The following is a 72089-nucleotide window of genomic DNA, read 5'->3' as shown; positions in this document are numbered from 1 at the left end:
CCTGGCTTGGCTGGACCCAGAATATTTCTCACCATGGTCATGTAGGTGGCCTCTGACTTCCCACTTGGTTCTTCTTCATCAATCACCTCTTGCATGGTTATTGAGGAGTAGATATGTTTCTAGAGGGGAGAAAATCATGTAAATATCCCTAAAACTCAACAAGTCTTACATGCCAGAGAAAAGGCTATCTACCACTCTTCAAGGGGACGGGGGTTCTCCAGGGCATCAACCACCAAAATTAGTAGGTCAGAGGGTTACTAAGAGCTAGAGAATTATCATAGGTCACGATAATCCAGTCCTCAGACTTCCTGGAAATTAAGAAAATTAGCTCATCAGCAAAGAACACTATCTTAAGAACAAATTCTTTGGTTCAAAAGTCAAACATCTGGGACTTCACTGGCAGTCCAGTGGTTAAGACTCCACGCTCCTAATGCAGGGGGCATGGGTTTGCTCCCTGGTCAGGGAACTAAGATCCCACGTGCTGCATGGCGTGGCCAAAAAAAAAAAAAATCAAACATCTTTGTTTGGATGGGCATTGAGGTAGCAGCAGAAAATTCTTATCTTGCCAAATTATTTGTACTTTGTGATTATTTCCTCCTAATTAGAGTCATGGCAGGACGGCATTCATCAGCAGCTAATTGTCATCGTCTCTTCCAGAGGGTTTATATGCCAGGAACAGCCCTCACTGAACTTCACATCTGTGAGGTCAGAGGTACTTTGTGATTCCCATTCCTGTCACTATTTGGAGAAGTGATAGCATCCATTGACAAAGTCTTGGACTTCTGGAGTCCCCTGCACTATGTTGTGAGAAAATCCTACTCTTGGGTCACAAACAGCCCAAAAGATGGAAAGGCAAATATTATAAGAGGAGTTTTTCAAAGGAAAGAAAGAGAGAGAGAGAGAGAGAGGGAGGGAGGGAGGGAAGAAGGAAGGAGGGAGGGAGGGGGAAGAAGGGAAGGAGGAGGGAAGAAAAGAAAGAACAAAAGGGGAAAAAAAGAGTTCAAGGAAACTAATCCATTTCTCAGTCCCTAGTAGCAATTATTTATCACAAACTAATATGGTAGAAAAAGTTCTTGATCCTCTCTTTCCAAAGGTCCCCGAATATTTAATCTGAACAACTAACTCCTTCACTTAACTCTGGAATGGATCATAATCATCCTTTATATTGATACAGTGCCTCATAGATTACAAAGCACTTGCCTATCATCATGTTATTTGAACCTTACAACGGGGCAAATATGTTTGTCCTTAAACTCATTTTACTGATGAGAAAACTGAGGCTCAGGGAGGTGGCAGAGCTGGGCTTGAACTGGGACTTTCCCAGGGCCCTCCAAGGATGTACTGGGCTGCTGGACTGGCCCTGTCCGCCCCACGCCACTCACTCTCCCAGGGACTCATTGCAGTGATGGAGATTTCCTGAGCCGCTGCTCTGCGCCAGGCACTGGATGCGCCGAGACATAACGAGGACTGAGACACAGTTCACAGGGGAATGATAATGACACCACCTGGATCCTGGAGCAGTCTCCACCTTGCCCTCACTGAGCACAGCAGCAAAATGGCAGAGTTCTCTTACCTCTGGATTTGCCTTCTTTGTGTTCTCCAGGCTTTTGACCAAGGTCGTGGAAGTTACTGAACTGCAAAGGCATGAAAAGCATGTGGAATTACCCAGCCAGCACCGTATATTCAAGGGTGACAACATGAGACCACACAGAGTTTTATGAAGAGAGAGACCCCAGGTTAGGAACTACTCCCAGACACCTACAGCCCACGCTACCCAGCTCCGCTTGAAATCTGAGAGATGCATCTCTTTCACGGAGAGCAGAAAGGCATCTGGAGATAGTTTAGGCTGAACGACAGCTTCAACCTCTCTATTGTCACCCTAACAATTTTCTGTCCATAACAATTTTAAGTGAATTAATAGAGAGGGGCCATGGGATTCGATTTTATCATTTCCGAGGACTAGGGAGATGGAGCTGAACCAGCAGGGAGCAGTAGAAGCTCAGCGAGACACCAGTTCAAAGGCTCCCGGCTTCTTTCTTCCAGGGAGGAGGCCAAGCAGAATTATCCCCTCAGACACCCAGGGCTGGGAGCTCTGGCCCCTCCCCTGCCCTTGGCCTTTGATCGCTTGACCATCTGCCTTCTGCATTTGTCACTAAATAGGCTTCCTTTTGTTCCTATTTTGGCCTAAGGTGGAGCTAAAAAAGAAAAATAACAACAACAACAACCAGGGTTAAAGCTAGAAAGGAATGTATATTTTTTTGTCTGAGAGTAGAAATATTTTAATCGCATTTTCTGATTATAAAGTTGTATGCTCTGATTGTAAAATAACTCAAATAATACAGAAATGTAGACAGTCTGAAGTTGAATTCCAGTAAACCCCCTACCCTCCTAGGACCCACCTTTTCTTTTATCCCAAATAGCACTATTAATATTTTAGAATTATCCTTCCAAACCTCTCTCAATGCAAGTGTAAGTATACTCACACAAAATATATTTAGTATATATGCTGCTGAAGAGAGAATTACATAATATGCTTTTTTATTAAAATGAGATCATACTATATATTGTATAATACTACTCCTCGGACATCTTTCTGCATGATTACATACAGAGCCATGTGGTATTTCATTGAATGGAATACCGATTCATTGAATCATTACCTTTCTGACAGGCACTGAGAATGATTTCAGTTTTTAATTGTAATCTTTGCTACAGCAACCATGTTTATGCACAAGTCTCAGCACATCCGTCTGACTATTTCTTTAGAATAAACTAGTAGACAGACATGGGGGTGCTGCTTTTCACTTTGAGGGAAACTGAGGCCCAGAGCGGGGAAGTGAGCTGACAGGGGAGCCAGGTTGTCTAACTCTCGGTTCAGTGCTGTCCACATGCCCAAAGCAAAGACCTTCAAGTTCAAAACCAAGTCAGAGAGCCCCTGGGGAGTCAAGTGCAAACCTAGCAGGCAGCAGCAGTTTCTGTACAATACATGTCCCATGCGGAAAGGAGTCCCAAAAGTCAGCACTACTCAGTCTTAATGGGGGTTCTTGCCCATTGACACTATTTCAAAAAGAGAGTCAATTTGCCCTAGCAACATAGTTCATCAATAGTTGGATAAACGGAAGGAGATGAACCTGCGAACAGCCAGTGAAACACTAGTGCCCGTGCCAGAGCATCGGTGTATTTCTGAGGTACTGGGAGAATTTCAAGCCTTTAAAAACGCATTTCAACAATAAATAATTTAGGACCTGAGGCCATTCATTCAAAAGTAGCTTCTCATAATTAAAATGTGGTCCTTTAGATAAAGCCACTGACAACCTTCAAAATCTGAGCTTCTCTACGAAGTGTATACATACGGTGGATAATTCAAAAATCGTTTCTCTCAGGCATTGAATAACACCATTATGGCTCTGGCATAAGATTTATACTCTTAATTGTGCTCTACTTGGAACAACATTTGTAAGTCTTTGTAATCTTTGTAAAATGAGGATGGTGTGGGAATGTGCAAGGCCTTTCAGGATAACAGTGAGCAAAGGGGGTGGGGTCACTATACGATGACGTCTAATGTGGTAACCACAGATGATTCTGGTTTAAAACACCCCCTTCTGTGAAAATGGCACGCTTAGAGCCTTATCACTCTCTTCCACTTCAGGCTAGAGGCATCTTCAGCCCCCCAGCCCAAGAGATGGGAGCAGCCCTGTACCTCTTATTTCCATAGGTCCTCTTCACAATCAATATCAGAACAGGAAGCAGTAGGATAGTGGCACAGATGATCCCCACAATGATCACCAGCTGATTACCGCCCAGGATCTCAGGTCTGAGGGTTACTGGGGTCACCAATGCTTGGGAAAAGGAGAAAAGTAATGACAGGGCCTCAGTATTCCAGAAAAGAGCTGGGAGCCTCACCAGTTCTAGACCAAGTAGCAACAGCCACGTCAGAAGTGGGAGGAGAAGGTCAGACTCCACTCCATGTTGAAACACTAGGACTCCAGCTGTCCCCATTAGATTGAGGACCAAAGTCTGCTGACCCTCCCCTTGCTTACCCTTAAAATGTAGATTAAGGTCGGTGGGAAAAGAGAATATCACCTCACCTACAGTAGAGTTTCCTTTCACATTAATAATTCTATCTTAAAATGTGGTTTACCAAATGACAGAAATAACAGACGTGTTAGAGCCTGCTCTAGGCTACAACACTCAACCCCATAGTCATGATACAAAGTAAAGCACTTCCACCCTTCTGGCACCCTTCACTCATCTCCTCAGTTCACTCTGAATATACACATCAAACACCTCCTGGGTGCCAGATATCACTAGGCACAGAAGATACAAAGACAAATAGTGCATGGTCCCTTCCTTCAAGGAGAGAAACGATGTAAACAGAAAACCACAGACTGCTTATAGATGCTTTGAGAGCAGTCCATATAGAGTACAGAGCAGCATAGAAAAAAGGGTACCCAATTCTATGGGGAGCAGAACCTGAGAATTTGTCAGCAAACGTTTTAAAGTTTAAGCTGAGTCTTAAAGGAAACATCAAGGTATTTTTGGCAAACAATATGGGGAAGGATGATAGGGACCTTATACCAAAGGTCTGGAGCTCTTAGGTGCTTTTAGGTGACAGGATGGTGTTTTTAGAAACTAGCAAGAGTTCCATGGGTCTGGTTCAAAGGTTGTGTTTGTCGGGTGTGGTGGGGAATGAGGCTGGATAAATAATAGGATCTAAGTCATGAAGGACCTTGATTATCTCAGTGAGGAGTTTGGCTTTTTTTCCGTAGGCAATGGAGAAGACATTGAGAGATTATAAGCAGTTGAGATTTGTGACTGAGAAAGACGGCACTCAGAGCTGCATGAAGAATGTGGGGTAGTGACTGAGAATGAAAGCGGAGACTTTTTAGAGGCCTACAGTCCAAGACAGAGATGCGACAGCCAGAATAAGGTGGTGGTGACAGATGGGAAAGAAGGCAGATCCAGTCAGTAGTAGACAGCCATAAAAAGGAACAAAACTGAATTATCTGTAATGAGGTGGATGGACCTAGAGTCTGTCATACAGAGTGAAGTAAGTCAGAAGGAGAAAAGCAAATATGGGTTGCTAATGCACATATATGGAATCTAAAAAATCGGTATGATGAACCTAGCAGCAGGGCAGAAATAAAGACGCAGACATAGGGAACAGATTTGAAGACACAGCAGAGGAAGGGGAAGCTGGGATGAAGTGAGGGAGTAGCAGCAACATATAAGCACTACCAAATGTAAAATGGATGGTTAGTGGGAAGCAGCTGCATAGCACAGGGAGATCAGCTCCGTGCTTTGTGACCACCTAGAGGGGTGGGATAGGGAGGGTGGGAGGGAGGGAGATGCAAGAGGGAAGGGATATGGGAATATATGTATATGTATAGCTGATTCACTTTATTATACAGCAGAAACTAACACACCATTGTAAAGCAATTATACTCCAATAAAGATATTTTTTTTTAAGTCAGTAGTAGAAATGACAGGACCTGTTGACTTGTTAGATTGGGGGTCATGGGAAAGGGAAGAATCAAGTACAACTCCCAGGCATCCAGTTGGATAACTGTGTAGATGGTGGTGGCATTAACTGAGGTTGAAGAGATGGGCTGGGGAGAGGTGAGAGGGGTAGGTTTGGATATGTTGTATTTGAGTATTTGTGGAATATTTGGGTGGAGCTCATATAATACATAGACATGATAGATAGATAGATAGATAGATAGATAGATAGATAGATAGATAGATAATAGATAGGCAGACAGATAAAGTTGTATCTAACATAGAATATATTGAATGTATATACAACATGGTGTTCAATACTACTGAGGTAGAGAAGGTCGAGGATGTGCCATTAGAGTACCATCGGTGATCTACGCTAGAGTAGAGGTAGAAGCAGAAGCCTGAATGCAGTGTGCTATCAATTAATGGGAGATGAGATAGGAGACACCATGTCCAGCCCTTTAGCAAGCTCTCTGGCTGTGTAAAGAAAGAAATACATAATATATTGTGGGGAAGGTTGCACAACTCAGAATATATTAAAACCATCAAGGTGTACACTTTAAATGGGTAAATTGTAAGGTATGTGAATTGTATCTCAATAAAGCTGTTTCAAGAAAAATAAAGATATAGGATGAGAGCTAAAGGAGACAAGGACACAGGTAAGAGGAAGAGTGGAGTGTATGTTTGTGCTGAGTGGTAGAAGCCCTTGGAAAGTACGAGCTTAAAGAGCCATGTTGTGAGGATGTTGAGAAGGAAGAGAGAGCACCACCTGAGCACAGGGGCTCAGATAAGCCCTGGGTGGAAGGGAGCTCAAGATGGCAGGGCAGGGATGAGGATGGGAGCAGATGTAGGTCCGTTTGTGGGTGGGGAGGGCTCCAAATTTGAATGAGCTCCCGCTAATGGCTTCTATTTTCTCTGTGAAGTGGAGCTAAGACTTCTGAGAATGAAGAAAGCCATCTGTCTTGCTTCCCTCTCCAGCTGGGATTCTTTGCTATTGGCAAGAAGGTGCCTCCGTAGACTTAAGTCTCTGGCCAGAGGTACTGGGTGTGTTGCACCCTCACCTCTATCCCTGCCCCCAACCAACCACAGCCAACCCCTGGGGCCCTAGCAAAAGGCAAAGTCCACAGGCCACATCCTGACTGCTAACTGGGTTATGGTTTAACTTTAACTCCTCACTTATCAACCTCTATCAGTCAACACAATTGAGTCTTTACTCTCCTACTCACCAGTGGCCTTAATACACAGTGTTTCGCCAGACTACAGAATCTTTGATCAGAAAACCCCTCTATTTTTGGTTCTGGCCCCTTCCTGTTTTCTCTCTGTTCTTTGCTGTCTCTCACCAGCTCGGGATCATCTTCCTTTCCACTACAGAGCATAGAGCATCTCCCTTGAAGCCAAGTCAAAACAACTCCAATCCATCTCTGAGCTCCTGTACATTTAACTTAGTATATTACACTAATGATGAGTGAGGTCTGGCAGAGGGGTGGTGTTCACTCAATATTAGCTTTTTTTTCCCTTGACCTACCAGCAGGGAAGAACTAGGGTGAGGCAAGTAAGGTGCATAGGGCACCAAATTTAAGGAGGTATCACTCTCAAGGTCATGCAAGTACAGGGTACAAGTGCTTGATAAGTGCTGGGCTTATCAGGGTCAGGCAAGTACAGCACCTGAGAGTGATGCCTCCTTAAATTTTGCGCCCTAGAAGCCTCTCTAGCCTCACCCTAGTCCTGGCCCTGCCTACCAGCTATGAGGTCCCTCCTCCCTCTCCAGCCAAATGTTAGATACTTCGAGGCTCTTTCAGGATCACGTGCAGCACAGTGGTTTTCCTGACTGTCAGGTTCCCCAGGTGGATACTGCAGGTGTAGCTTCCTCCATCAGACTCCTTCACTCTGTGGAGCATAATGGAGCCATCGTTGCGGGAAGTGTCCCCCACCAGGTTTACACGGTTCTGGAAGCGGCCCCAGTTCTGAGGGTATCCCATGGGTGCCTTGAGTTTGGGGTAATAGCGCAACACAATCTCCTCCTAGAAGGGAAAGGCAAAACGTATGAGATTGAAGGACTGGGGTAGAGGGGCGCCGGGAAGGTTGAGAGGGGAGCTCTCAGGACTCACAGGCTCTGTGTGTGGAAACAGTAAAGGTACTATCAGAAGGTATTAGTAACACAAATCCATGGACACACGTGTCTGCGGGCACATAGTTGTGCAGGACGCCACCAAACCACAAACAACTCTTCCATCTCAAGAGAGGGATGAGGAAAGTGGGAATGAGGGACTTTCAGTTTTTTGCACTTCTCCAGTAAAAAAAGTAAAAGTACACCTTTACTTTTTATGACATATCCAGTTGGATTTCCAATAGGCACCTGAAACATGTCTAAAACTGAACTCCAAAATTCTCCCCCAAACCAGTTCCTTCTTATCCATCCCATTTTGGTAAATGGCAACGTCTTCTTCCTTAAGCTCTGGTTAAGAATCTTGGAGTCATCCTTAACTCCACTATTTCTTGAACAACTCACATCTAATCCCACAACAAATCCTCTACCCTCGAAATACATCCCAAATCTAGCCACTTCTCACCTCTTCCACAGTCTGGTCCAAGCCACCATCTCTAACCTGGATTCCTACAAGAGCTTCTCAACTTGTATCCCTCTATACTCCCCACTACAGCCTATTCTCAGCAGATGAACCTTTAGAAATATAAGTTAAATCATATCACTCCTCTGCTCAAAACCCTCTAATAGCCCTCCATTTCTCCTAAAAGTATAAAGTCCTCCATGAGCTGCCCCACCCCCATCTCCTCTCTGATTTCATCTTCTAATGGCTTTTTCCTCACCTACTTGGGTCACTTCACTCCAACCACACCAGTCTCCTTGCTGCTCCTTGAGTACTGGCCTCAGGGCCTTTGCACTTGCTGCTCCCGTTGCCTGGAACACTCTTTCCCCCTAGACAGATGCACGGTTGCCTCCTTCACTTCCTTGAGACCTCTGCTCAAATGTTACCTTTTTGATGAGGTCTCCCTGACCACCTACATAAAATAACAACCACAAAATCCTGCTTTCTTGTTCTCCATAGCTCTTACTATTACCTGACATATTGTGTATTTATTTCTTCATTGTTTTACTATGTATATCCTCCATCTTTTTTTTTTAACACCTTTATTGGATCATAATTGCTTTACAATGGTGTGTTAGTTTCTGCTTCACAACAAAGTGAATCAGCTATACATATACATATATCCCCATATCTCCTCCCTCTTGCGTCTCCCTCCTACCCTCCCTATCCCACCCCTCTAGGTGGTCACAAAGCACCGAGCTGATCTCCCTGTGCTATGCGGCTGCTTCCCGCTAGCTACCTATTTTACATTTGGTAGTGTATATATGTCCATGCCACTCTCTCACTTCGTCCCAGCCTACCCTTCCCCCTCCCCGTGTCCTCAAGTCCATTCTCTATGTCTGCATCTTTATTCCTGTCTTGCCCCTAGGTTCTATCCCTCCATCTTGATTGTAAGTTCCCCATCAGGGCAGGAGCTTTGAGTATTCACTGCATAGCAGATGCTTTTAAAATACTTGTTAAATAAATGTGTTGGAATTTTTTATAAAGTTATATAAATATTATTTTTTAAAAGCTTTTAAGAAAAGGAAATGGGAATACAGACAGAAACATGAATGAAAAAACCTGGTTTGTCTCTTGTGATTCAAATTCACAACCCCAAATGTCAACTCTCATCCTATTTTCTGCAATGTCTCAATTGGTGGATGACATATAAATGCATGACGAGTTCCCAGAGGCGAATCTGGAACTACATGTAATTCCCCAGATCCCACCATGATGCCACCATTTCTTTTTTCTTTCTTTTTTTTTTTTTTTTTTTGAATTTTTGAATTTTATTTTATTTATTTTTTATACGGCAGGTTCTTATTAGTTATGTATTTTATACATATTAGTGTATACATGTCAATTCCAATCTCCCAATTCATCCCCCCACCACTTTCCCCCCTTGGTGTCCATACGTTTGTTCTCTAAATCTGGATGCCACCATTTCTGACCCACTCAGACAGCATATAGGAATCAAGTGAGTATAAATGACTTTTTGTAGGGATGACCTGGAATATGTCTTCATTTATAAAAGTTAAATCTTTTCTAAACTTTGTACCTTAACTTTTATTAACAATAAGTTACCTGAGATGTCTCTTACAATACACCTTGACCCATCAGGACATCACCATGCCATAGTTGACATCTACTGGTCTAATGAACTAACTTGCTGTTTACTACTTCAGAGTTCCCATGAAGTACTCCTCACCCTGGCCCCCAGGACCTACTAACCCCAACATTCAAAGCATCCATGAAGACAAAGAAAATTCCCTCCATCACATAAATGGGGCAATGGGGCACAGAAGAAAACTCATAAAAATAACCCAAATAAGAATAAGAGGGCTTCCCTGGTAGTGCAGTGGTTAAGAATCCGCCTGCCATTGCAGAGGACACGGGTTCGAGCCCTGGTCCGGGAAGATCCCACATGCCACGGAGCAACTAAGCCCGTGCACCACAACTACTGAGCCTGTGCTCTAGAGCCCGTGAGCCACAACTACTGAGCCCACGAGCCACAACTACTGAAGCCCATGCGCCTAGAGCCCATGCTCGGCAACAAGAGAAGCCACCGTAATGAGAAGCCTGTGCACCACAACAAAGAGAGTAGCCCCCACTCGCTGCAACTAGAGAAAGCCCGCGCACAGCAACGAAGACCCAGCACAGCCAAATATAAATAAATAATTTTTTTAAAAAAAAGAATAAGAATGCAAAATGGTATAGATGATCTTATTTGCAAAGCAGAAATAGAGACACAGATGTAGAGAACAAACACATGGATACCAAGGGGGAAGGGGGGATGGGATGAACTGGGAGATTGGGATTGACATATATACACTACTGATACTATGCATAAAATAGATAACTAATGAGAACCTACTGTATAGCACGGGAACTCTACTCAATGCTCTGTAGTGACCTAAATGGGAAGGAAATCCCAAAAAAGGGGATATATGTATACATATAGCTGATTCACTTTGCTGTACAGTAGAAACTAACACAACATTGTAAAGCAACTATACTCCAATAAAAATTAATTAAAAATAAAAATTAAAAACATTGTTTTTAATTTTAAAAAAAGAATAAGAATGCAATTGTGCTTATGCCTAGCCCATTGCTTTCCTGGCTAGGCCACCAAAATCATCCCCCTTGCTATCCCATGGACTCTACAAAAAGGGGAAGGGAGAAGAGGAATTAAACTAAAATGCAGTGGCCAACTCATGTACAAATGCTTTACACCAGCTGTCTCCTGTATGCGTCTTGACAACCTGAAAAGCTGAGCAGTAGCAGCATCTACTTCTTCTTCTTCATCATCTTCATTAGAGTCATTTTTCCCAACTGGAATCTGAAATTGCCCAGCCAAGTGGCTGAGCTGAGAGGCCCAGCTTTGCCAAGCTCCAAAGCCCAAGCCCTCACAACACCACCACATGGCACCTGGTGCCTGGATTCTTGATCTCCCCGCTCTGTCCTGACAGCATTGGCCAGGGGCTTCTTATACACAGTGAGGGTTTCTCCTCCTTACCTTGGCGTGCTCTCCTGATGAGAACATCCAGTCTACCCTGGTCATGTGTTTCTCTTCTGTGCTGTGGAAAACACATCCCATCTGAGTCGAATCACCCACATGAGCCATGAGCTCTGGGGATAAAATGGTAAATCAAGTCAAACTCAAGGTATAATCTATAGAAGCCAAAGAACTTCTAGAAGAGATAATATTTAGCCAAAGATTCTCAACAGTAAAATCAATGTCACCACCAAATACTGCACGCTTTCCCTCCACAGATGATCCAGATTATTCTGTGTGGTCAAAGTACTCAGAGGCCTCTCACTCAAATCAACACAGTACCCCAAGGATAAGACAATACCCTCTAGCTACTGACATACATCAAGTCTGAAGGGTCCCACTGACTTCAGTAAACACTTTCTGGTTCTCTTTCATTCCTTTCTCCTTCTCCTTTTGTAGAACTTCTCCCACAAGCCCCAACTCCACTTCAAGCTTGTAATAAAGAAAGTACAGAAAACCTTGAAGCCCCCCACTTTCTGTTCACCAACTTAGATACCCACATCTGCTTAACATAAACAGGAAGTGGAAAGTTATATAACTCTCATTCTTATAAATAACCCACTGGCTCTCCTAGATGAAAAACTGAATCATGGGTAACTCTCTTCAACTTCTTTTATTCTTCTACAAGTTGTCTTAGGACTTGCTTAGGACAATTCTGGCTAGAGTACAGGTCACAGGACTGCTTGCTAATTAGGCCAAGACAACAGACAGTTTTCCTCTTGGCTTTTCTTTCTGTTTTAATCCCTGCCCCCACTTCCCCATCTGCTCCCCCTTCCCCTGCTCCTGGCTTTCCAACACATAGTCTCTGCCTCCTGCTTATTTGTATAAGCAGCTGACCCCATCATATGTTTACTGCTTTAGTCATTTCAAGAAGTCCCTGAAAAAGAAAACAATTAGAAAGATGCTTCTGATTTTTCAATAGTGCTCTATATAAATCGACCACAAAGTCAATTAAGAAAAGAAAGGCAGGATGATATTTAAGGGAGACACAAACCTACGTCTTAACTGGACAGAGTTCCTTCAAAAGAGCATTAAGCAGAGCTCATAAAGGAACACAATACATCAGCTAACCTCTTCATCCAAATTGTGTCCCTGGAGAACGTTAACTTCCCACCCAGGAGGAAAGACGCACAATGGGAGGAAAGTAAAAGAAAATATTATGAACTCAAAACTCTATGGAGGGAATTATTTTGGAAGTAATAAAAATTCACTCCAAAGAATACCAGTAGGGAAGGAAACACCCTCTAAATCTATGAGTATATTAAGAATTGAACCCTATTTTTTAAATGCAATAATAAGAACTGAACATTCTGAGTTCCTTCAACACACCAGGCATGTGCTAGACACCTAGGATATCACCTAGTCATTACAATATTTTGAGATATGCACTATTACTCTCCCATTTCACAGAGGAAGGAAGTGAAAGAACCCAGAGCTTCATGGCCAGTAAAAGGCAGAGCCAGCACTCAAACCCAGGCCTGAGTGAAAACAAAGCACACGCTTTCTCACTCCCTTTACTGTTACCACCTCACATTAAGTGGAAGGATGGCTGATTCTAGAGCAAAAGTACAGGAAGTTAATATTATTTTTATTTGTAAGAAAATTGTCTATACCACTGAAATTTTGTTTTCCAAATATTAGGAAGTTTCTCTAAATTAGGATTTAAAGCACTGTTAGGTGTGATTCCAAAACATGGGCTTTTAATTATTTCATTATATTGCCTCCCTTCTAGAATCATAGACCCTTATAAATTGAGAAGAGATTAGAATAGAATAAAAATAATAGAGTAATGAAGTTAGGGATCCAGAAGCCACCTAAAGCTCACATACTATACTACCTACCATGTGTACGAATCCCTTCAATAAGAATATTTTCTCTCCTTGAACAACATATTTTCCAAAATGTTAAACCAAACTCAAAACATTGTTCAAGCAATTCATCTGATATGAAAACTTTAATTCAATTTTGAATCTTAAAAATGAAGATCATCTGACTGAAATTATATGCACAAGTTTGAATAAAAATTACTTTTTGTTGTCTTTATACTTTTCATTAACTATTATATAATATATCTATACAGTATAATTATATAATCTGTGAACACACACATTCAGATGCCTTAAAATCCTTTCACAGAATAAAATGGAAGCAAATTCCTAAGAAAGAAAGAAAGAAAGAAAGAAAGAAAGAAAGAAAGAAGAGGAAAGAAAGAAAAAAGAAAATTGTCTATAGTGTTTAAAATAAGAACTATGAATAAAAGAGTTGAAGTAGTAGAAACACAGAAAAATTACAAACTGAAGGGTAAACTTTGTGGAGGAAATCTAGATGAGTTTTCACTTGGAAGGAGATAGCCACCAGGCAAATGGTCAGGAGTTAGAGCTATTCCCACGCTGGCTGGAAAGGAAAAGTAAATACAAGTTGCTCCACTGGCTACTGGGAAATATCTGACTACCCCTAAAATTGCTCTAGCCTGCTCCCATGGACTCAGTTCTTAAAACTGCCTCCTTTGGGCTCCTTCCCTCTGTGTCTCTTCTAAGCAGGAATAGGCACTCATTTTGTAGGACATGCTTGTAGTCCTCAGGCCCAGCATCAGAGAACAAAGTAGAAAGGGGGAACTCAAAGATAATCCTTGTGGGACACAGGCAGTTGGTTCATTTCTTCTTCCTGGAGAGCCATAGATTTAAAATCAAAAGAAAAATGCAATTGAAAAAAAGTAGGAAAAATTAGGAGAGAGGCCAGAGGCCACCTTCTACAATTCCTTCTACCATTCCATTTTTTAGAAGTCAGATTCAAGTGAGGGATGCTAATTTAAGAATTTCCTTCATTTGACAAATGTTTACTGAATGCTTACTCTATGCCAGGCATTGTGTCTAGGGCTGGTCATGGGACCAAGAATACAGATCCAGGTGAGCAGGGGAGACACAACTGAACAGGTGTGTTGAATATCACCAGAGAGGAGGACAGGGTGCTCCAAAGGAGCTCATTGAAAGAATGGACCTAAACTAGCTGGCAGGGAGAGGGGCGTCCAGATTCTAGTTCACTCGCTAAACAGCAAGCTCTCCTGAGGCCAAAGACTGTTCCTTCTATCTCACACTTTTAAAGAATGTATCTAATTCTGTGGTTTTCAAACTTTTTAAAGCAGCAGAATTATTTCTTCAAACAAAATCTTATCTGGCAGCCCAATGAATACAACAGGAAAAAGGAAAAGGACTTTGGTTGTAGTGGAGATGGAAGCCTGAGGTCCTGCCCAACTAGATCCTCTATCAATCCCCTGCCCTGTTCTCACCCTTTGTGTGGCCCACCAGGTTCCTTGGACCTTGAGTGTTCTATAGAACATGTTTTTTAAAACCAACAATCTACTGAAGCCATTTATAAATGGGAACATGAGGTCCTAGGAAGTTAGAGAGATCTGCTCATTTCTTTAATATCCCCCAGAACACCTAACATAGTTACCTACAAAATATGGACACAACATCAACGTGGATAACTGATGGGAAGCATCAGGGTATAGTGAAAAAAACATGGACTTTGTTGACAGAGGTAGCAGGGTCCAAGTACTGGGTATGCCATTTAATAAATATATGTCCTTAGGCAAGTCACTTAATCTCTCTAAGCCTCAGTTAACTCATCTGTAAAATGAAAAGGAGAATACAGTACTTCCTTCACAGCATTTTCATGAGGTTGAAACATGTTAAAGTAATAATAAAATAATGATCATCATTATTTTTATTTTATTGAGGACTCACTCCGTGGTAAGTACATAGCACAATGGCTGGCATTTGCTCAACAAAATCAGTTCGCTTCCCTCACTGCACACCAAATCTCTTGCCCCTTCGCCCTTCTCTGAGTAAGCATTTATGTACCTTTGGGTTCCTCTGGTAGTACATGCAGGACCACTGCTTTTTTGAACACCAGGCTCTCCATTTTGAAGCGGATTTCACAGGTATAGTTTCCCTGGTCAGCCTCTTCCACATTTTGCAGCAGGAGAGAACCGTCATGGTGTAAGATGTCCCCCACCAAGCGCACACGATTCTGGAAACGCCCCACAGGCACACTGATGTTGGCATAATAGAAGAGCACGTAATCATCCTGGAGGGCAATACAACGTCAGAGAAAATCTAAAGTCCATGGCACCAGACCCAGGAGTCCGGATTGAAAAGCCCCTGTTCTGTGGAGGCAGCATCGTCATCATCACCACTGTGATCAAAAAGTGCTTGGTACCCAATTCATCATCATCATCATCATCATCACCATCATCATCATCATCATCATCACCATCATCATCATCATCATCATCATCATCATCATCATCAACATCATCATCATCATCACCATCATCATCATCATCATCATCACCATCATCATCATCATCATCATCATCATCAACATCATCATCATCATCATCATCATCACCATCATCATGTGCCAGGCAATACGTTAACTTGCACAAGGCTCTGTGGCTCATTTTATACAAAGACAATTGGAGAAACAGGGTCAACACATTTCCATTTCTTACAGTTTAAGGTAAAATGTAACATCCACTCTGAAGATCACTCTGGGGATTCAAACTCACAACTTTTGAAAAGCATCTCCCATCTTCACCCTGTGTTCTGCCATGGCCCCCGCATTCGATGGCATCCAAATGTAATCCCACAGACTGGCTGTTGTGACAATCCCCAGCATGTTGGCTGTTACCGCTGTCCTTTCTGCCCTCCTCCAGGCAGCTTATCATAAGGCATGAGAAGGAGTCCTCAACAGGGAATTGTTTACAGACTGGGAGGGGGAGCCATGGGGAATTCTTATTTTCACTTAGACCATGGGTATTTCCCTCTTATAACAAAAAATAGTAATAAAAATTTGAGTGACAGTAGCATTATGGGGATAACATGCTCTGAGCTACAAAAGCAATATTTCATTTGCAAACATTGGGACTTTATTGTTCACAATATATTACTTAGGACATATTTTGCAAATGATCCTGACATACAAGTATCTCCACAGAATCTCAGATGAGGCTTAATACACTGTTTGCTAATCCAAAGAGCTCCCATGAAAGGCCTTCACTCAGCCATGCTGAATCTGCTAATGCCAACACTTTAAGCAGCCATGAAGGAGAAAGAGATGATTCCCCAGCCCATAAATGTGTCAGTGGAGTGCTGAAAGAATCTGCCCCCTCCCCAAAGAAAATATTACTGTGACACCGTTCCTGTGCCTAGGCCGTAACTCTTTTTGTCTAGACCAATGCGTTTTCGCTCTTCCCACCCTCCCACCCACCTATGCTACTCTACAAATGGGAGAAATAGAGGAAAGGAACTAAAGAACTTTATGTGCATGTCTCCCATTAGCTTCTCAAGGCCCTGAAAAGTAAGCATTACCATTATTATAATCACCTTCATCTTCACAGATGGGGAAGTTGAATGTCAGAGAGTTTGAGTAATTTACACAGCTGAGTACAGAGCCAAGAGGCCAGACTAGGAGGAGGCTCAGTTCTGGCAAGCTCCAGAGCCCAAGCTCCTGCAGCCCCATCTCATGGCACTGGATGACCTGATTCTCCCTCTCCCCACATTCTGACACCACTGGTCAGGGGCTTTTAATACACAGCAGTGTTTCCTCCTTCTTACCTTGAAGTGCTCTCCTGATGAGAATATCCAGTCTACCTTGGTCACAAGTTTCTCTTCTGTGCTCTGGAAAATACATCCCAACAGGGCTGAATCACCCACATGGACTGTTAGCTCCACGGAGGAAGCAATCAAGTCATTCAGGCCCAAGGAGTAACCTATAGAAGTCAAAAAGGCAAGAGGAGGCATCATTCAGACAAATACAGTCAACAATAAAAATTAGTATTAATCTCCAAGTATATGCACCTTTCCACCCCCAGATGACCCAACGTGGACAAAGTATTCAGAGGCCCTTCATTCAAACCAGCACGGCATTCCCAAGGGTAAGAGAAATACCCTGTAGTTCCCCCCACGTAGCTCAAGTCAGAGGGGTTCTACAATCTTCATGTTCTATAGATGCTAACTGGTCCTGTGCTCCTAGCCAGTCCCTTCCCCTTTTCTAGAATTCATCCCTGCAATCTCCTTTCTAAAGAAAGAAGAGAGGGAATTCCCTGGTGGTCCAGCGGTTAGGACTCTGCACTTTCACTGTTGAGGGAGCAGGTTCAATCCCTGGTCAGGGAACTAAGATCCTGCAAGCCGTGTGGCGTGGCCAGAAAAACAAAACAAAACAAAAACAAAAACAAAACAAGAAGAAAAAAGAAGAGAGACCCTGAAGTCTCTCCTTTCAAGTCATGAATTTAGACACCCATAAACAGGAAATGGGATGTCTCTGGCTCCTAGTTTCCCACCCATTCCCTAACTGAAAAGCCAGTTCACAGGTATTTTTGCTTCCCTCTGCTTTTCTCCTTCTTTAGTTCCTTTACAAAAGCTTATCTCTGAATTTGCTGGCTGACTCTCGCTGTAGTGTAGGTCCTTGTAATTAGGCCAGTACAGAGCACAGCTCTTCCCTTGAATTTCCTTTGTGTTTGCTTTCTCCCCACCTCCCTCCTCCAGCTCTGCCCTCAGCCCTGGCTTTCCAGTCTCTAGGGTTAGCCCATGCGGTACCCCTCCACTATCTGTCCATTGCTCAAGTAATTTCTCTTTTCCCTTAAAGAAAAAACTATTTCTAAAGAGAAAACCATTACATGGATATTTCTGTTTTCACAAGACATGCTCTATGCAAAGAGATAACCATAGCAAGAAAGACACGTTTAGATGCTGGCCAGTTCCTATCAAAGAAGAGCCAAGTGAACGAATTTGGGAATAAACAGAAAATGTGCCAACCTCTCCATCCAAGCTGTTGCCCCGAGTGAAGAGTGTTAACTTCCTGCCCACAGCAGGCAACACGCAGTGGGGAAGACGTGAAAGAAAACATGAACTCTCCACCCTCTGGAGGGAATTATTTTTTGAAAGAAATCAAAAGTACCCGCAAAAGTGACCTGGAATTTTCCTGTAAGGAAGAACTGAGCAACTTTAAGTGTGGTTAAAGGTGTAAGAAGCTTATTTAATGTAATATGAAGAGCACTGTCTGTAGAATTAAATGAGTTTGCTAGAAAGCAAGAGCAGCAACCAAAGCAAAGAGAAACTTATACCTGATGGGTAACCTTTGTACAGAAATGGCTGAAGAAATTGAGACTTTCTACAGAGGAGGAAAACCTCTCCACCAAGAAGTACAATACCCCCTGATGTCACCAGGCCACTCCACATGGGGTTGGATTGTTAAGTCTCTGGATGGAAGGGCAAAAACCTGCAGGTTGCTTAACCCAGGAAATGTCTAAATAGCCTCTGAGATTTTTATAACCCTGATTCCATGGGGAAAAAAATTCTCTAGTACATACCAGTTTCATGTGTGTGTGTCTGTCTGACTGCATGTTTGTGCACATGCTATGTTGCCTGGAATTAGAGCAAAGACAATTCTTTTGTGCACTTTGCTGAGTCAGTGTGTAGGTCACCATGCAAAGTTTAAAAAACTAATAGTAAAGAGAAAAATAGAATAGATAAACAACAAGGTCCTACTGCATATTACAGGGAACTATAGTCAATATCCTGTGATAAACCATAATGGAATATAAAAAAGAATGTATGTATATGTATAACTGAATCTCTTTGCTGTACAGCAGAAATTAACACAACATTGTAAATCAACCATACTTAACCATACTTTAAAAAGACAAAAAAATAGGGACTTCCCTGGTGGCACAGTGGTTAGGACTCCACGCTCCCAATGCAGGGGGCCCGGGTTCAATCCCTGGTCAGGGAACTAGATCCCACATGCATGCCACAACTAAGAGTTCACATGCCACAACTAAGGAGCCCGCCTGCCGCAACTAAGACCCAGAGCAACCAAATAATTTTTTTAAGTTTTATTTAAAAGAGAAAAAAATAAAAAGCTGTGAGAGCAAAGCATCTAATTAATTTATTCTTCCAACAGAGCTATATCCATGGGATAAAGAGAAGACAAGGGGACAAAAGGATGAAAAAGTTAGAAAGAGATGGAATTAGCAAGAAGAAGCAGCCCTGAGCACTGTAGGAGCAGGAGACTCCAACCTGGTCTGATGAGTCAGCCAGAGCAGGCTTTTTAAAAGTGGAACTTAAGGAGAAACCGGAAGGATAAGGAAGGCTTAGGCAGGCTTGCTAGGGTGAGGTGGGGAGAGAAGGTTCCAGGCAAAAGAAACCATCCAAAATTGGGAAAGAGCTCAGTGCATTTGAGGAACTGCAAGAAGACTAGCGTAGCTAAAGCATGAAAACAATTACAGGGATTCTGGGACTCCCTTTGGTGATTTCATTTCCTAATCTGAGACTAGCTGTGGTTTTAAAGATAACAATTTAAAGTGCAGGAATACCAGCGAGAAACTTTCTTCGTATCCCATAAGAAAGTCCTAAAACACCCAGTCAGGACCCAAAGGCATTCTGTTTCTAATAGCAACAGAGGAATATTCAGCTTTCCAAGAAAGAGTCTCCTACCTGGCTTCTAAAACAGCTGTTGCAGCAAAACGGCTGTTTCAACAAAACTATGAAGTTCCAGGTTGGGGTTTCCATTTTCAACAAAGCAAGGGGAAATGAAAATATATAAAACTGGCTTCTGAACATGCATGAGACTTACAAGAAATCAAATACCCTCCTTGGTCCCTTGGCTTCTACTTACTGAGTAACACTGGCATCAGGATGAGTTTCAGTGTGTAAAACATGCTGCTCTCAATTTTTCAACCTTAAAAGAAAAAAAAAAGTCAGAAAATAGTGTCAAGAGAAGTTCATTAATTTAACAAATCAATGGTGGGTTCTTCTGTGAGTCAGCCTCTGTCTGAGGCACTGGGCTGCAGCATGGAGCAAGGAAGACAAGGTCCCGGCTCATGAGCAGCTTGCACATGGAGGGGAGATGGAGAGGGGAAAAAGCAGCAAATGAAAGAATAAGAAACAGCGGATGCTGGTAACTGCTATGATGAAACAAAACAGAGTGGTGTTTGGAGAGTCACTTGCGGGCTGCCTCAGACTGGCTATAAGGGAAGATTAGATGAAAGTTGCTTTTAAAGAGAAAAAAAGCAAACAATTCCAGGATAGCCTTGAGATGACACCCCTAGACAATCTACAACCTGAGAGTTTCACATAAACAAAAGATTACAAGATACTCAGCCTGAAATTTTTACCTATCTCTCCAACTAAATTAAAATGACTACCTTTAAATATATAAAGAATGTTCTCGACATGTACGAAAAGAGATACACAAATACAAGGAAATTTTTTAAACTCAGTTAAGGCATTCACCAAGTTCTATGACACAAAGAAGCCACATGAAAGGTCCACAGTGAGATTTTTTTTTCTATTTTTTTACTTTTTTAGGCAGGATAGCATGGATAGAATGAGAATTGGGTTGTGCATGGGCAAAAGTACTTTTAAAATATCTATATTATCTCTGTGGTACTAATTTCACTGCATCCACCAGCTCCTGGGAAAGAATTCACTGTCTGCACAATGCCCTGTAATTTTCTTAACAAAACAGAAGAACCTTAACTCCAAGGAGTTACAATTCAACAAGCCTTGGGTTCCTACCTACTACTGTGGCTGGTCTCAGTCACGATCCCTGCACCCCTAACATCTTGGAGTAATTCCACCTCAGAATCTGCTAGGAGGAAAGATCTTCTTTGTGTATTAACATCATAGTACACTACCCGGCTCTCCTGGAAGTCCAGCACGTATGGTGGCCGTTTTAATGTATAAAAAATGATTACCTAAGAGACTTTTTTTAAAATAATTTGTCTGTTTGATGTTTGCTGTTTTGTCTTTCTCTCTTTCTTTCTTTCTGGCTGCATTGGGTATTCGTTGCTGGGCACGGGCTTTCTCTAGTTGTGGCGAGTGGGGGCTACTCTTCGTTGCGGTGCGCAGGCTTCTTATTGCGGTGGCTTCTCTTGTTGCGGAGCACGGGCTCTAGGTGTGCAGACTTCAGTAGTTGTGGCACACAGGCTCAGTAGTTGTGGTTTGCAGGCTCTAGAGCCCAGTAAGAGATTTCTTACCTGTATTCTAATCAACAAAATCCTCCATCTGGAAAATCAGGGTCAAACTGTTTAAGGTGGCCTTACCTAAGTCTCACTTATGCAGAAAGTCCATTGACCTTGCTGAACCTCAGTTTCCTCGCCTATAACATGGGGATAACAACACAAGGATCAAATGTGATAATGCAGATAACAGTGCTTTGAAAAATAGAAAGCATTACCACATAAGATCCTATCTTTATAGCCTAAAAGTCAGATAGGAAACAGAGTTTGTAGCTTTAGAGGAGATTTTGGGTTCTGAGAATCTACCTTTACAAGAATGGCAAATGATGAATCAGAATGAACTGGAAACTTTTTAAGTTTCAGTTCTTGAATTCCATCACAACAATGTAGCTAACAATTACACTGACTCAGATATACCAAAAGTCACATTAAATTTCCCCAAATATGAGTACTTCTAATGAAAATACAAGCTCTCTCTCAGGATAGCCACAACTTTATTCCTGCTGCGTGACACATACTTTACCCTACGCATACATGGGTGAGCATGATAAAGGACTTCCTTTATATCATAACTTTAATTCATCATATCTCGGACATCTAAGATCCCTGTTGTGTTCTGGATGAATTCTTCTCCAGGAAGTTGGTTGTGCTCCCTTCACTGCCCAGCAAACAGCTCTCATATATTCCCCAAAGCAGTGCGCCATTTGCATGGAGGAGTAATCATTGATTACAGTGTAGACTTATCTACACTCTCAGGGGCAGGACCATATGCGTCTCATTTATGAGTGTCCCATGCCCGTGTTACAGTATTGGTGAAGTGCCTGGCATATACTGGACAAGTGCTGATAGCTGCCAATACAACCACCAAACTGAAATCAACTTAGACATCATGCAAATGCACCACTCTATTCTAAGAGGAAACCGGTGACCCCAAAAAGACTCTGAATCTAGTCACCAACCTCAAGACACACAGAGCCACACCCAAACCATTTTCAAACAAATTCTAAGAAATGTGCAAAAATCTGATAACTAGAAGATACCCATTTTCAGTCTTAAGTACTCAAGTACACCACTAGAACTCTGTGTGAATGAATAGAGAAGCAATGATTTAACATAAAAAGCATTAAGTTTTTTAAAAATTCTCTTCCCAGATCAGACATTCCAGTAACTAATTCTTTGATATTTGGGAAACCACTCAGTCTCCCCAGGCCTCATTCTTAACATTAAAGGGTCAGACTTTTTCTCCCTAGTTAATATAGCACCACACTAGAAATCAGTAGTGGATACTCAATAAACTAGAGAAGGTTATATGCCAGGCACTGTCTGAGCACTCTGCACATTAACCAGTTTAATTCTCACAACCCCCTATGAGGTTTTACAAATGCGGAAACTGAGGCATGGTTTGGTGAAGTGACTTGCCTAATAACACAGAGCAAGTGGTGGGCCAGGATTCAAACCCAGGCATTCTGGATCAGAGCCTGTCTCCTTACTAGCCTGTACTGCTCTTCCATGTGTGTGAAAGTAATCAATGTTTTACAGCAAAGCTTCCCTGAACTTCATTTACCAAAACAAGATTAATCTGCTCCCCCTGACTGAATGCTCTTCCCACCCCCTTCCCCTAGTTAACTCCTGTTCATCTTTCAGATCTCAAATTAAATGTAATTTCCTCAGGGAAACCTCTCCTGAACCACCCTTCCCAGGGCAGACCCTAGCCACATGTTTTAATAGTACCATTTCTCTTTCCTTTAGGGCATTTGTCACAACTTCTAATTATCTATTTACTTATGTGCTTGTTTGATTAAAGTCTTGCTCTCCACCCTCACCCCCATGAGGCCAAGAGCTGTGGCTATGGGCCAGTGCATCTCCAACACCAGCGCAGAGTAAGACCCAGAGTGGGAGCCCAGGGACCACTCATCAGATGAATTAATAACACCTAACCAGGCCAAGAACACTAGTCAAATTTCAAGTTTCCTAGTTAGTTGGCAAATATTCAGAAATTCCTACCATATAATACAGATAGATATTACACACATATATATATAGTTCAGAATTTTATTATTCAGATATATAATTCAGAATATATATATATGAATCTCAGTCTCTAAAAATCTAACTAAAGCATTCAGATGCACCTTCAGCACCTTGATAGACTCCAATTGAATCCTCAACTTAGCCTGCTTCCTTTCCCAGATCCTGACTTATTTCTTCACCAGCATGTTCTTGAGATAATTCTGCATAGTAAGTTATCTCACATGTTGGCCAAATGTTTGAACCTGAGCTTATGGCTCTTTCACAATATAACTCTTGGCAAATACCTTCTATCACTCCTGGGGAGTTGTAAGTATCAGGACCCCCTTTCCTATTATTAACAGTGTAGGGGAATTGTTGTCCTTGGCACAATTATAACAGAAAAAAAAATCTTCAGAAAAGAGACTCATGACAATGAGGCTACAACACAGGATGTGGAAATGACCCCCAAATATTACAAGACAAAATAAGGGAGAGGCACTCTCTCTCAGTCAAAGCGTTTGCCCCTAGTGAGAACAAGCAACCACTGAGCACACAGACAACCTCACTGCCCTCCCTCACTCAGGCAGCTGCTCTACCTGCAATGTTAAGTCCCCTCAATTTACACATCACTGTGTACCTCCAGGCTTTTGGATGTTTTTAGGTATAGAGTCCACATAACCACTCTGAGGCATGAACCTCTTAAAATGCATCCTCGTTTTTCCTTCCAAGACCATTTAATACAGACTGGTAGGTTACATGGCTTCTTATAATACAGTCTCAGTTACATCGGTCAAGCCTGTACTTGAAGGGGACCTTGAGAGTCATTACTCCTGCTCTCTCCTTTAGAATGGGTTCTATCTAAACCATCCTACTTCATCTTTCCTGAGATCAGGGCTATGCAGAGGGTGTGGTAAGTATGGACAACAGCCTAGCTCTCTAGGGAGGTTTAAATTCCTGACATCTTGAGGTTAAATATTGGCCTGTCTAGGACTGGGAGAAGAGAAACAGTGCAGGAAGAGTTCTGCCATGAGTCCAAGGACAGCTAGTCACAGCTCTACCCAAAGCCACAGGCAACTTAAAAGCTAAAGCCTTGAAGAAGGAGTAGGAACCATTTAAAGATGCGTAGAGCAGGTGATAAACTAAGATGTGATGTGAGAAAACATGGAAGCAGGAGGAAGCACCACAGTTGAGTCTGAGAGTGTTCTGCTGACTAAGGACAAAGCTGATGTGAGTTCATTTTGAGATTTGAATGAAGATCGTAGCGTAAGGTGGTTGCTGAACTCAAGCTGTGTTAACCTGCCTGACTGCCCTGCTTTATTGTTTGTAACTAGAGCCGTGTGGCTGACAGAGTCTTTGTGCTCTGATCGGGTGTCAGGCCTGTGCCTCTGAGGTGAGAGAGCCGAGTTCAGGACATTGGTCCACCAGAGACCTCCCGGCTCCACGTAATATCAAACGGCGAAAGCTCTCCCAGAGATCTCCATCTCAACTCTAAGACCCAGCTCCACTCAACGACCAGCAAGTTATAGTGCTGGACACCCTATGCCAAACAACTAGCAAGACAGGAACACAACCCCACCCATTATCAGAGAGGCTGCCTAAAATCATAAGGTCACAGACACCCCAAAAGACACCACCGGATGCAGTCTTGCCCACCAGAAAGACAAGATCCTGCCTCATCCACCAGAACACAGGCACCAGTCCCCTCCACCAGGAGGCCTACACAACCCACTGAACCAACCTTACCCACTGGGGGAAGACAACAAAAACAATGGGAACTACGAACCTGCAGCCTGGGAAAAGGAGACCCCAAACACAGTAAGCTAAGCAAAATGAGAAGACAGAGGAACACACAGCAGATGAAGGAGCAAGGTAAAAACCCACCAGACCAAACAAATGAAGAGGAAAGAGGCAGTCTACCTGAAAAAGAATTCAGAGTAATGATAATAAAGATGATCCAAAATCTTGGAAATAGGATGGAGAAAATATAAGAAACAGTTAACAAGGACCTAGAAGAACTAAAGAGCAAACAAACAATGATGAACAACACAAGAAATGAAATTAAAAATTTTCTAGAAGGAATCAATAGCAGAATAACTGAGGCAGAAGAACGGATAAGTGACCTGGAAGATAAAATAGTGGAAATAACTACTGCAGAGCAGAATAAAGAAAAAAGAATGAAAAGAATTGAGGACAGTTTCAGAGACCTCTGGGACAACATTAAATGCACCAACATTCAAATTATAGGAGTCCCAGAAGAAGAAGAGAAAAAGAAAGGGACTGAGAAAATATTTGAAGAGATTATAGTTGAAAACTTCCCTAATATGGGAAAGGAAATAGTCAACCAAGTCCAGGAAGTGCAGAGAGTCCCATACAGGATAAATCCAAGGAGAAACATGACAAGACACATATTAATCAAACTATCAAAAATTAAATACAAAGAAAAAATATTAAAAGCAGCAAGGGAAAAACAACAAATAACAAACAAGGGAATCCCCATAAGGTTAACAGCTGATCTTTCAGCAGAAACTCTGCAAGCCAGAAGGGAGTGGCAGGACATATTTAAAGTGATAAAAGGGAAAAACCTACACCCAAGAGTACTCTAACCAGCAAGGATCTCATTCAGATTCGATGGAGAAATTAAAATCTTTACAGACAAGCAAAAGCTAAGAGAATTCAGCACCACCAAACCAGCTCCACAACAAATGCTAAAGGAACTACTCTAGGCAGGAAACACAAGATAAGGAAAAGACCTACAATAACAAACCCAAAACAATTAAGAAAATGGTAATAGGAACATACATATCGATAATTACCTTAAATGTAAATGGATTAAATGCTCCAACCAAAAGACATAGACTGGCTGAATGGATACAAAAACAAGACCCGTATATATGCTGTCTACAAGAAACCCACTTCAGACCTAGGGACACATACAGACTGAAAGTGAGGGGATGGAAAAAGATATTCCATGCAAATGGAAGTCAAAAGAAAGCTGGAGTAGCAATTCTCATATGAGACAAAATAGTCTTTAAAATAAAGACTATTACAAGGGACAAAGAAGGACACTACATAATGATCAAGGGATCAATCCAAGAAGAAGATATAACAATTATAAATATTTATGCACCTAACATAGGAGCACCTCAATACTTAAGGCAAATGCTAACAGCCATAAAAGGGGAAATTGACAGTAACACAATCATAGGAGGGGACTTTAACACCCCACTTTCACCAATGGACAGATCATCCAAAATGAAAATAAATAAGGAAACACAAGCTTTAAATGATACATTAAACAAGATGGACTTAATTGATATTTATAGGCCATTCCATCCAAAAACAACAGAATACACTTTCTTCTCAAGTGCTCATGGAACATTCTCCAGGATAGATCATATCTTGGGTCACAAATCAAGCCTTGGTAAATTTAAGAAAATTGAAATTGTATCAAGTATCTTTTCTGACCACAATGTTATGAGACTAGATATCAATTACAGGAAAAAATCTGTAAAAAATACAAACGCATGGAGGCTAAGCAATACACTACTAAATAACCAAGAGATCACTGAAGAAATCAAAGGGGAAATCAAAAAATACCTAGAAACAAATGACAATGAAAACACAATAACCCAAAACCTTTGGGATGCAGTAAAAGCAGTTCTAAGAGGAAAGTTTATAGCAATACAATCCTACCTCAAGAAACAAGAAACATCTCAAATAAACAACCTAGCCTTACACCTAAAGCAATTAGAGAAAGAACAAAAAAACCCAAAGTTAGCAGAAGGAAAGAAATCATAAAGATCAGATCAGAAATAAATGAAAAAGAAATGAAGGAAACAATAGCTAAGATCAATAAAACTAAAAGCTGGTTCTTTGAGAAGGTAAACAAAATTGATAAACACTAGCCAGATTCATCAAGAAAAAAAGGAAGAAGACTCAAATCAATAGAATTAGAAATGAAAAAGGAGAACTAACAACTGACACTGCAGAAATACAAAGGATCATGAGAGATTACTACAAGCAACTATATGCCAATAAAATCGACAACCTGGAAGAAATGGAAAAATTCGTAGAGAGGCACAACCTCCTGAGACTGAACCAGGAAGAAATAGAAAATATAAACAGACCAATCACAAGTAATGAAATTGAAACTTTGATTAAATATCTTCCAACAAACTAAAGCCCAGGACCAGATGGCTTCACAGGCGAATTCTATCAAACATTTAGAGAAGAGCTAACACCTATCCTTCTCAAACTCTTCCAAAATATAGCAGAAGGAGGAACACTCCCAAACTCATTCTACGAGGCCACCATCACCCTGATACCAAAGCCAGACAAAGACGTCACAAAGAAAGAAAACTACAGGCCAATATCACTGATGAACATAGATGCAAAAATCCTCAACAAAATACTAGCAAACAGAATCCAACAGTACATTAAAAGGATCATACACCATGATCAAGTGGGGTTTATCCCAGGAATGCAAGGATTCTTCAATATACGCAAATCAATCATGTGATAAGCCATATTAACAAACTGAAGGAGAAAAACCATATAATCATCTCAATAGATGCAGAAAAAGCTTTTGACAAAATTCAACACCCATTTATGATAAAAACCTGCCAGAAAGTAGGCATAGAGGTAACTTACCTCAACATAATAAAGGCCATATATGACAAACCCACAGCCAACATCGTTCTCAATGGTGAAAAACTGAAACCATTTCCTCTAAGATCAGGAACAAGACAAGGATGTCCACTCTCACCACTATTATTCAACATAGTTTTGGAAGTTTTAGCCACAGCAATCAGAGAAGTAAAAGAAATAAAAGGAATCCAAATCAGAAAAGAAGAAGTAAACCTGCCACTGTTTGCAGATGACATGATACTATACATAGAGAATCCTAAAGATGCCACCAGAAAACTACTAGAGCTAATCAATGAATTTGGTAAAGTAGCAGGATACAAAATTAATGCACAGAAATCTCTTGCATCCCTATACACTAATGACGAAAAATCTGAAAGAGAAATTAAGGAAACAATCCCATTCGCCACTGCAACAAAAAGAATAAAATACCTAGGAATAAACCTACCTAAGGAGACAAAAGACCTGTATGCAGAAAACTATAAGACACTGCTGAAAGAAATTAAAGATGATACCAACAGATGGAGAGATATACCACGCTCTTGGATTGGAAGAATCAACATTGTGAAAACGACTGTACTACCCAAAGCAATCTACAGATTCAGTGCAATCCCTATCAAACTACCACTGGCTTTTTTCACAGAACTAGAACAAAAAATTTCACAATTTGTATGGAAACACAAAAGACCCCGAATAGCTAAAGCAATCTTGAGAAAGAAAACCGGAGCTGGAGGAATCAGGCTCCCAGACTTCAGACTATACTACAAAGCTACAGTAATCAAGACAGTATGGTACTGGCACAAAAACAGAAATATAGATCAATGGAACAGGATAGAAAGTCCAGAGATAAACCCACGCACATATGGTCACCTTATTTTTGATAAAGGAGGCAAGAATATACAATGGAGAAAAGACAGCCTCTTCAATAAGTGGTGCTGGGAAAACTGGAAAGGTACTGGTAAAAGAATGAAATTAGAACACTCCCTAACACCATACACAAAAATAAACTCAAAATGGACTAAAGACCTAAATGTAAGACCAGACACTATAAAACTCTTAGAGGAAAACATAGGCAGAACACTCTATGACATAAATCACAGCAAGATCCTTTTTGATCTACCTACTAGAGAATGGAAATAAAAACAAAAATAAACAAATGGGACCTGATGAAACTTAAAAGCTTTTTCACAGCAAAACCATAAACAAGACAAAAAGACAACTGTCAGAATGGGAGAAAATATTTGCAAATGAAGCAACTGACAAAGGATTAATCTCCAAAATTTACAAGCAGCTCATGCAGCTCAATAGCAAAAAAACAACAACCCAATCCAAAAATGGGCAGAAGACCTAAATAGACATTTCTCCAAAGAATATATACAGATTGCCAACAGACACATGAAAGAATGCTCAACATCATTAATCATTAGAGAAATACAAATCAAAACTACAATGAGAAAAAAAAAAAAAAAAAAAAAAAACCTACAATGAGGTATCACCTCACACCCGTCAGAATGGCCATCATCAAAAAATCTGCAAACAATAAATGCTGGAGAGGGTGTGGAGAAAAGAGAGCCCTCTTGCACTGTTGGTGGGAATATAAACTGATACAGCCACTATGGAGAACAGTATGGAGGTTCCTTAAAAAACTAAAAATAGAACTACCATATGACCCAGCAATCCCACTCCTGGGCATATATCCTGAGAAAACCAAAATTCAAAAAGAGACATGTACCACAATGTTCACTGCAACTCTATTTACAATAGCCAGGACATGGAAGCCACCTAAGTGTCCATCGACAGATGAATGGATAAAGATGTGGCACATATATACAATGGAATATTACTCAGCCATAAAAAGAAATGAAATTGAGTTATTTGTAGTGAGGTGGATGGACCTAGTGTCTGTCATACAGAGTGAAGTAAGTCAGAAAGAGGAAAACAAATACTGTATGCTAACACATATATATGGAATCTAAAAAAAAAAAAAAAAATTGTTCTGAAGAACCTAGGACCAGGACAGGAATAAAGACGCAGATGTAGAGAATGGACTTGAGGACACGGGGAGGGGGAAGGGTAAGCTGGGACAAAGTGAGAGAGTGGCATGGACATATATACACTACCAAATGTAAAACAGATAGCTAGTGGGAAGCAGCCACATAGCACAGGGAGATCAGCTCGGTGCTTTGTGACCACCTAGAGGGGTGGGATAGGGAGGATGGGAGGGAGATACAAGAGGGAGGAGATATGGGGATATATGTATATGTATAGCTGATTCACTTTGTTATAAAGCAGAAACTAATGCACCATTGTAAAGCAATTATACTCCAATAAAGATGTAAAAAAAAAAAAAAGCTAAAGCCTTATCACCATCATCATCATTATCATTATCATTTACTCTTTTATTAAGAGCAAACCTTACTCCTTTTTTCTCTGAGCGTCTTAACACAAGTTACTCTACATTACAGAAAGGAAACGTGTCCCCATTAGACTACCTTATGGCAGTCCTCCTGCAGAAATTGACAGCTCTGAGATTGTGGCCTCACAATCCAAAAGGATTGCCATTAAATGAATACTTTTAGAACCAGCCTTCTTCCGAGTGAGAAAGTTCAAGTCACTGTTTAAGAAATACAAAGAAACTGCTTACCCAAGATGAGGAATGCCAGGAGAAGCAATGCACTGAGCTCTCCCACCACTGCAGTTGCCAAGTCCGACTGAAGACACTTCTGCCTTCACAGAAGGTCAGGCTCAGAGCAAACCAAATGCGTGCATTCTGAGTTGGCTGCAGAGACACAAACAGGAACCTTTAAATCAAGGTTCTTGTTTCAGTCATCTGGCCTATTACCCACTTTTTATTTACACTTTCATTCTAAGATGAGGTAGTAAACTCACCTTACTGAGGAGAGCCTCATGTTCCAGACCTCTGCCGGTGTCATCTCCCCTTCTAGATTACAAACTCTCCAAGGGTGGGATCTCAAATGGTCCCAGGCAAACATGCTGAGAAAGAAATCAGCCTCTTGCAAACAAAATAAATTTAAGATTAACACAAAACATTCTGCTCTGTATGTAAAATATAGCAACCTTTCATTATTTTTCTCTCAACACAGAGGGGCAATATAGCCAATCACTCAATCCCTGCTTCCAAAGATATGCCTGTCCAGTCCTCCAACTCACCACCTAGGCATGTCAATTTCCCCTGACCATGTGATATCAGCATTTCTAGAATACAAGAAGCATTTTATCCCCCACAGAGAATCCCGTGGGTGACTAGATAAAAACTCAAAGCTTCTTCACGTTGAGGTATCTTTTGCTTTTAAGTCGCCACTTCAAAATAAGTGTTCTCAGTGTACACGCCTTCAACCTTGCCTGCACTGGCTTGACTTAAACATGGCATACTTGTTTTTTGGACCTTGTCCTGTATCATTTGAAAAGTTGTTGAATGCTTGCTCTTCACCAGGGCTATGCTGCATGGTTCTTGAGAACTGGTGTGCTGATAAGTCAGCAATTGAGTAAATACCCCCACCATGGCCTATTTCAAGCTACCAACACTTTAACAATTGGCCTGCAAAATTCCTAAAAATTTAACAATCAGCTCTTATGGTGTGAGCTGGCTCCAGCACCCCTCGGAATCTATGCAGATTCTTGCTGGAGTACAGCTCAGAGATGAATGGTTACTTGATGCTGAAAATCACAAACCACCCCCCTTCTCTTTCACAGGACAGCTCTCATCTAATATGTAGATATACACCAAAAAGTAGCCCGAAAGTGCAAAGAAGTTTATTAACTATGACGTGGTAAAGATCTCAAGAGTTACACATCTGTGTGCATGACCCAATAGTGCATACCCTCCTACAAAAACAAACAAATAAACAAAAGACACAGTGAAATGTAGCAGTTAACAGTCCAACATTGGAGTCAAAGGGTTGGAGCTGCCTCGTCTTGCAGCAAAGTTTTAAATTGTGCAATTAAATGAGAGTCTTGGTCCATGTCTTCTTACAGGTCCCCTTTGGAAACATATCTGAGTGACACACAAGAATATTCAGATTCAGAATTTGGCCGCCAGAATTTTTTCTAAACAAGGACATGCAACATCCCCTCGTGAAGCACCAGAGTCCAGTTTGAGAGCTGTAGATAATGTGCCCCCAAGAAGCTTGAGGTAACAGGCCACATGGGAAACACAAAGCATTTTATAAGTTCACATTTGGTAACAGAATTAAGAGCTCAATGGACAAAACTCATAAGGTAATGTAACCACAAGTAAAGACTTCAGCAGGCAAAGAAAAATTCTGAAAGGCTTTAAAGCACCTCTGAAGCTTTCAGAATTCAATTCCCTTTCTAGACAAGGCTGGTCTCCATACAATGTGATAAGAACTCATGGAGCAGCAAAAAGCAAAACAAAGAGAATAGCACCTTAGAAGATATTAAAACAGTAAGTTAAAAAAAGAAAAAACTTAATCTTCCTTCCATCCTTAAAAGGCATGTGTCCCAACACTGCTTTGTGCTCCTTTGAAGAAAAAGAGCTGTAACCCAGACCTCAATATAAGGACTGAAGAAGGAAACTGATAGCAGCCCTAAGACTGTGATAAACATATCCCACTGGATTAATCCTCATAACATGCCTGAAAAGAAATTACAAGATAACTCAGCCAAAACTGGTTCTTTATTCAATGGGATGTGATTTTACCTGGGTTCCTATAACATCATCTCCTTCTCAAAGAAATGAGGACCCACAAAAATTCTACCTCACAGCTATATCTCTATCTTCAAATGTCCTAGAGCCCAAATTATTTACTTTCATTGCTCAAATTGTTTTCCTCTCTGTGTTGAGGTGTCAGATTGTCTCACTAGATTGGCCCTAGACATCCACATACTTAACAAGTAGCCCAAGACTGTGAGATTTAACCACTGGAAATGTAGACTGCCAATCTTGCCTTTGCCTCTTCTTCTTTATATGACCAGAGGTAAATCATAACATCTATTAACTAATCAGACTCTCTAATTGATGGACTAGAGGCCAGGCCAAATCTATGAGAACTAATAACCCAAATTTTTAAAAATAGATCTTAGCAAAAAAATATAAAAGTGATTTTTGTACAGCATACAGTGTATTATGCTATAATATGGAAACCTCCTGAGCCACCTAGCAAAAAATCATGGAAACGGGCTATCCTGTTAAAAAATCAAAGATGGGAAGAGAGGATAATTTTTGTCTCTCATAATTAAGAAGTGAACTCTATCCCTCTATTACAGAGGACTGCACAGTCAACCCTTCCTGATATGTCATACATATTTTTTTTAATTTATTTTTATTTTTGGCTGCATCGGGTCTTCGTTGCTGTGCACGGGCTTTCTCTAGTTCCGGCGAGCGGGGGCCACTCTTCATTGCAGTGCGCGGGCTTCTCAATGCGGTGGCTTCTCTTGTTGTGGAGCACGGGATCTAGGCACGTGGGCTCAGTAGTTGTGGCGCACAGGCTCAGTAGTTGTTGCTCATACATATTTCTTAATGGCTTACAGAAAATCCCATGTAAATTAAAATTTGAAATATGTTGCTGCAGTAGAATGGAGGAAGCTAATAGAAGGTATCAAGAGAACAGAAGGAGGAAGTATAGGTTATTCACACCCTCACTTCCTTATCTCAAATATTATGCAAAAACAGTTTGTAAATACATTAGTTTGCTCATATTTTCCGCATTTTAGAAATAAAACAACTTTTGAAGAACAGCATAGGTTAAAAGATGATTTCATTGCAAATTACTGGTAAAATAGTCTACTTAGCCCCACTAAAAACCTTTTGAAGAGTTTTTCTTGCCTCTGATCTGAAAAGTCAAGAAGGAAATCATAAATCAGTCAGCTGTAAGAAAGTAAAATAACAAATTGCACCTAGTAAGACAAAAGAAAGAAATCCCTCTATCTCATCATTTATTTCCTTAATTGTAAACTGAAGGCTCTTTAACACTTTAAAAACCCAGTCAAAGTAAACCACTGACTCCCGAGCCTACCAACTCTAAAAAAAAAACTGGGGTTATGCACTCCAAGCCTCCCAAACACAATTGATGATAAGACAATTAAACCAACGAGTATATGCTGTATGCTAACTCACAGCTGAAAATGTTCATGGAGCAAAAAACAAAGAATAGCTATCCCAGACAAACATTTTGCCTGGGAGCACATCAGGAAGCTCCAAGCTCCATTTCATTAAATATATGTACATATTTTGGCATCAGCAGTGTAGCCAACATCTAGGATTCTCCCTCAAAAAATTGGAAGAAAACATGTAATACATTCAAGACCAAAGGCAAAATAAAAAGTATTTTTCTACTTAGGAAAAGAATTCCTTCATTCAATTAGAGTATAAGTTATTAAAAGGGGTAGTTATGAGTTTCTTCTGAGAGTTTTTGAAGTTTATAAATACAAAAAGAACATTTCTTCAATAAATAAATGGCTCCTAAAGTCTTCACTGATGGCTTCCAGAATTCTCCATCACTACTGTCCAAGCCAGCTCCACTTCTCTGGGAGGCTTTAGCTGCCAGTGGAATGGGATATTTTCTGTTATTAGGTGACTCTTCTTCTATCATGCAGACTTTCATCAATATGTCTCTTCATAGTCCGAATCCTGGAGGGGAAAGAACAGTAGTTGTGGTGGGTCTATGAAGTACAATGCCACAGTCAGAATTCAGGCAAAGACCACACGTTAGGGTCCCCCAAATGGAACTTGGCCAGGGGAAACATCAACAGTGAAATGGCACTGACTCAACCCACCTAAATTCCCAAGAAGCATCACAGGACCTCATTATAATTGGTATCTATTGGGCTAATTTTTGCTTTGAAACCCTAAGGGTTCCCTTTTCCTTGGTGACTATTTTTTAAAACCTCAACACACATGAAAAGATGTCTGTCTGTAGCAAAATGTGCAAGACTGTAGCTAGGAGTTTAGGCTAGGAGTCAGTCTACCTCTGGGTTCCAATCCCAGCTCCACCCCTTGCTGGCTATGTGACCTTGAGTAAAGTTATTTAACTTCTTTAAACCTCAGTTTCCATCACTGTGCCTGGCAATTTGTAAGCACTCATTCATGATGAACTACTATCACTATTATTCTTATTCTTATCTTTATTGTTCAAACTTCTAAGCTCGAGTAGGCCATTAGTACTACCTGGCACACCCCATTTCTCTAGTCCACTCATTCTTCTATTCTCCTAGATGACTATTTTCATATCTTTCCCTCTTTCTCCAAACCTCCAACACCTTCAGCTCACTTCATTCTCAGCTGATGACCTTATTTTCTCCCATCATTGGGAACAGAGAAGCAGTCAGTATGTAACTTCCACAAGCTCCCATCATATTTACCCACCCACCTGCATCTGGGCCCACCTACTTGGCCTTCCTTACTCTTAGTATGGATACATTCTCGCTGCTTTTATCTAAGGCCAACATCTCCACTGGTGCACTAGATCCTGAAGTCACTCCAGCAATTCTCCCCCCTCTCCTGTAACATCAAATTTTCCTTTTCTACTGGTTTATTCCCATCAGCATACAAATGTACTGTAATTTCTTCCATCGTAAAAAGAAGAGCAACTCTTGACACACACCTCTCTCTACCTATTGCCCTATTTCTCTGCATCCCTCCACAGCAAAAAGTGGAAAGTGTCATTTATACCCACTCTCACCAATACATCTCTTTGTATTCTTTCTTGACCCTACCTTGGTCAGGCTTTCATCCCCACTATTCCACTGAAGCTGCTTTTGCCAAGGCCACCAATGACTTCCACGTTACCAGATCATCCAGTAATCAAGTCTCAGTTCTCATTTTACTTGACCTGACTCAGGAACAATTGACACAGTTAATCACTTTCTTTTCCTTGAAACGCTTTCTTCATTTGGTTCCCAGGATACAGAGCTCTCCAGGTTTTCCTCCCACTTCACTGGACATTCCTTCTCAGCCTCCTTTGCTAATTTCTCCTCATCTTCCCCATCTATAAACCTTGGAGAGCTCCAGGGCTCAGTCCTTTGAGTTCCTCTCTATCTACTCTCATTTCCCTGGTGGAAATATCTCTACCAGTCTCTATATACTAATAACTCCTAAATTTATATCTCCATTCTAGACCTCTCTTCTGAACTCCACACCCATAAAACCAATTGCTTACTCCACATCTCCACTTGAATGTTTAACAAGTATTTCAAATTTACATATCCAAACTCAGCTCCCCTAAAGCTTGTTCTACCCCCAGGCTTGTACATATTAGAAAATGTCAACTCTGTTCTACTAGTTGCTCAAGTCAAGAACCTTGGATTTATCCTTAACTCCTCTCATTCTTTCACACACACATGCAACTCGTCAAGAAGTCCTTCTGGCTTTACCTACAAACTATAACCAGAAAACAACTACTCACCACCTCCACCACCACCACCTTGGTCCAAATCATCACCCTCTTCCTTTACTTGCATCATTGCTAAAGTCTCTTAATTGTACTCTGTTTCTGTCATGGTCCCTCACCACCTATTTTCAACAGAGAAGCCAGAATTATCCTTTTAAAACATACATCGGTTCAAAGTGTTCTCTTCTCAAAAACTTCCAGTGGATTCTGTTTCATTAAGAATAAAATTCTAGGGCTTCCCTGGTGGCGCAACAGTTAAGAATCAGCCTGCCAAGGCAGGGGACACGGGTTCGAGCCCTGGTCCGGGTAGATCCCACATGCCGTGGAGCAACTAAGCCCGTGTGCCACAACTACTGAGCCTGCGCTCTAGAGCTCGTGAGCCACAACTAGTGAACCCGCGTGCCACAACTACTGAAGCCCGCGCGCCTAGAGCTGTGCTCCACAACAAGAGAAGCCACTGCAATGAGAAGCCTGTGTACCGCAACGAAGAGTAGCCCCCGCTCACTGCAACCAGAGAAAGCCCATGCGCAGCAACAAAGACCCAACGCAGCCAAAAATAAAATAAATTAAATAAAATAAATTTATTTTAAAAAAAGAATAAAATTCTAGGTGATTACAATCACTATAATGTTCTATAAGATACGACATTACCTCTCTGAAGAAGTACTAGTCTTTGCCTTGCTCACTTCATTCCTGCCACACTGGCCTCTGTGCTGCTCCTAGAACATGCCAATCATGGCCCCTCCCCAAAGTCTTTGCACCAACCACTTACTCTGCCTGAAATGTTCCTCCATGATAGCCATGTTGCTTGCTTCTACTTTTAGGTGTTTGTTCAAATATCATTTCAGTGAGGGTGTCCCCAACCATCCTATTTATTTATTTATTTAGGTCACACCTTGCGGCTTGCGGGATCTTACTTCCCGGACCAGGGATTGAACCCGGGCTCCGGCAGTAAAAGCACAGAGTCCTAACCACTGGACCGCCAGGGAACTCCCCCAACCATCCTATTTGGTATCATACCCCCTTATCCAGCCATTCCATCTCCCTTTCCTATTTTATTTTTTCTCTACAGCATTAAGCACAATCTGACATACTATATATTTTACTAATTTTTAAAATTTTTTTAGTTTGTTATTGTTTGTACCCCAATTTAAGAGAAGGTAACATTTCAACTGTGTCTCAGATGATGAGAGTTTTCCAGGAATGGAAAGAATGTAATTTCTTCTGAGGGCAGGGATTTTTGTCAGTTTTGTTCACTGTTGTTTCCTAAGTACCTAAAAATCACAGCTGGGGCATGTCAGATACATGCTCGAAGAATAACTGTTGAACAAATCAATATCTGAAATGTGGACAATAATCTTATGAACATTAGCTTATTTAGTTTTTTTATTTACTTTTTTACATTTTTATTTTATATTGGAGTATAGTTGATTAACAATGTTGTGTTAGTTTCAGGTGTGTAGCAAAGTGATTCTTCTTTCTTTGTTTTTTAATTTTTACTTTATATTGGAGTATAGTTGATTAATAATGTTGTATTAGTTTCAGGACATTAGCTTATTTTTTGTTATCAAAATATTCAAATCCCAAAGGGTTGGAATTAGATCCTATCCACTGGCACTATCAACCTTTCTCTCATCTTACCTATAATACTCAAGTACGTAAGAGAAAGAGAAAAAGGAACACTGTGGTGAGTAATTGGGCTGCGGTCATCCAGCCAAGTGCTGAATTTGGCAGTAAGTACAAAGAAGGCTCAAGTTTAAACCCTGAAATGACAGGTATGCTTTGTACTAGATCATGAGTTGCTTTTGACCTGTTTCCAACAGTACCACATCAGAGAGTCTCTCTCCCTCCTAGGATCCTGGAACAGGTACACAAGCCTACCAGTCACAGCAAGCACCCAAAGGGGGAGGGATGACAGTTTTCTGAAATGTAAATCAAAACTCAAGCCTTCCAACACGGGTATTTCTTATTGACAAACGCCACCAAGTCACCTAAAAGTTTATATCACTCTAAATTCCCTGGGGAAAACTGAGGCGCAGAAGAAAAGTTCAATTCAGGGTTTTAGGTTCAGCCAGTCCAGCCAGGTCTCCTAGTATGACCTCAGCAGCATAGGACACTCCTCTTTCAGGATGTTCCCTGTCAGTCAGCAGAGGCTGCCTACGCAATCCCCTTCCCTAACCTAAGGACACCACTCTCTGCCCGTAAGACAGAAAATAAAATAATGGTTAGAATTGGTGGGGGTTCCCTGAGACCAAAATGCTTTGGGGAAAGACCTTGGTTCATACTTTGCTTTAGACCTATCTGCATATCCTCTGCTGCCTCTGAGGGTGAAGGATTCCGTTAATTAAGCAGGAAAATGAAGCATGAACAGTGAACAGAAGAAATGGCATGGACTTACCAGGCACTCGGCACAACAGACACAAAGCTTTGCCATGCAGTCATCCTTCTCCTGGTCAGTGCTGTAGAAAGAGGACAAACCAAATGTGAACAGTCACTATCCTCAGTATGGTAGAGCAGTTAAGAGGACAAGCGTTGAAGTCAGACAGGTCTGTTTTTAAATTTCAGTTCTGCCACTTACTAGCAGGGTGACTGGGCAAATTACTTAAGCTCCAGAAACCTATTTCCTCATCTACAAAATGCAGGTATTACCAGCTACACTTAAAGGGTAGTGGTTAGGAGTAAATGCAAAATAAGCACATGTAAAACAGGTACCACAGTGTTTGGCACATAGTAAGTGCTCAATAAATAGGAGCCAGTCACAATCATTCATTTAGAAATGCACCCAGCACCAACCATGACAGAGGCATTGTGCTGGGCTGGGGATAAAGACATAAATAAAACATGGTCCCTTGAGCTCATTTTGTTAGAATACAATGTGGTAAATGTTTTCATAGAGTTAAGGTCAAACCGCTGTGGCAGCAAAAAGGAGGGAGTGATCAGTTTTCCCTGAAAGAGTCAGGGAAACTCTTGAGAAGCGGACATTTCATCAGGGTCTTAGAAGATAAGGAAGAGTTTTCCAGGCAAACAAGGGAAGGAGGGAGGGGATTCTAGGTAAGAGGAAAGCATTTTGAAAATTTTTTAAAAGGTCTAAATGAGTATAGTATGTTTGGAGAAGGAAATGGCTCACTGTAGTTGGAATGTGGAGCAAATGAGAAGAAATGGCAAGAAACAATGTGACTTAGGGTTAGATCATAAAGGATCTTGTTAGACCATGCTTCGAAATAGACGTTTTAGTATTTTTACCAAGAGTTCTTTGCCTTTTTGTGGGGCCACAGATTCCTTGTAAAGGGCACTCTTACTCCCATTAAATAAATGTGCACACGCACACACATGCACACACACACACACACACACACACACACACTGAAAGAAGATTTTAGACTTTCTCAAAGTAAGACTTCTCTCCCCAGGTTAAGAGCCCCTGATATAGATAATGGAGAATCAACAGGGTTTTATGTAGACTTTTGTTACCTTTTTTTTAGTGGATTTGTTCTTAGGGAAAATACTGGATCACACCTGCTCACTGGCAAATGCTTTTGATAACCACAATCCAATTAGCCCCTTCCGAGCATCTGCTGACCAAGAACAGTTCTCACTTATTTAAACTGTTTTGCTCTCCCTGGCTGTTCTAAAGCCTCTCTCACTGCTCAGGCACTTCTGTCAGGATACATCAGCTCAGTGCCAAAACACGGAAAAGGGGGAAAATAACTGACTTGTTGGAATTTCCTGTCCATTTTGAAGGAATGAGAGATTCACTTCAGAATTTATATTCAGAACCACAGCACTACACCATCTCATTTCAAAAAAAAAAAAGAGACTAGGACTATGCTATCAATTCCTCCATCTCTCTCTCCAAATTAACATCCACGCATTTCCCTTTCAGCAGAACTAAATTCATCCTGGAAGAAAGGAAGGCATGACGCAGAAGCCTGGGTACCGTCCACAAACCAGGTCTCTGAAGAGGGTTGATTGCTCAGGACTGCAGTTGGACTTACTCAGCTGAAACCTCAATAGATGACTTCTTAGAGCCAGGCTTGCTCCTCTTCTTCAGGCCCGCAGACTTCCTCCCCATTCTCACCAGCAGCAGCACACCCACCACAGCTGAGGGAATGAAGACAAGAATGGAAAGAAGGGCCACGGAGGAGAGCATCGTGCCAAAACCTGGAGGAGGAAAAAGAGGTCAAAGAGAGGGACATGCAAAGTGCTTCCTTTGACATGAGATAGTCTTACTTTTGCTCTTGTATTTCTTCTGGTTACAAAGGGCATAAATTCATTGTAGAAACAGTAGAAAATACACAAAAGGACAAAGAAGAATTAAAATTTACTCATAATCCCATTCCCTAGGATCAATATGTCAATATCTACCCGTTCAATCTTCTTTCTAGGAGTATGTGGGTATGAGTCTGAATATAGGGAGGAGAGTACATGTTCAGAAGTATTGATCATAGTTTACATACTATTTCTAGCCTCTTTTTTATATACTATATTATAAATATTTTCCATAAGTATTCCTTCCAGGTGAGATTTTTTTTAATGCCTGCATAGTATTCTACCATATTAAATAATATATTGAATCAATCTTCTATTGCTGGATATTCAAATTATTTCCAATTCTTTGAATCTATGATATATAATGATGATCATCCTTGTATATAAATATTTAGCTCTATTTTTTAAAATAAATTTTAAAATGGAATTACTGGATCAAAGGGTACATAATTTTAAGGCATCTGATTTATACTACCAAACTGTCTTCCAGAAAAACTATACCAGTTTCTACTTCTACCAGCAGTATGAATGTTCCTATGTCTTTGAAACCTATGAGTTGCCTTAAAAAAATAAAGAAAAAAGAAAGAGGAAGGGGAGGGAGAGAGAGAGAGACATACAGAAAGATTTCAGAAATGACAAGGTATCTATAATGAACCATAGATACTTTGTCATTTCTGAATCTCTAAATCTTTGGTTCAAATTCAAATAAGGACTAGAATGACCACTCATCAGTCACCAGGGAATAGTGTAGAACAAAAGGTCAACCCTTAACCCACTCTCCTCATGTTTCACACTAAAAGGAAACAGTTGCTCTTTGCAACATGAAAGAAATGTGCTGCCTCCATCTTTAGAGGAGGTACCCTTTCAAGAAACAGGCAAGAACACAGTCTCATAACTGAGGGTATGAACATATTAGGGAAACCAGAATGACTTCTATTTCACACAGACAGCAACTCTCCATTTATTCAGGGGTTTGCCATACATTCCACAAGACCTCTGGTCACCTGAAATTAAAATTTTAAAAGGATAATGGAGAAACTATGACGATATTTGAAAAAAAAAGTCAGTTTGAAAAATAAAGATAAAAAAACTCATCCTCAGACAATTCAAAATGGCAGAATGTCCCAATGACCAACCGGCTTACGAAGATAGGTAGTTTTGCTTCTCACTGATCTCCCCACAAACCACCACAGTAGTCAGAGAGCACTCACTACAGAAGAAGGTTGGTGGCAGTTAGCTTACCCCTTTCTGTGACTGTTAGCTCTGTCCCTGGAATATTATGGTACACATCCGGGGGATTCTTCACAGCACAGCTGAATGTCCCATTGTCCTTTATGGTAGGGTTGATTATGCTTATGGACGCATCCCCTTTGTATACATCTCCAACCCAGGAAATTCGATCCCGAAACATGCCCACTGTGGTTGGGTACTGGAAAGACTGATAATGAAAAATCTAAGAAAGCAACACCATGAGAAAAAAAGTTAATTTGGAAAATGCAATGAAAACGTAAAGCTAAGTAGGTCCAAAATAAAATACAAATGTGTAGTGGGTTTTCCCAGTTGGACAATTATTTTCTATGTTTTGTTCACTTCCATCCTATAGATTAAAAGACAGGTTAATAAAACTTGTCCAAAAAAAGGCCTGATGAAAGAACCCAGGGATCCTAATTCTTGAACCCCTTTTAAATTCTCCCCAAAGTCCTAAAGTAGCAGTTCTCAACCAGGGGCAATTTTGCCCTCAAGACACTTGGCAATATCTGGAGATAATTTTGGTTGTCTCAACTGGAAGGAGTGCTACTGGCTTCTAGTGGGTAGAGGCCAGGGATATTGCTGAAAATCCTACAAAGCAGAGGACAGCCCCCACAAAAAAGAATTATCTGTATCAAAATGCCAGCAGTGCCAAAGCTGAGAAACCCTATGCTAAAGAAGCATCTAATTCATATGGTACTTTATAGTGTGCAAACTATTTCTATACATTTACTCATTTGAGCTTCACAACAACACTGAACTATACATGGAGCAGGCAGAAAGGGAAACAAGGACAAAAACAAGAAATTAAATGAGTTACTCGAAGGCACACAGCTAATAAGTGGGAAAGGGGAGATTTTTGTTTATTCTCAAAATCACCAGGAGGCTGTAACATAAGCCTCTCTCAAATTATCTATCTTGGCAATTAATAAAAACCTCAAGTCAGATTCATGATTGGCATTCAATGAATATACATTGAATTAAAACAATGCTACTTCAGATTGGTAATCATATACTTCATCACCAGAAACACCTAATTATATTTGGTGGTAGGCTGGGCAAGCACTACAATACAATATGATCTTTCTCTCTCTCTTATGCAAGATTCAAGCCTTTCCTAGTTCTTTTCTTACTTGGTACCTCCCCACTTAAGAACCCAGATACTTACAAACACTGAATTGCCCAATTTTGAAAAGCAACTTCCCAGAGAAGATGCTGAATCACTTCTTGGTTCATTTGTTCATGCATTCATTCAAAAAATATTTACTGCACACCTACTATGTGCCCTTAGGCACTGTATTAAGCAAAATGATACAGTGGGAGCCAATCAGGCACAGTCCCTGCTCTCATGGAACTTACCATCTAGTGGGAAATACAGATATTAGTAAATAATAAAATGTGTAGAATGTTCCAAAGAGGGAGGTAAAGAATACCTATCTCTGATTATCAGCATCAGTATAAAAGGGTTTGAAACTCCTTATTGACAAAACAAAGCCTGCTGTGAATCTTCAAGATTAATCCAACCTGTGAGTTTCAAGTTAAACTAGTGATACTCAAATCCTGCTAACTGATTAGTTTGACAGAATCCTGACTGATCACGTAACTGCAACATAGTGTTATGCAACTTTAAGGGTCCACTAATTCCAACTTGGATGAGTTTGCTGATTTCTCGACTAGCCTCACGGAGAAGAGCGCCATACGAGAACTGCTGTTTGCATTTAAGGTTTCTGCCCCAGGAAGATCCCCACTGTTTGTTCTGTCCTACTTTTGGCCAAGGAGGAAGAGCCATATGAAGCCAGCCATAGTTTCCTGACCACTCAAAATAAAGGGACCTATTTTAAGTCTAAAGAAAAAAGGACCAGAAACTAACACAACATTGTTAATCAACTATGCTTCAATATAAAATTTTTTTAAAAGTTGAAAGAAAGAAAGGAAGAGCGGGAGGGAGAGAGTCGCAGGTGGTGGGGCAGGGAATGGCGTGCTGTGCGGCGCAGGGTGGTTGGCACAAACGGCGGCGCGGCACCGGGGCCGGAGGAAAAACCTCGCCACCGTGACAGGTCCCTTCCCAAGCCCCTAGGGACAGCAGAGGACTTGGGGACCAGCAAGCACCCCCAGGGCATGAGAAAGGCCTCTGCCACCTGCCCCATCCTGCCCCACGCCAGGCCCAGCCGCCCCGGCCCCCGGCTGCATCAAGTGGAGGAGGGGGGGGGGGTGGCACCCCGGGCCTGGGCCGCGCCCTCCATGCCCGGGGAATGAAGACACTGCTGCCGTGGACAGCCCGCGCCAGCCGCAGCCCCTGAGTCAGGCTCTCCCTCAGTTGCCGGGTTCCATGTCAGAGCCCTTGGGGCCCAGTAGGGCCAGGATGGGGGTGGAGAGTCACCTGCCCTGTCCCCCACTGTCCTCCTACCACCGTCCGGGAGCGCCTGGTGAGGCCTCGGCGGGGAGTGGGACCCCCAGAGCCACAGCTACTTCCACCACAGCCAGGCCCCTGCGGGAGGGCTTCGGCGGGCAGGACGGCGGCGAGCTGCGGCCGCTGCAGAGTGACGGTGCTGCGGCGATGGTCACCAAGGGGTGCCAGCGACTGGCAGCCCAGGGCACCTAACCCGAGGCCCCCAAACGGAAATGGGCAGAGGATGGTGGGGATGCCCCCACCCCCAGCAAGCGGCCCTGGGCCAGGCAGGAGAAGCAGGAGGCGGAGGCAGAGGGGGAGGCTGCAGCAGCGGCAGCGGTGAGGCCAGCGCCGGGCTGAGGGAGGAGGTGCTGCCCGCTGCGCCTGAGCACCTGGCCCTGGGCTATACTGTGCCCTGCATGCGGTACTATGGCATCTGCGCCAAGGACAGCTTCCTGGGGGCGGCACTGGGTGGCCCAGTGCTGGCAGAGGTGGAGGCCCTGAAGCGGGGCAGGCGCCTGCGTGATGGGCCAGCGGGCAATCCTGCCACGCAGCATCCGTGGGGAGCAGATCGCCTGAGTGGAAGGCCATGAGCCAGGCTGCCGAAGCATCAGTGCCCTCATGGCCCACATGGATGCTGTAATCCGCCACTGTGCTGGGAGGCTGGGCAGCTACGTCATCAATGGGCGCACCAAGGCCATGGTGGCGTGTTACCCAGGTAACTGGCTGGGGTAGGTGAGACACGTTGACTATCCACATGGCGATGGGTGCTGCATCACCTGCATCTATTACCTGAATCAAAACTGGGACGTCAAGGTGCATGTCGGCCTGCTGCAGATATTCCCTGAGGGCCGTCCTGTGGTAGCCAACATTGAGCCACTCTTTTGACCGGCTGCTCACTTTCTGGTCTGATCGGCGGAACCCCCATGAGGTGAAACCAGCCTAGGCCACCAGGTACGCCATCACTGTCTGGTATTTTGATGCCAAGGAGCGAGCAGCAGCCAAAGACAAGTATCAGCTAGCATCAGGACGGAAAGGTGTCCAAGCACCCGTAACACAGCCGACTATGCCCACGTAGTGTCTAGCCCCAGAGCTGCCTGGACAGACAGCTTGCCCTGACTCCGGGAGAGCCCTGGGCCCCAGAGCCACCAGTCTCGGTGCCTGCTCCTTCCCTGCCACTGCCGCTGCTTCTGACTTTGCCTCTGTTCTGCCTGGTGTGGAGGGCTCCATCCATCACTGAGGACCAAGGAGGAGGAGAGACCTCTGCTGCCCTGGGATGGGGGCTGGGGTTGTGACCTGGGCAGAGGCTGGTGTTGGGGACTGCCATTACTGGAGCTAGGGGTCTGTGTCCTGCCCTGTGTGGTCATGCATGCCCCTCTCAGGTTTGGAGAGCTGGAAGGAGGCACTGCCACCTCCTACCAGAATGCAGGATTTGGGGTTGGGGTGACTCATGGCCTCTTGCTGGCAAAGGTTTGTGGGGGAGTATCCCCAAGCCCCCCACTCCTCCAGCCTGGAATGTGAAGTGACTCCCCAACCCCTTTGGCCATGGCACCTTTTGGACTAGGCTGCCGCTGCTTGGGCAGGATAAAAGGTGCTGGGAGGAGCATGGGTCTGCAAGTCCTGTCAGCCAAGAAATAAAAGTTTACCTCAGAAAAAAAAGAAAGAAAGAAAGAGAGAGAGAGAGAAAGAAAGGAAGGAAGGAAGGAAGGATGGAAGGAAGGGAGGAAGAAAGGAAGGAAGAGAGAGAGAGAAAGAGAGAGAAAGAAAGAGAAAGAGGGAGGGAGGAAGGAAGGAAGGAAGGGAGAAAAAGGGACCACAAATACAGCCTAGCTCACTGGACCCACCTTCACTAGGACAACTGGAGCACCTACTGTAGTTACTGAGAGATGCTACATGGCATTCAATAATGGTTCCTAAAACAAAATCCAAAGTTTATACATTAAAATCAAAGAGAAAGTACTTCTAATGAAGGAAACAGGATAAACAAATCAAGGATACTTTCAAAAATACAATCTTACATACCGCTCTGACATTCACATTCTTGATAAAAAGTATCCTGACCTAGGATATTGCTGGAAGCATACAGAAAAAGGGTTTTTTAATAGCATTGCAATCTTCAATTAGACATCCACAATGGGATTTGAGCCATAAATGTGTTTTATCTGTGTGATTAAAATATATTGCTTCTAATATTGCAAGACCATCTGTCATCAACAGCATCTGTCATCAGCATAAGGTGCCCTATAATTTCTTTCAAAGGGAGCTGTATAAATCAGTGCAGATGTTTATACACTGGGAGAAGATGCCAAGATAAATCTACAAGTACTGATATACAAACAGAAACACCCACTGAGACAACTTCACATGACAGGAAATGAGCAGCTTTGAGCAAAAGGATGTCTAAGACTGGGACCTATAGAATTTCTCTGTTCAACAGCCTGGAGGTACCCTTTTTAGTACAACAAATCTGAAACTCAAGCTATGAAGCCAAGCAAAAAGAAACAACAAAGGAGAGACAAAACTAAACCACATTTCCTCTGAGTTTCTGACTTTTTTGCCTATAGCTTATTTGCAAGATTCTCACACAGAAGAAGAAAAAGCCCTACATGACCAGATGAATGTCATATAGGGTAGCTCATCTCCTTCTATTTAATAGAAGCTCATCTTCTATTTTAAGATGAGAAGGCCTAAGGTGTACCTGTGACATAGAATAAAAGGATTCCAGAGCTGTTGACCACGGAAGGCTCAAAGAAATATCCTTAAAAGTATACACTTACTGATTCTGTGCGACTGCTGCTTGGAGGTCGATATGTCCAATCTATGGTGAGTTTGTCAGTGATAGATGAGGTTGACTTGAAGGTGCATTTCAACTTGATATTTTCTCCAACATAACCCCAGACGTGGGCGTCTGCTTTAATCTCCAGGGAAAGGACGATGTAAACACCTAATCAAAGCAAGCCCAAACATTTAAAATGTGTACATTGGGTGGAATATATAGACGTGAGTGAACAATATAGAAACCCATTTTATTTATTTATTTATTTTATTTATTTATTTTTGGCTGCATTGGGTCTTCGTTTTTGTGCACAGGCTTTCTCTAGTTGCGGCGAGTAGGGGCAACTCTTCATTGAGGTGCATGGGCTTCTCATTGCGGTGGCTTCTCTTGTTGCGGAGCATGGGCTCTAGGCGCAAGGGCTTCAGTAGTTGTGGCGCATGGGCTTAGTTGCTCCACAGCATGTGGGATCTTCCCGGACCAGGGCTCGAACCCGTGTCCCCTGCACTGGCAGGTGGATTCTTAATCACTGTGCCACCAGGGAAGCCCTAGAAACACTATTTATCATTTTTAGGGCTCTCATCAGAAAGCCGTAGCAATAAATATCTTCTCAGGCAGGCCCAAAAGGATAAGGAGCAGAAATCTGCATTAATCAAGGGTGGTATTTTTGTCATTTTACGATATTAAATCATAGAATGAATGTTTGGGTAAAAATTTAAAACCTGGTCACATCAGCACTTTTTCCAAATACAGAGTTGTGGTTAAATTAACTACAACCAAGCGGGTCAGCCCACAGAAGGCTAAAAGGCAACACCACCCACTCTCTTGACACACTTATACTCCAGGAATATGGCACTTGCTGTGGTCTGAGGGATTTACCCCAAGTACAGCACGACTGTAACCTGAAGCTATCACTGCCTCAACCACCAGCAAAATAAAAGTAGAAAACAAGAATAGGAATTTTTTTTCAAAGAAAAAAAAATTTTTATAAATCTACCCCAAGGTTCTATCTAGTTTTGTTTTGTTTTTCCCTTTCTTAAAGCTGGTTAATGAATCACTCATCCATGAAAAGTAAATCATGGGGAGGAAAAAGTTTATTAAATTTACAATTTAATGCATTTTAAAATGTAAAAATAAGATATCATTTATAAACTCTTTAGAGACTTCTTTCCAAAACCACCTCATATATCCAACTTTTTTTTTAATTTATTTATTTTATTTATTTATTTTTGGCTGCATTGGGTCTTTGTTGCTGCACGTGGGCTTTCTCTAGTTGCGGCGAGTGGGGGCTACTCTTCGTTGCGGTGCGCGGGCTTCTCATTGCGGTGGCTTCTCTTGTTGTGGAGCACGGGCTCTAGGCACACAGCCTTCAGTAGTTGTAGCACGTGGGCTCAGTAGTTGTGGCTCGCAGGCTCTAGAGCGCAGGCTCAGTAGTTGTGGCTTGCGGGCTTAGTTGCTCCGTGGCATGTGGGATCTTCCCAGACCAGGGATCGAACCCGTGTCCCCTGCATTGGCAGGCGGATTCTTAACTACTGTGCCACCAGGGAAGCCCCCTCGTATATCCAACTTTGACATCCCATCTCCCCCAAAAGAGTTGGCACTTTCTTCTGACCATTCCCTCTGCTTTCAGAGAACAGTGGTAGAAATTTCTCTTCCACTAGGGAGCCATTTTTTAGGAAAGTAAGCCCCCAGCACTTTGTTTTTCCTGCTTCCTTCTCCACTACAATGAGCCATGATTCATCTGGCAGGCCAAAGGCAAACAGAGCAGCAAGGTTTCAGAAGAGAGCAAACCCACACACCATCCTAGAAAACAACAGTCCCTCTGGTTGAGAAAAGATGCAAATCCCAGCCCTATCACTTGCTGACTCTGTGGCCTTCATAGGTTTACTTGATTTCTTCAGTTTCTCATCCTGGTAGGAATGATAATAATAACACTTACCTTAGAAGGTCACTGTGAAGAATAAATGAATTAAAACATGTACCACACTAAGAAGCCTACCTAACCCAGAGTAAATGCTCAATGCACGTTAGATAGCTTCATCATCGTTACTGACACCTCTTTAGTTCTGTCCTTAGTCTCTCAAACTTTCCTATCAGAGACATACTTATGAGTCATCATTTCCACTGCCTTTACCTCTGCTGCTTTGAATCATGTTTCTTGCTCCTCTCTAGACAATCCAGTCTGTTCACATTCCTCTTAAAAGCAGGAGACCAAGACTAAGCTCACAACTCTACTAAGAATCTGACCATCCCAAAGATGAGGACTACCTCTGGTTCATCCAAGACATCCTCTCTGACTTTGCCATGCTAAACTTGTTATTCCTCCTATGCCTCTGCAAATGCTGTTCCTCTGCCTGGAAAGCCTTCATCCCTCAATCCCTACTCTCTCCTAAGCCCTCACTCCTGACCCACCTTACTCTTGACTTAAGATAAAGCTCTAAAAAATGGAAGGCAGAAATGAATGGTTAATCTACACACTCCCCATACCCTTTATATATCCTTTATATATAAAGGATATATATCCTTTATATATATCCTTTATATATAAAGGATATATATCCTTTATATATCCTTTATATACTCTTTATATATCCTAAAACATAAGTATAGTGAAGAGATTTTAAAGTTTAGATTTAGAATTAGACAGACCTGAACTTGAGTTCTAGCCCAGCTGCTTTCTGGCTGTGAGACCTTGATCATAGTTACCTAACCTGTTCAAGAGTCAATTTCCTCACTTGGTAAGTGTGAATAATGAAAAGACCTACTTCATCGTGTCACTGTGAGGATATAATAAGATTAAAGAAGGTAACACATAAAATGCTTAGCATAGCACCTGAAACTGAAACTTTCAATAAATGTTAACTATTGTCATTAAAATGAACACCACAAACATTCAAAAACCTTCAGTAATTCTCTATTGGGCTATAACATAAAATCTAAATAGTGCCAGTCTGGCCCCCAACTTCTGCTACTCTGCCCACCTACCCATCCCATCCCCTTCACTATGCCCAGAATGTCCTGCCATTTCTCAAATTTACTATGTCCTTCATGCCACTGTGACTTTCTTTGAATATGTCTTTATCTGGAAGTTTCTCCCCATCCCTACCAATCCTGCCTGGTAACCACAACCCCAATACTCACACCCTTCAAAACCCATCTCAAATATCACCCCCCTTGTGATGCCTTCCCAAATTCTCTGATGCAGTTTATTACTATTTTTTAATTTTCACATAACATTTAGTACATAATGCTACTCGAGCACATATACCATTGCTTGCACTCAATTTGTAAAGATGATTTCCTCCATTAAATTAAAGGAAGTACCTTAAGAGCAAAAGTCAGAGGGAAGGGAGAAGGCAGAGAGAGACCAAGAGAAAGAGGTGGACAGGTCACCAAAAGTTCTCATGTAGGAACAAAGTGTGCTTATTAGTCACCCACTCTCTTCCTATCCCCATTCTTAAAGTATTTTCAACATTCTTAAGTCCCCTAGACACCTACCTTTCCATTGCACTGAATCAGGAAAAGCTCAGCCCTAGATGACCACTTCTAGACTATGGCTGGTGTGTGCTGAAGGAGAAAAATCACACCAATGCACCGACAGTTACCATAAGAAATTCATCAGTTCCATCCACAGCTAAGTCCTTAATGAGGCATGATGACTCTTTAACCAGCCTTGGTCATCTCCTCTTTCTGACTCCTCAAACTTTGCCATTCTCTTTTATCCTCTGTGCAACCTATAAACCCCTCATTCTCAGAAGAAAATGTCTCTCTTCTTCAAGAAACTTGAAGCCATACAAACTGCTTAGTCACATATCTTCCTGCATCTTCACCCATTCTTACCTCCAATCTGAAAGGATGTGGTGTCCCTTTTTCTAAGCAAGGTCAAGCCCTTCTCTGCCTGGATCCCTCCCTTCCAAGCCTTGCTCCAGGAAGAAAGAAGAAAAAAAAAAAAGCCCTCTCTACTGTCTTCAACATTTCCCTTTCAAGAGGGGCTTTCTCCCCTCAGCCTCTAAATACACAGAATTCTCTCCCATCTGTAAAAACAAATATATAACAATAAAACAAAACAATAACAAATTTTCCTTAACCCTGTAATCCTACTCATTACCAACTACTGCCCTCTCTATCCTAAGCCAAGTTTGTGAAAGAGTTGTTTATATCTGACGTTTCCCTTTCCTCCCTTCCCATCCACTTCTGGACCCCTACAGCACAATTTGGACTCCACTACCACTCCTAGTAAAAGGCATTATTGTCTTAAAACAGCAAAATCCAAGGGACAAAAACTCCAATAGGCAGCTTTCTCTCCTGATTTTACTGGATCCCTCTGCAGCAGTAATTGTTTGCTCCTTGACCTTCTCTGTCTCAAGCCTTCCAGGATGATACACTCATTCATTCACTCATTCTTCAAACAAAGATTTATTGAGCGTCTGTTTTGTGCCACCCTCTAAGCTCAGGATTAAATGTGAGCAAAATACATACACTCCCTGTTTTGGAGCTTAAAATGCAGCAGAAGTTCAATACACTAATCAAACAATCATAAAGACAAATGTATAATTACAAACTCTGATAAGCACTGTGAAGAAAAGACAGAGTGGTTATGAGAACTGTACCAGTTATGATAGGGGAGCAGGGAGTGGTTAATGAAAGCTTGCCTGAAAAAAGTTACTTTTGAGTTGAGTTCTGAAGCAAGGATAACAAGGTGAGGAGAGGGGGAGCATTCCGGGCAGAGGATACTGCATATGCAAAGGTCCTGTGTCAGGAAGGAACTAGGAAGGAACTGTCCACAGTCAGTCAAAGAACTGAAAAAAAGGCAGAATGGCAGCAACACAAAGAGCATGAGAGAGAAGACTGAGACATGGCTAGGAGGTAGGCAGAAACTAGATCAGGCAGGACCTTAGAGATTTGGGTCCTTATTCTTAGAGTAATGGGAAGCCATGGAAAATACTTAAGTATGGGACTGAGTGAGAAGGGGCATGAAGAAGTTTGCATTTTTAAAATCTCACTCTAGGGAAGACGATTAGGAGGCACTAAGAGTATATATAAAGAGATTACTTAGGAAGCTACTACAATAGTCAAGTGAGAAATAAGGGAAGATTGAACTAAGTTGGTGGCAGTGGACATGGAGAGAACTAGGAAGACAACAATACAAGGTAAAATCAGCAAGAACTGGTGTTAGATCATATGTGGAATGTTTGGGAAAGAGAGGCATTGAGGATGACTCCCATATTTCTGGCTTGGTGATACCATTCACTGACACAGGGAAGACTAGAAAAGTACCAGGCTTGGCAGGGAAGAACATGAGTTTGATTTTGGATAAGTTTAAGGTGCCTTTGAGATATCCAAGGGATAATGTCAAGGGGGCAGTTGGTTTAGGGCAGGGATGGGCAAACTATGGACCATGGGCCAAATCTAGCCTACAACACCTTTTTATAAATAAAGTTTTATTAGAACACAGCCAACTTTATTCATTTATGTATCATCTAGGGCTCCTTTTGTGCTACTCCAGCAAAGTTGAATACTTGCAACAGAGATCATGTGGCCCACAAAGCCTAAAATATTATCTGGCCCTTTACAAAAGTTTGCCAACCCTGGTTTATAGCAAAAAAGAACTATGGATTAGAGTTATAAATCAGAATCTCATTAGTCTCCCTCCAACCAATTCTCCACACTGATTGTGTTACATACACACACACGCACACACTCGACATCTCAGCTAGTTTCTATCAAATCTCTTTCTAAGGCTCCTCCTTTCCTACCCATCCCTTAAACACTGGTGTTCCTCAGAGTTCCACCCTGAGCCCATGGTCCTTCTTTCAACATGTTCTCTTTGGGCAATCCTACCCAGTTTTATAGATTTCACAACCACTAATAGGCTAATGATTCCCCAAACTATGTTGCTAGCCATGACCTGCCTCTGAGTGTCCAAATATTACTGGATATACCCACTTGACTATCACCACCACAGGAACCCAAACTGAAGGTAGTGAACTCTTGTTTGTTACCAGCTCAATATGCATTCCCCTCATCTCCTTTCCTAACAATGCCCAGATTTTCTTTAGATATCCACCCTTTCCTACATAGCCCATGAGCTTGGGGGTAGAGGCCTCTGTCAGGGTCCAGGCAGGAAACAGAAGGCAAAATCAGCTAAAACTTTGAAAAGTGTATGGGTCACTTTTCAAAGGGACTTTTCTCAGCATCAAGGAAGCCAACAAAGGCACAAAGCCTTTACCACTCCACGCCTGAAGGGGCAGAGGGAGGAAATGGTGTTACTGAAGCCTGGTAAGAGGTGGATCTGTGGGCCATTTGACAGAAGCTGTAGCCACAGAGGAACATAACCACTATCAACCATGGCACCATGACAGGGAGGGAGCAGGGAAGAAAAATGTCTTTCTCCTCCTGCCCTCCAATCTCCTGCCAATGCCTACCACTGATCAAACCTAACTGGAACCCAGAGGACGGGAGCCTGGATGATGCGGTTTATAGGTCAGCTTTCCACGGAGTAGGCAAAACAGAGAAGAGAAGTGAATGGATCTGGTGGGAGGGGAGCAAACCAAGAATAACTAGACCCTACTCCCAGCTCTGGAAGGTGACTCAGATTGGCCTAATCATTACATCCAGAGGTGTGCTGGTGAACAGCTAAAAATAGAAAACCCAAATATGTAGGTTTGACAATTTCTGATTTCTGTGGTACAAATACTCCCACCATGGCTAATTTCAAGCTATGAAGGTAAAAGTTTCTGAATGCTGAGTTAGGAAGACATGTGCATGATTGGCTCTTGAGAGCCAGTAGGAGGTAGCTCCAGCACACCATCCTCCTGACCACAGAGATATATTTGGGGTCAACACCGGATTTAAGTTAATCTAATCAAAGTAAGTTTCAGAAAATTTTCTTGGAAAGTTACCTCCATGCCTTGTTTACGTTCTTCTCTATGTCTGGAATTTTCCTCATTCCCTTTCTCTAACTCTTATCCTTCTTTCAGATTTAACTTTGGAGACACCTCCAGGAAGTCTTCCCTGTATCCTCTTGGCAGATTAAGGGCACTTCCTCTGTGATGCCATAGTTTCTAGTGCATTTCTCTCTTAGTACTAGATTTTAAAATTATCTGCTGACTTGTCTGTCTTCTTCGATAGACCCTAAGCTCATTGAAATGGAACCTAGCACACTATGGATGCTCAGTAATATTTATTCAACTGAACCAAACCAAGAGTTTCCTTTTATAAAGCAAAAATTGTTATAAAATAAGCATAAAAATTACAAGTTCTGAGCAAATTTTGGTTACTGAATTACAGCAAGTACACCTTTAATCAAACTACCTACTAGCAGCTTCTTCCTTCTTAATATATATAAACTCCATATACATGAACATAATTTTGCCACAAAGTTATCAATATGTAAAGTCACTTCACTGAAATCTAAACACTGGATAAGCAGGTCTTAAATGTATAGTTACAGAAAAGTAACCATAACATCCATGAGTGAACTAAACAAATCTACACTACTAATCTATACATCAGGATATCGGTTCCCCCTGGAGGAGAAAGAAGAATGCCTGAAAGGAGGCACAGGGAAAGTTTCTGGAATGCCAGTAACAATCTACATGCTGATTTGGGTGCTGGTTGCGCAGGTGTGTTCAGTTTCTGAAAATTCATTAAGCTGTACACTTATAAGCACTTTTCTCTGTTTTACTGAAATTAAAAGTATTCTAAAATCAATGGATATAAAATAATTTGCCTCCTCCACTCAAAAAATAAAATAAGAAGAAAAAAATATCAATCCAATGTTACATTCATTCAGAAACTTTCACCCTAGGCCTAATGTGCTAATGGATATTTATCTCTTCCCCAGAGGGAAAAAGCATTCTTGCCAGGTAAAAACAGCCAACTATAGAAATAATTATAATAATTTTTAAAAATTTTTAATCTGGGAGGAAAACAAGAAAATCACATTTAACCATAAGTAACTTTAAACATGGAAGAAATGGAAAAAATGACAAAAACTCCCAATTTTATACACCCAATTTTCCAAAATACAAATCTGTCAAACTGAGTCATAAAATTGCACACTCAAGTGGAAAAGAGAAAAGTGTAAGAGCCCTAGGCTTGTTAATCTACTGGTTTTACATACTTAGACAACTGATATAGCAGGACCATACTTATAACTTAGGAAGAATTCAAACAAGCTAATAATTTAATGGGTCCTAAATATGAAGAGGAAAGGCAATTAAACTGGTATGAAACCAAAGTCTATTACCTAAGAGACTCAAAACAAATGACCCCCTCAAAAATGGATGAACCTTGAAAACATGCTAAGTGAAAAAAGCTAGTCACAAAAGAACACATATTGTACAATTCCATTTCTATGAAATGTGCAGAATTGGCAAATCCATAGCAATAGAAAGTAAATTGGTGTTTGCCAGGGGCAGTGGGGAGGGAAGAATGAGGAGTGACTGTTAATGACTATGGAGTTTCTTTGGGATGATGAAAATGTTCTAAAACTGATTGTCATAATAATTGCACAACTGTGAATATACTAAAAACTATTGAATGGTACGCCTTTTTTTTTTTTTTTTTTTTTGGCCGTGCCATGCTGTGCATCATGAGGGATCTTAGTTCCCCAACCAGGGATCGAAACCACGACCCCCTGCAGTGGAAGCAAGGAGTCCTAACCACTGGACCACCAGGGAATTCCCTGAATGGTACACTTTAAATGGGTAAATTGTTCGGCATGTGAACTATATCTCAATAAAGCTGGGGTTTTTGGGTGGTTTTTTTAGGCAAAAGATAAATCAACAAATACATGTATGTATTTAGTTGGTTGCTGAACTGATGGACACTTTTCAATGTGAAATGACATCAAGTTTGTGAAACCACCCACCATTTCTAGAATTTTTTTTCAGTAGGACAATATCTGAACATTTCTCTGTGTGTGTGAGAGAGACAGGCAGACAGACAGAGAGAGGAAACTAGGATGATTTGGAGTGACAGTAGTTCAGCCTAAATAGTATATTGAAAAAGAATTTAGGATTATTTGGAGTGACAGTAGGTCTGCCTAAATAGTATATTGCAAAATAATTTAGCTGAAAAACTGGACACCTGTTATGACACAGGCAGCTGGGAGGGATCAGGGAGTATGCTGGCAGCATAAACACTAGTCATCAAATAAATTAAAACTCCCTAGCCCTACCTGCTGAGACTTAGCACACCTGAAGCCTTTATATCAAAGATCCCCTTCAGAAATTCCCATTACTCACAGGGAAATTTTATGAAGTTAACAATACACTCCTATGCTAGCTCTACTAACATATGATTTCCTGGGGAAGACACACACACACATACACACACACACACACACACACACACACAAATCCAGGGGATAATTGCACCCTAAATGAAGGTAATTAGGTTGACTGAAATTTATGCAACTTGAAAATTGCATGAAAGCAAAACTTATACAAATTTTAAGATTATGTGATAGTGTGAATACTATACTTCTGACATCGGTTAATAGATTAAAATCTTAACAGAATTGATATTCCCTTCCTTGTATTAAAAAAAAAAAAAAACTGTTATTAAAATACCAAAGCAGTTGCTTTTCCTCAACACATGCATCTCTGTTACAATGAAATCAAAGCACATCCTTTCTGTGACTCATAAACGTTTTACTTCATAGGCCCTGACAATCACCTACAAAAGAAATTAGCAACAGTCATCATTTTCTTTCCCAAAATTACTGGAACTACTGAAGACTAGTATTGTCCTTTCCAAATCAGGATATACGGCCCACAAAACCACAGCCGAGTCAACCACTGATAACTCATCATAAGATAACACCGGGTGCCCCCAAACCCAGTGCCCTCCGTGATTCTATCTATCCGTGCCATCACCACAGTACAACGCACAGTCACGCAAGGTGATCGAGCTGCCAGGGGCTCATGAAAGTACGGACAAGCTACCGACACCCCTCAGTGGGTGGTGATTACCAGAAGAGAACATCCTCCCCACGCCCTCCCGCTTCCTTCCTTCCCAGAAGCGCAGTGGGGGCTTTCCTGAGACCCCCCACCGGAACCGGAAAAGCGACCATCTTCCCTAAGCCCCCGGCCGGAAGTGCAACCGAGCCCGCCGCCGACTCACTCACCCTGGAAGAATAGGACGCCCAGCAGTGGGCACAGAGCACAGCCACGGCCTCCAGCCGCCCCGCTCTGCAGCATCCCGACAGCTCTCCAGAAGTTTGCACACCTTGTTTACGGCTCTCTGTAACCACACAGGTGACACCGGAAGTGACGCGAGGGCGGGAGGCCGCGGGAAGACCTAAAATGGCGATTCGAAGTTGCCATAGTAACGTGGCTTCTTTCCAGAGCCGCACCTGGACTTGCTCACTTCAAGTCAGCGATTCTTAACTCTCAAGTAGGAGTTCATTATTCCCTTTTGCTCGAAAATGAAGTCAGACAGGCTTTGGAGAACTTACTATTTATTTTTACGGAATTCTGAAGGACTTGATCGTCTTGATCCCCTTGACTCTAAGCCAGAAGTCCTTTTTACTCCCTACAGATTATTTTATTTGAATGCTCTCAGAATAGATTTCTATAAATTTAGAGTTCAGAGGGGCCTAGGAGATCATACAGGATCAGTCAGTGAATAGATAAATATGTATTAGGCCTTCCTGTCAATTTGTGCATCAAGACTGTTTGGTTCGTGTTCTTTTTGTGTGTGTGTGTGTAGCTATTACAGCATCCAGTTCAGTACTTACCTAAATTGGGTGTTTATTAAATTGCTGTTGACAGTGGCAATGATGAAATCATTACAAAAAGGAGCTGAGATTTGTGCCACTTTTGGTTGGAACAGTGAGGAAGTGCTTGAAGTGAAATGAAGAGATGGTGTCACATTCTTCTGAAAAAGAGATGGGATGGTACCCTGCTCTAATCATTAGTCAACCTATTCTCCTGGAATCTATGTATATTTAATGAAAGCAAGAGAGGAACGAAAATATGCTTCAGCTTTTGGGAAAGTTAATAACTTTCCGTTTTTCAACTCCCATTCCTTTACTAGACTTGAAAGCTGGTAGTTTTCTCTATTAAGAAGGTAATGCAAGAGTATCAAATGGAAGAGATGATACTGTTCCTTCAAAAGAGTCCCCAAACTAAGTAGTTGGTTGTGCCCAATTCTCGGTTATTTGAAGCAATGTGGAAATTCATACAGGTTTATTTATCCAGTAGAAACTAATTCTATCCATTATTGACTTCCAGGCTGCCTCTAAGAAAATTTTTCAATGAAGATAAAATGTATTCCCATCAGTTTTCTGTGACCTGCTATGTAAAAATTTTAGATTTGCATAAAAGCAAATTATATAATTGTAATGCTTTATTACTGAAGGTTATTTACATAGTGTTTAAGGCACAATAAAAAATAAGTTACAATACAGAAGTTCTCTTCAAATAAAAGACACTGAACAGCCGGGCTATATGAACACTTGAATATTTAGCCAAGACACAAAAGCTACAATTTTGCTGGAAAAACCTTCCATGAATTTTTAACTACCTCTTTACACTTATGGAACATCACCCAGGCCATCTGTTTGAAGAAATACCCAGTTACTATATTTTCAAAGGTTGAATTATGGAGAAAAATAGAAAATGTGAAAGGTAATATAGACTTTAAATCTAATTTTTACTTTCAAAACTGGGTACTGAAACTGTACTTTTTTAGACAGTATAAAAGGCAAAATGAGACAGGTATGGAATGCATTTCAGAATCAAGGTTCATATGTAAATTATACCAGGTTTTTTTTTAGTACTGGAAAAAACATCAAAGTTCATCATCTTTAAATACAGATAAACTATTTGGAAATTCCAGTTTTAAAAGAAATAACATCTTCAGCCTAGTTGGTGAAAACTGAAAATATCAAGCTGTAAACATGGGGGGCAGGGGCTAGAGGGAGAGGTTCCTAAACATTTAGATGTTTTCTCTTCTTTAAATAAGTGCTGCAGTAGCTTAAGTTTGGAAAGACACTGGGAGACTAGACACTTTTTCAAAAGCACTCTTCTTTCCATGACCCACTTATAAAGTTTGTTTTATCTACTAATATAAGAGAAAAAAAAAAACAAAGTTGGTTTCATTCTGTTAGTTTTGGTATTTCTTTGCCCCCATACCAAATCCTCCCCCCAAATAAGCAACTGAATTAAAAAATAAATAAAAGAAAAAATTTTAATCTCTTCCAGTTCTCAGAGCTTTGTATAACACTATACAAAATTATTATCATTTAGGGTGATTTTTTTCACTAGCTCTAAATTTTTTAGTTGTAATATACTCCTTCAGAAACCTTCCATTTAACAGCTTAATGATTCCAGTCTACAAATGAGCATAGATTTTGCTCTGTTGTTATAAATAATTGAATTGGGGGAAAAACTATAGTAAGCTAAACAGTCATTCACTGCTCATGAAAGCTCTGAGCTGTTGATTGCTTGTCACAGAAGAGAAAAAAAGTGACAAGCAATTCATCTTGAGGTGGTGTTTGTCAATCTACTAGCATTTCTGTAACCTTCCCTAGTTACTCTGTGGTTTAGACTTGTACTACTGTAAACCTTGGATCAACTGACCAAAAACAAACAAAAACAAAAACCTGCCATCTAGGGTATTGAAAGAAATTTGATAAAATGTGTCCCATACTTAAGGAGAGCCATAAAAATCAAACTGTTCTTTAACAGATTGAATTTAGGATTTTCTGTTAATCAAAAACAGTTGGGAGAACTAGCTCACCTTTTAATCGAGAGTGTGAGAAGGAAAGAGTAAACATGTTAACTTTAGTAGCAAGAATGCTGCTCTAAGGAAGCTAATATATTAAAGGAAATGTTATGACACACAAGTTGACTTTTATCCCATTTGATGCCAATATATATGTATACAAGTCATAATCCACAAGGAGTGTTTAAGGGCAAAAATGTAGCTTCCTAGTATATAAAAGCTAATGAGCATTTGAAAAAAATACAATATTTGTACTCTGAAATTAAATAAAACCTTAGTAACAGGGCTGTGTGTGAGTCTGCTGGTATCTGCTCAAGAAGGGCCCTATGCTGGCACCAGAGGAACGTTGCTTGTCTAGGTGGTTATATACTGCAGAGCTGGTTGGAAGACAGGTCACAACTGGAAAAGCCAAAGAAAAGCTTCCATTAACTCCAACTTATCTCAGGGTTCTTGTTCTTGGAAATCTTCAGCTTCCTGAAATACGAAATAAAAGTTTAAATGGATAATGTATATGGCAAGAGTGCAATAGGAGTACCTGGCATTATGAATACATACGTATATATATAATCTATTCTCCATCGTGAAGGAAAACATTCTTAAGTATATTTGTCCTCTTCTAACTTAACTTTTAAAAGAAATTTCCTGATCCTTATTACATATTTCTGAGGGTCAGTGTCCTTAATTCATAGTCTCTGCCTTGCATGGACACTTGGATGATCCGTAGCTGCTCACTCACATGCATTCATTCTTCTCTCTCTCTCCCACCCCCACCATCACTCCAACCCCTTTATTATAAACAAAATCAAATATACAGAAAAGTAAAGAAGGCAGTGTATGGAATTCACTATCACTTAATTTTAAAGGTTTTTTGTTTTTTTTTTTTCCTTATTTGCTATAAATACATATATTGGTGGGGGCTAAAGTTTTTAAAACAAATTACTGACATTTTAACCCTAAATACTCCAATATGCATTTTTAAAATAAGGACATCTTCCTATGTAACTACAATACCCTTATTATACCTAATAAAAGTTAACAATAATTCCCTATTGTCCAGATTGAAAATTTTCACATTAAGACTTTCCCATTGTCCCCCCAAATCTTTTTTACAACTAGTTTATTCAAATTAGTATCCATCCAGTCAGGGATCGTACACTGCACTTGACTGTGTTAATTCCTTATATATCTTTTTTTTTTTTAATTGGGGTATAATTGCTTTACAATATTGTGTTAGTTTCTGCTGTACAGCAAAGTGAATCAGTTATATGTATAAATATATTCCCTCTTTTTTGGAATCCTTAAATTTTTTTCAATCTTAGCCTCCATCTTTATTTTCCATGACTCTGGCTTATTAGAAAATCTGCTTGATTTTAAAAATAGCCCTTGGTAAAAATCTCTCTGACACCAAACTTTTTTTCTAGGTTTACAATAGAACCATTTTTCTCCATATTCTATTTTATAAATCCTTGAGAACTTTCACTGGAGCTTTAGGCTATAAAAATGTGGCTCCTGGGGGCTTCCCTGGTGGCGCAGTGGTTGAGAATCTGCTTGCCAATGCAGGGGATACGGGTTCGAGCCCTGGTCTGTGAAGATCCCACATGCCGCGGAGTAACTAGGCCCGTGAGCCACAACCACTGAGCCTGCGCGTCTGGAGCCTGTGCTCCACAACAAGAGAGGCCGTGACAGTGAGAGGCCCGCCCACTGCAATGAAGAGTGGCCCCCGCTCTCCACAACTAGAGAAAGCCCTCGCACAGAAACGAAGACCCAACACAACCAAAAATTAAAATTAATTAATTAATTTTTTTTTAAAATGTGGCTCCTTTTGCAAATAATAATAGTGGACCTACTTCAGAGAATAGAAGAAATTGTGATCATATGAAAAATAAATCATCCTACCTTTTAAGCCTAATAAACCTAAAAAATGGAAAAACAAAACTACACACCACTAAAATTGGATTCATAGTCCCAATAACTAAATGAGAGGAGTAGAAATCAATTCCAAATAATACAAAAGTTCTCCTATCAAAATGGCAAGCATATCTATTGAGTCACTCTCTTAAATGCCATGATTAGTTTACAATAAAACAAAAGAAAAAAAGCAGATATTCTTTCATTTAAAAAAATTTATTTACATGTTGAAAGTTAATTTATTCTTTGTGGTGGTAAATATAACCCCAAAGCCTCAAATAATCATAGAATTATCTCAGCTTTACTGGTAGTAGGGTCTAGCTTCCTGTCCTTTGCACAAAACACACTCAAAGGGGAAGCCATCGATAACACAAGAGAAGCCTTTCATCTCTCTGCCCAACTCCTGTAATTTCATACAGGAAACACCTATCATATAATCTGGGAGATCCACAGTAGAAATGAGCCATATAAGAAAGCTAAGGAGGGACTCCCCTGGTGGCACAGTGGTTAAGAATCCGCCTGCCAATGCAGGGGACACGGGTTTGATTCCTGGTCCAGGAAAATCCCACATGCCGAGGAGCAACTAAGCCTGTGAGCCACAGCTACTGAGCCTGCGCTCCAGAGCCTGAGAGCCACAACTACTGAGCTCACGTGCTGCAACTTATGAAGCCCATGTGCTCTAGGGCCCATGTGCTGCAACTACTGAAGCCCTTGCCCTAGAGCCCGTGCTCCACAATAAGAGAAGCCACTGCAGTGAGAAACCCGCGCACCGTGAGGAAGAGTAGGCCCTGCTCACCGCAACTAGAGAAAGCCCACGCACAGCAACGAAGACCCAATGCAGCCAAAAAAAGCTAAGGAAAGAAATGAACCCATTTGTGAACCTTACCATCTAATAATGTTAGTCTGTGTCTTCTAAATAAACAGAAACCTTTTTTTCTTGGTTGAGCTTTTCTTCTTCTTTTCTGTAACATAGAAGCAGAAACCAATGTCAGGGGAACAAGGCAAGAAGCAAGGGAGGCAAATCCTACAAAGGTTCAGGTGAGATATATTCCCCCAAATTTGGGGAAGAATTGTATGCACCTGGGAGTAGATCCAAGCTTACAGAGTGCTAAACCTATTAGCACTATCTAATAATACTCATACCTCCACATGACCCTGGGTATCTGAACTTAGACACTTTTCAGAATATTTCTAGAAGAGAATATCATTTGGGAACTCCAGGTTTAAAGCAGACACCTTAGTTTACCATTAGTATTCTACCTCTAATTCTACTTCCTATTCAAAAAAGAAAAGCATAAAATAAAAAATAAAACAAACAAAAACAAAAAAAGACTCACCTAGAAGTCATCTTTATTGATTGTATTCTATTCAAACCAACTCAGAGTTGGGTTCATTAGTCTCCTTAAAAATCAATTCTATTTACTATAGTAAATATTTCTTGAGGAAAAGAAACAAATGGTGCTGGGACAGCTGAAAAATTACAACTGCAAAAGAATAAATTTGAACTCCTACTTCACACCATATACAAGAATTGATTCAAAATGAATCAAAGACCTAAATGTAAGAACTAAACTGTAAAACTCTTAGAAGAAAACATAGGCATAAATCTTTTTGACCTTGGATTAGACAGTGGTTTCTTAGATATGACACCAACAAAACAAGCAACAAAAGAAAAAAAGATAAATTGGACTTCTTCAAAAGTTAAAGGATACTAATCAAGATAGTGTAAAGGCAACCCACAGAATGGGAGAAAATAATTGCAAATCCTATATCTAATAAGACGCTTTTGTATACTCCAAAATATATTTTTTAAAACTCTTAAAACTTAACAATAAAAAGACAAATAACCTAATTTTAAAGTGGGCAAAATATTTGAATAGATACATCTCCAAATTAGATATTTAAATAGCCAATAAACACATGGAAAGATGCTCAGTGTCATTAGGAAAATGCAAATGAAAACCTCAATGAGATACCACTTCACACCCACTAGATGGCTATAATCAAAAGGACAGACAATACAAGTGCTGTTGAGGATGTAGACAAACTGGAACCCTCATACATTGCTGGTGGGAATATAAAATGGTGCAGCTGTTTTGGAAAACTGTCTAGCAATTCCTCAAGAAGGTAACACAGAGCTACTACATATCCCAGTAATTCCACTCCTAGTTATATACACGGGAGAATTGAAAACATATGCCCATGAAACTTGTAGATGAATGTTCATAGTAGCATTAATCGAAATAGCCAAAAAGTGGGAAAAACCTAAATGTCCATCAACTGAATGGATAAACAAAATGTGGTATATGCATACAATGGAATATTATGCAGCCACAGGAAGAATGAAGTACTATAACATGGATGAACTTTGAAAGCATTATACTAAGTCAAAGAAGCCAGACAGGGCTTCCCTGGTGGTAAAGTGGTTAAGAATCCGCCTGCCAATGCAGGGAACAAGGGTTCAAGCCCTGGTCCGGGAAGATCCCACATGCCACGGAGCAAATGAGCCCGTGCACCACAACTACTGAGCCTGTGCTCTAGAGCCTGTGAGCCACAACTACTGAAGCCTGTGCACCTAGAACCCCTGCTCTGCAACAAAGAGGAGCCACGGCAATGAGAAGCCCGGGCACCGCGACGAAGAGTAGCCCCCGCTCGCCGCAACTGGAGAAAGCCCGCACACAGCAACGAAGACCCAAGGCAGCTAAATAAATAAATAAATGAATGAATAAATGAATAAATAAATAAATAAATAAGAAGCCAGACATAAAAAGTCACATATTGTATGATCCTCTTTATATGAAATGTCCAAACAGGCAAATCCATAGAGACAGAAAGCAGATCAGTAGTTGTCAGGGGCAGGTGAGAGAGGAAAATAGGGAGTGATGGCTAAAGGGTATGGAGTTTCTTTTGTGGAGGTGATGAAAATATTTTGGAATTAGTGGTGATGGTTACGCAACTTTGTGAACATTAAGTAATGAATTCTATTATATGTAAATTTTATCTCAATAAAAAAAATATTAAGCACCTTATATCAGCATGGCTGACTTTGCTAGGCACTGATTCATAGAGCCCCTGCTGACAGCCCAGTGGTTCTTAGAAATGTATGCTTTACATTAAAAGTGAGGAATATCCAGGACTTCCCTGGTGGCACAGTGGTTAAGAATCCAGCTGCCAGTGCAGGGGACATGGGTTCAAGCCCCGGTCCAGGAAGATCTCACATGCCGCAGAGCAACTAAGCCAGTGTGCCACAACTACTGAGGCTGCACTCTAGAGCCCGAGAGCCACAACTACTGAGCCCACCTGCCACAACTACTGAAGCCCGTGCGCCTAGAGCCCGTGCTCTGCAACAAAGAGGAGCCACCGCAATGAGAAGCCCTCGCACTGCAACAAAGAGTAGCCCCCGCTCGCCGCAACTAGAGAAAGCCCGTGTGCAGCAACGAAGACAACGCAGCCAAAAATTAATTAATTAATTATTTTTTTAAAGTGAGGAATATCCTAGAAAAGCTTTACATAAGTAAATTTTTATAATATCAAATCCTGCATAGTAAAGAAAGCTTATAATAAAATCTGTAAAATTAAGAAACTAAAGTTACTAGGCCCACAGACATAGAAAACAAACTTACTGTTTGTTTGTTTGAAAGAGTGGGGAGGGATAAATTAGGAGATTGGGGTTAACATATACACGCTATAATATATAAAATAGAGAACAAACAAGGACCTACTGTATAGCACAGAGAACTATATTCAATATTTTGTATTAACCTATAAGGGAAAAGAATCTGAAAAAGAATACATATATATATATATATAAATCACTTTACTGTACACCTTAAACTAACACAACATTGTAAATCAACTACACTTCAATTTAAAAAAAGCTAAAGTTACTAATTCACACCCTAATTTATCCATCCTGTGAATTTGAATTCTTTTATGTAAGATAAACTCAAGAGGAAGGACATCTGTTCAACAATTATTTAGCCCCACTATAAAATACCAAGTGTTGCCATAAAACAGTGTTAAAAGAAGACTTTCCCAGAACTGCCCAGCCTTACGATTTTATCTCCACCACTTTATGAGCTCTTTCAGCCCGTCGCTTTTTCCGGAAATGCTGGAAGAGGACCACCACAATTACTATTATGACCATCAGTGCACAGGCGGAGCCAATGGCCAGAGCCAGGAAGTGGATCTCAGAGAAGCGTACTGTAAGGAGAAAAGATCAAGTTGGGGTTCTGAAAAGAGGAAGACTATAATGAAATCTAAAGATATTCATCCTTTTTTAAAAAAATAAATTTATTTATTTTATTTATTTATTTTTGGCTGCATTGTGCCTTTGTTGCTGTGTGCGGGCTTTCTCTAGTTGCGGCGAGCAGGGCCTGTTCTTTGTTGCGGTGCACGGACTTCTCATTGCGGTGGCTTCTCTTGTTGTGGAGCACGGGCTCTAGGCGCATGGGCTTCAGTAGTTGTGGCACGCAGGCTCAGTAGTTGTGGCTCACGGGCTCTAGAGCACAGGCTCAGTAGTTGTGGCGCACGGGCTCTAGAGCGCAGGCTCAGTAGTTGTGGCGCACGGGCTCTAGAGCACAGGCTCAGTAGTTGTGGTGCACGGGCTTAGTTGCTCCACGACATGTGGGATCTTCCTGGACCAGGGCTCAAACCAGTGTCCCCTGCATTGGCAGGCGGATTCTTAAGCACTGCACCATCAGGGAAGTCCCAAGATATTCATCCTTAAATGGAATCATTTAAGGGGTGTATTTTCATCTTGAAATGTAATCTTCCTTTCTTCTACGATATTAATTTTGTAAAGTCTAGTAGCAGTAGAAAAGCCTTACAGGGATTTCCCTGGCGGTCCAGTGATTAAGACACCGTGTTTCCAATGCAGGGGGCGCAGGTTCAATCCCTGGTTGGGGAACTAAGATCCCATATGCTGCGTGGTGTGGCAAAAAAAAAAAAAAAGTAGGAAAAACATACAGACTACTTTAGTGGTTCTCAAACTTTGGTTTTAGGAGTAGCAGCTACAGAATTACTTGAAAACTTTGATATGCAAGTTCTATCAGGCCCCACCCCAGACCTACTGAATTACAGGGGGGGGCCCAGCAATCTGTTTTAATTTGTCCTCCAGATGATTCTGATGCATGCTAAAAGTTTGAGAACCACTTGGCCAATTGAGCTACCTAGTGGGGTAAGGTTATTGCTGACCTAATCGAATCCAGTGTCTAAACTATTTCTCCCCGAATCCTTTTCCCCTCTGTCATGCAGTCAGTCATTTATTCAGGCTTATTAAGGGCCTATTATGTTCCAGGGACTCTGATGGAAATACAAAGCCAAAAAAGACATTATCTTCAAGGAACTCACGCCCACTGGAAAGATAGACAAGTAAATCAGTAACTATAGTCTAGTGGATATATGATGCAAGAGAGAACCCAAAGGGAAGGGTCCCTAAACCAGGCTAGAGTCTGTGAAGCCTGGGTCTCTTAATTTTTACCTTGATTTCTGATTTAAATTTCAACGAACCCTCAGAGCCAGAAAAGACATTAGAGAATATCTAGCCCAGGGGTTCCCAGCCTGGAGTCTATGAAGGAAGATGGGGGGAGCAGGGCACAAGCCCACAAAATCTATGTCATATTGTGTGTGTACATCGTTTGTGGTAAACAGGGGTTATGGCATTCATTAGGTTCTCAAAGAGTAGTGATCCCAATATGTTGAAGAACCATGTGTTCTTATCTACCTGTTCATTTTGCAGGATAAGAAACTGAGAGCCAAAGATATTACATTACTTCTTTCAATACTCAAATGACTTCTCCAAGATCATACAGCTCTCTATTGATAGGGTCTTGAAGGATGATAATAGGAATGAAAGGAGGAAATGATACCACTTTATAGGCTTTTACGTTTTGGGTAGTAATGTTGTGTGTTGGTTAAGAGCATACAGCAGAGACAGCTAGGTTAAAGTACCAGGTCCTGTGTGATTTGGGGTAATTAACGTCTTTGTTTCTTCAGTGTATAAAATAGAGACAACAATATTCACTTCTTGAGTTCTTATAAAAACTAAAATTGCTTATGTAAATTGTTCCACGCTGTGCCTGCACATAATAAACTTTCAATATATGGTAACTATTATAATTTTCAGTACAATTCAAGAGTTTGGGGGGTTTTATTTTTATTACTTCATTTTATCCTCACCATAATCTTTGCTATATTATTCTCACTTTACAGGAGAAAAAGAAAAGTTATTTACAGCTGGTAAACTGTAGCAGTACTCAAACCCAGATTTACAACTTGTAAGTTTTATGGTCTTTGCTTTTTGTTGTCTGGCAGTTTTCCAGGTTGTCCTTTATAGAACTGCAGGCAATACAGTGCCTTAGTTTGGAGCACAATTTTGGAGACAGAGATGCTTGGGTTTGAGTTCTGAGTGACTCCATTTATGAGCTCCATGACTTTGGACAAGTGACTTAACCTCTATGAGCATCGATTTCCTCATTAGTAAAATGGGTGGGGGGGAGCACACTAAAAGCACAATAAATTGATATGATATGTAAAGATTAGATATGATACGTAAATCCCCTAGCACATGGGAAGTGTTCAATAAACAATAACTACCCTTATTGGTATCTGCCTCCAACAGTGGTTGTGAGAATTAAATGAGATAGTACATGTCAAGAACTTTGGACAGTGCTTGATGTAGAGTAGGTACTCAATAGTACCTTGTGAATAAGTGAGTGAATGAATGGACCTATTGTGTTAGCCTTTATCAGAGGGTTGCTTCCTCTCCCTTTCACGATCTCAATGCCATTTTTGTAACAGATTCCTTAGGTCCCTTTATTTTCTGTTTCTTTCCACAGCCAAACAAAGCCTTTCTCTTTTTTACCCCAGGACTCTTCACTCTCCCTCTGCAGTTTCCAGATCCAAAGGGTTGGTCCTTCTCTCTACTCTTTCAGCCATCACAAAAGTTTGCCCCTCTCTTTTCTACAAGCTCTCACGCTTTCCAAAACGATTTTTCTCTGCATCACCTACCAGTGTGCACAACGCTGAGCTGGATCTCCCCTATCAGCCCATCAACATCAGGTGGGTTCTTCACCTGGCAGGTGTATGTCCCATTGTCATCAAACTGTAGCTTCCAGAGGAGGATGGAGACATCATACCGCTCAGGGTTCCCATCCCAGACCACCCGGTCCTTGAAACGCCCACTCATGGGTCTGAAGGGATCCACATGGTAGTAGAAAACCTAGAGAGGAGAAATGGCCAAAGGTCTTATTTGGTACCTGGGCAGGGAGGCTGAGATGGCAGGACCAGAAGAGAAATGCAAGCAAGCCTGACTGTCCCATCTGCAGCTCTCCTGCAAGAACCTCTTGCTTTCCCCTTCGCCAGCCTCTCAGTTCTGTCTGTTGATTTGTTTCCCAGCTTTACCCTGTGCTTGTTGCTAAGAAAAATACAGGAAGGGCAAGGAGAAATGGACTGGCTTATTTTCCTAACCAAGGGACCCTTACTTACAAACTGCTCAGACCCCCCATCTCGAGGACGGAAATTCCAGGTCACTGTTAGAGTGTCACCCACAGGGGCAAAGCTGGAGAAAGTGCATTTTAACCGAACATCGGTCCCATTGACAGCCTCCAGCACACGGGGAGTGTAAATTTCCACAGCTGCTATTGGCCAAAGAGCTGCAATGAAAAAAAAGGGAAAGGAAGGGTTAACAGGAGATGTGTATTAAGAGAATTTCTGCTGACACTACCAAAATAAAGGTCTGAGTAGGGCATCAAACAGAACTGAGATGCCCCAGCTCTCACTCAAACTCACTTCACTCAGAGTCTACATACTCCTACTACATGCAACCTTGACCCTCCCATTCCTTAAACAACTAAAAATACCACACAGTGCTCTCACTTTCTCCAAAGCATGATACCCTAGCCTCATGGTACCCACTTCAAAACTGCTGTAACAAACTACAAACATCGGCAAATAAAATTGAAAGCAGAAACAAAACATCAGAACTAATCAGAACATGAATTAGACATGTATTCAGATTAAGCATTGTATGTTATGTGTCTGATGGTCCCCTAGCAGGTAAGTTTTCCAGAAAGTGTCCTTGTTATGTGAATTTCACACTGTTCCTAGTCTTCTGCAGAAACTGAGTTAATCAGTCCCAGACAGTTTAGCTTGCCTGCGCCGCTGGAACCTTTATACCACATGGCATTTTTTTAGCATGATATTTACATTTAGAATGTGCATGTTGGGGCAGTTACAAAGCCACAGTGGGTCTCTCTCCTTAACAATCTCAGCTTTCCCAGTGCTGCCGAGAGCCCCAGACAAGACCCACACACAGAAATCGAAGTGCCAGGTTCTGCCAGCAGTGGGAGTTTGAGAGTAGCCACAAAAAATGGTGTGTAACCTGAGATTAGAAAACCCTCTCTGTGCCTGAATCACTGGCACCTGAGAACACACCTAAACCTGTTTTTCCAAAAGCAACTCCCCCACAACAACCCACCACTTCAGTTTCACTAAAGTCAAAACTAAAACGAAATGCAACTGTGGCTCAGGCTCCAAAAAAAGACTCTTGCAACTTCTTCGACAATTAGCTAACTTTATAGGGTAGGCAGTGAAGGAGGTAGGCTCAGAGAAGCCCGAGAGCTCTTACCTGTGAGCTGTACGCCGAGGAGAAAAAGCACAGCACGCATAGGGCTCTTGCCATACATGAGGGAAACCCAGCCCTGGCCCCAGAGACCAGACCGGGCAGACCGAGCGCTCCAGCACCCTGCCAAGGCCACTCCAGGAGGAAAGCACACTGCGTTTTTCCGGAGAGGGGAGTCAGTCCCTCACCTATGGGAACCTGAGCACCCGTGCCTGTGAGTTATTCCTGCTCTGCCGGTGCTGGAATGAAAGGTGGGGCCTCAGCTCCCAACGCCCTCCTTCCCTCCTTCCTTTCCTCCCTCCCACCCTCTGTGCTACAAGCGCGTCTGCAGAAAGTCCCATGCAGTCCTGTCTTAACTTTTCAGTTTATCTGGACCCTGGCCTCTGGATGGCCTTGAAAACAGCCAGAGGAGGTGGTGCCCGTCTGAAATGTCCCAGGCTGCTTTGGTTCTGGCCCACACACACACGTTTTTTTAAAAACAGGTTTCAGGCTCGCCTGAGAAGTGAATGCTGAACCTACCTGCAGTGATTCCACTTATCAAAGCACCTCCCTGGGGCCACAGCAGCGAAAACTGGGTTCCCAAATCCAAAGTAATCAGAATTCCTTAGGACCCTCTGTGTTCAAAAAGTCCTACAGTTTATACCCTCAATTTTAGCCAAATGTTACCACAAGGATTGCTGTACCTTTTCTAGCTGCTACCTTTCCCCGAGACCCACCTAAAATAGACTGACCAAAACAAATCTCAGTGTTTAATGACCCTTTACGTTTAAAGGATTTAAAGAGGAATCAGGACGTCATCCCAGCTCTTTTTTTTTTTTTTTGGCTGCACGGCATGTGGGATCTTAGTTCCCCAACCAGGGATCCAACCCATATCCCCTGCAATGGAAATGCAGAGTCTTAAATCCCCTTTTTTGACTCTTAAATCTAGTTCTCTTTCCACAAAATAATAGCTAATGTGAACAATCAGACAGAGGACTCTCAAGGAAAAGTTTTTCCTAATAACTTTTTTGTACCTCAGATTTTATCTGCCATTTTGGGGGCAGCCATCTGTCTGAGAAATCTAAAGATTTGAGGACTTTAAATGAGAAAAGGTGCCTCCTTGTCTGGAAGGACGATGGGTGATTGTTACAGATTAATGAAGCAGCGTGGAAACAGCAGTAGGAGGGGGATGAAGATTACGCACACAGTTAAGAAGTAGGCTTGACCAGGAATCTAATCTAGAACAGAAGAAACAAATTGCCCTTATCCCTGGATTAGCAATCTAGAAGCTCTTTAGTGATTCATAAAATCTCCTAGTGAAACCCTGGAACAAAGAAGTTTCCAGGAGGGGGAGGAAGGGGCAAGCTACCTAGAAAAAATAAAACAGCATAAAGAGGGAAGCAAAGAGAAAATTCCACCTAGAGAGAGGCAGATTACGGAAGAAAAAGAAAAGCAAAGGAGGAGAGAAAAGCAGCAGGAGAAAGATGTCATCATGATGGAGCAAAAAAAGGTAAACAACAGCAAAAATCAGTCCCCATTAGAACTGAGAAAACAGGGGCTCCCCCAAATGAAGATCAGCGGTGTCCCAGCGTGAGTGTCCTGTGAAGAGTGTTTCTGAACACAGAATGTTTAGCTCCTTTGTCAGCTTCTAGGTCGGAAATGCTGGGGAAACATTTCAAATGGTGATAGGATAAAAGAGCTTTTCTGGTATGTAGGTCCAAAGAGTTCAGCTCCAGGAGCCTGAAGGAAAAGGAGTTAAGGAAACTTGAGCCTCTTTGTTGGTTTTCAGATTGCAGGGCAGTGCAGCTCTGGAGAGGTAAAGCCTGAAGTTTTGAAGTCTACCACAAATTGCAAACTTTGGTGAGAGGTAGGGTTACCAAAAGGCTCAGGGATGCAGTGAACAGCAGCATGAGAGGAATCGGGGCGAGAAGGACTGAACAAACTGCCCCTTTGTCAGGAGGAGAAGATTC

At 41.5% G+C, this 72089-nt stretch overlaps 3 protein-coding genes and 1 pseudogene across 5 annotated transcripts in view; 1 reads left to right on the top strand and 3 right to left on the bottom strand.

The window, feature by feature from the left end:
* JAML (junction adhesion molecule like) overlaps nt 1-19867 on the bottom strand; it is a 22033-nt gene extending 2166 nt beyond the window's left edge. Inside the window, exons 1-8 of the mRNA XM_059929294.1 lie at nt 19825-19867; nt 16764-16918; nt 15006-15231; nt 11104-11216; nt 7283-7520; nt 3701-3839; nt 1529-1634; nt 33-119 (exon numbers count right to left, since the gene is read on the bottom strand). Coding sequence (XP_059785277.1) covers nt 33-119; nt 1529-1634; nt 3701-3839; nt 7283-7520; nt 11104-11216; nt 15006-15231; nt 16764-16918; nt 19825-19867 — 1107 coding nt within the window. The remainder of the gene's footprint in view (nt 1-32; nt 120-1528; nt 1635-3700; nt 3840-7282; nt 7521-11103; nt 11217-15005; nt 15232-16763; nt 16919-19824) is intronic.
* A 14277-nt stretch (nt 19868-34144) lies between these two features.
* Nucleotides 34145-57132, bottom strand: MPZL3 (myelin protein zero like 3). The gene is made up of 6 exons (XM_059929293.1): nt 57007-57132; nt 46876-47042; nt 41704-41914; nt 40188-40353; nt 38591-38651; nt 34145-34433 (listed from the first exon to the last, which is right to left on the bottom strand). The coding sequence occupies exons 1-6, from the start codon at nt 57077-57079 to the stop codon at nt 34407-34409; spliced, it is 705 nt and encodes a 234-aa protein (XP_059785276.1). The 5' UTR covers nt 57080-57132; the 3' UTR covers nt 34145-34406.
* On the top strand, nt 43683-45176 carry LOC132369489 (prolyl hydroxylase EGLN2-like; annotated as a pseudogene).
* A 1079-nt stretch (nt 57133-58211) lies between the features above and the next one.
* Nucleotides 58212-70842, bottom strand: MPZL2 (myelin protein zero like 2). Of its 3 annotated transcripts, XM_059930302.1 has the most exons (6): nt 70147-70839; nt 69006-69172; nt 68529-68739; nt 65573-65720; nt 62404-62479; nt 58212-60083 (listed from the first exon to the last, which is right to left on the bottom strand). In XM_059930302.1, the coding sequence occupies exons 1-5, from the start codon at nt 70202-70204 to the stop codon at nt 62416-62418; spliced, it is 648 nt and encodes a 215-aa protein (XP_059786285.1). In that variant the 5' UTR covers nt 70205-70839; the 3' UTR covers nt 58212-60083; nt 62404-62415. The 3 variants fall into 3 exon arrangements, with proteins under 3 accessions (XP_059786285.1, XP_059786287.1, XP_059786288.1); XM_059930304.1 differs by lacking the exon at nt 62404-62479 and having other exon boundaries at nt 70147-70630; XM_059930305.1 differs by lacking the exons at nt 58212-60083; nt 62404-62479; nt 65573-65720 and adding an exon at nt 66270-66441 and having other exon boundaries at nt 70147-70842.
* Between the last annotated feature and the right edge of the window lie 1247 nt (nt 70843-72089).

This window comes from Balaenoptera ricei, chromosome 8, assembly GCF_028023285.1.
Source record: "Balaenoptera ricei isolate mBalRic1 chromosome 8, mBalRic1.hap2, whole genome shotgun sequence".
In the NCBI taxonomy this organism is placed as follows: Eukaryota; Metazoa; Chordata; class Mammalia; order Artiodactyla; family Balaenopteridae; genus Balaenoptera; species Balaenoptera ricei.
The sequence above is the reverse complement of the archived record's forward strand: the minus strand, read 5'-3'. Positions and strand labels throughout refer to the sequence as shown.

Bases quoted from the DNA above. Each gene is read 5' to 3' on its own strand.
- MPZL3 (XM_059929293.1), bottom strand. From the start codon at position 57,079: ATGCTGCAGAGCGGGGCGGCTGGAGGCCGTGGCTGTGCTCTGTGCCCA. The intron at 41,915-46,875 runs GTAAGTGTATAC...TTGCTTTCTTAG, and splicing joins GCAGCAGTCGCACAGAATCA to ATTTTTCATTATCAGTCTTT. The intron at 34,434-38,590 runs GTAAGTCCATGC...TTTCCCCTCCAG, and splicing joins TCTGTTGTGCCGAGTGCCTG to GATTCGGACTATGAAGAGAC.
- MPZL2 (XM_059930302.1), bottom strand. From the start codon at position 70,204: ATGTATGGCAAGAGCCCTATGCGTGCTGTGCTTTTTCTCCTCGGCGTA. The intron at 68,740-69,005 runs GTAAGTAAGGGT...TCTCCTCTCTAG, and splicing joins ATGGGGGGTCTGAGCAGTTT to GTTTTCTACTACCATGTGGA. The intron at 62,480-65,572 runs GTAAGGCTGGGC...TCTATGTTACAG, and splicing joins AAAGTGGTGGAGATAAAATC to AAAAGAAGAAGAAAAGCTCA.